This window comes from Anomaloglossus baeobatrachus, chromosome 11 (genome assembly GCF_048569485.1).
Source record: "Anomaloglossus baeobatrachus isolate aAnoBae1 chromosome 11, aAnoBae1.hap1, whole genome shotgun sequence".
Classification (NCBI taxonomy): Eukaryota; Metazoa; Chordata; class Amphibia; order Anura; family Aromobatidae; genus Anomaloglossus; species Anomaloglossus baeobatrachus.
Window position 1 is genome coordinate 133869606 of NC_134363.1, and position 72089 is coordinate 133941694.

At 48.8% G+C, this 72089-nt stretch overlaps 1 protein-coding gene across 1 annotated transcript; it reads left to right on the forward strand.

Moving 5' to 3' along the window:
- Positions 1 to 7670: 7670 nt before the first annotated feature.
- Positions 7671 to 34540, forward strand: RPL22 (ribosomal protein L22). The gene is made up of 4 exons (XM_075329169.1): positions 7671 to 7748; positions 26183 to 26287; positions 28755 to 28879; positions 34338 to 34540. Exons 1-4 carry the CDS (start codon positions 7737 to 7739, stop codon positions 34480 to 34482), a joined length of 387 nt encoding a protein of 128 aa, XP_075185284.1. The 5' UTR covers positions 7671 to 7736; the 3' UTR covers positions 34483 to 34540.
- The last annotated feature ends 37549 nt before the right edge of the window (positions 34541 to 72089 follow it).

The window sequence follows — 72089 nt, forward strand, 5'->3', positions numbered from 1 at the left end:
AAATATCGGCCTAAATTTACCACTGTCAGGAAGTACAATATGTCACGAAAAAACAATGTCAGAATCGCCAGGATCCGTTGAAGCGTTCCAGAGTTATAACCTGTCAAAGTGACACTGGTCAGAATTGCAAAAAATGGCCCAGTCATTAGGGTGTTTTAGTGGCCGGGGGTGAAGGGGTTAATGATGTTCCTGTGGCGCCCCTGACCTGGTCAGGCACCACTGAGTACTGCACCCATGCTGGGGACAGTACAACACAGGTAATCCAGAAGGCTGACTGGGGTGTGGTACACAGGCGCATAGTGATCAGGTCTCACACATGTACCTTTGAGAGGACCCCTGGGGATCCCAGGAGGGGGAAAAGCCTTCACCTCCACTGGAATAGTGGAGGGGGCCAAAAGCCTCCATCTCCTCTCAAGGGGTGTGGTAAGAGAGTCTGGTTGCTAGGTGGCGTAGGCAGGCACAAAAGGGAAAAGAGAAGGAGGAGTAAACAGTCTGGGGTCTGCAGCAGAGTGTGGAGGAGTGAGGAGCAGGAAAGTGAAGCTCAGACAGGAGCAGCAGTGAAGGTCCCAGATGTGAGCCGGTTCAGTGCAGAGTCCAGGGAGCTCGAGTGAGGAGCAGATCCCGTGGGCTGCTGTAGTCTGACAGCGTCCGCGCAGTGGCTACCGACGGGGGAGAACGGTCAACTAGGAGTGCTACCCGAAATCCATCTTCAGCTAGAGAGAGGGCAACGGAGTGGGAAGTAAGGAGACTGCTAGAGAGTACCAGGCCCAAACGGGCGGCAGATCCCGAAGCGGAGATAGATCCAGCTTTCTTTTGCTAAACCTGCCGGTGTGGGGCTCTCAAAGCCCACGCCACAACACCACAAAAGCCGCAGCCACGTAGCCACAGTTAGGGCCCATAGGTCACAGGAGGCAAGCAGCTGGAGTGGCCTGGTCCAGGCGACAAGCAAACGGCAAACGAAGGGGAGAGAGGCTGCAGCATCTTCCCTGGGTGACCCCCATAGGGACTCAAAGTCGGGGTTACCCCAAACCACCAAGGGCTAAGGAAGGCGAGTTAGTAGTCACCCTCACAAGTCAGCCTGAAGGACACCTGGTTCCCACTTGGTTCATCCCAGCTACGCCCGGGTCACTCACCCTGCCATCAACTGTGAGTAAAAACCCTGAAAGACATCCTGCCTGTGTTGAGTCATTCTGCGCTTTGTAGTTCTACACATCTACACAGGGCCCTGGGGCTTGCCTCACTCTCAGGAGGCTACTACAACTGGCTGCACCCACCATCAGCCCCAGGCATCCCTTAACCTGCAGTGGCGGTCCCCCACTGACCGCAAATCTGAGAGTGGCGTCACGACAAACTACAAAGAAGGTTTCCTACCTGTGACCAGACAGATCCATCTACGTGGAGTCCCTGAAGGTAATGCACCGACACAGCGTCCCCGGGGCTTCACATTCCATATAAGGCACAGCGGTAATTCGTGCCGTAATCCCCGGGCAAGAAACTCCTAGACAGTGCTAGGAAAAATGCCTCAGGTGCAGCTCATCCTGTCCCCGGATGAATGTGTAGCACCCAGGGGGCAGGGGGTCCAGATCGGGTCTCGTACCTGATTTACTCGTCACCGGGCCGGTGTGGAAGTCTGGGATGTCCGGGTTTTGTGCCCTGAGGTGTCCACAATAAAAGGGGGATAGGAGGTGGATGATTGTCATGACGCCACCTGTGGTACGCGGCCAGGGATTAGCCGCCGCTGCTGTCGCTGGCCTCCGGGGCGGATGGTAATAGCAGCAAAGATGGCTTCGCTCCTCACAGGTGGAGCGGGCCCTGGGGAGGATAATGAGGGGAGTTGTGGTGGTGGAGGAGGCCATTGGCGCCGAAGCACAGGGTGCCGACACCAGTAATAAGAGTCCGATCGGCTGCTGCGGTTCCAGGTGTCTTTACTCATTCTTTATGCCGCTCGCCCGGCAAGTACCGGTCATCCGCTGGGATGGGTCTCGTCGACCTCGGGTAAGTTGGAAGAAGCCACCGGTGTTTGGAAAAATGTCCTTTGCAAAAGTTGCCCCTCCATTGGTAAGGAACCCGTGCTGAGCGTTCCGCTCCAAGCCGCAGGCCCCGTGAAAGAAGAAAAAGGAAAAAATTGATGGTGGTGTCGTGTCGCCAGAACTGATGTCCCGGGAAATAACGTCTGGAACACCAATTCTGAGTCTGAACTGGGTGAAAAAACCTAAAAAATCTACACTATATGGAGATAAGGTATGCACACCAGTGACTATGTAAGGGGAAGATATGAAATAGCAGGAACTGCTGTGTGAATACTGACATGAAAAATCCAAGAGCTATATGCAAGAGTGAAAATATGAAAATGGAATCTGCATTACTGCCATGAACATATGAATAAAGAGAAATTTAGCTACTGAATTGATCAATGCAATAGAGCCCCAACACTACGCCAAAGTATTTCTCTACGTTGGGGTCCCTAGCTTGTGTGTGTCCTCTCATGCAGTTAAAAAACTTACCGTGTATGGGAAGCTGAGACCCAGGCTAGTTGTCCTATGAAGGATACACCAATACCTAACTACATGCAGGATACACGGTTACCTAACTACATGTGGGATTCACATAAATGTAACTCAGAATAAGTACAGGATAAGTAATGTAATGAATGCACACAGTGACTGCACCAGCAGAATAGTGAGCGCAGCTCTGGAGTATAATACAGGATGTAACTCAGGATCAGTTCTTTTTCTGCGGCCCCCGGGCAGATTCCTGGGGGCATCAGTGCTTGAGCTGCCACCGCCGTCTTGCGGGCCACTGGCCCTTTAAATCCACACATGCACTGCTTGTGTGTACCAATGCGTTCTCCCACTGGCCAATGCCAGCGAGCTCAGGACTTAGTTTGTGGACGGATTTATCGCTCTGCGCTTCCTTCCCACAGCAGCTTCACAGCCTAGCGGTGTTTGCCCGTCCTCTGCCCTCGGAGCTGCGTGTTCGGTGCTGTGAATCCGGGGCTGCTGTGTGTCCACCACTGCTGAGTGTCCGGTGCTGCTGTGTGTCCAGCGCCCGCCCTCTGCTGCTGTGTGCCCCATTCAGTGTTTTTTGGCCTTCTCCCCCCAGAGTTGAGTACAACCCTCAGTGCTGTGTGCTCCCAATGCCATGTATCATGCCAGGTTTGTGTGTCCCTCCTCCTCCCAAGTGATGTCAGGGCTCCGCAAGTGCTGTGTACAGCCCCCCAGTGATGTATGTGCTGCCCCCCCCAAGTGATGTCTGTGCCCCCCCAGTGATGTCTGTGCCCCACCAAAGTGATGTCTGTGCCCCACCAGTGATGTCTGTGCTCCCACCAGTGATGTCTGTAGCTCCCCACAGTGATGTCTGTGCCTTCCCACAGTGATGTCTGTGCCTTCCCACAGTGATGTCTGTGCCTTCCCACAGTGATGTCTGTGCCTTCCCACAGTGATGTCTGTGCCTTCCCACAGTGATGTCTGTGCCTTCCCACAGTGATGTCTGTGCCTTCCCACAGTGATGTCTGTGCCTTCCCACAGTGATGTCTGTGCCTTCCCACAGTGATGTCTGTGCCTCCCCACAGTGATGTCTGTGCCTCCCCACAGTGATGTCTGTGCCTTCCCACAGTGATGTCTGTGCCTTCCCACAGTGATGTCTGTGCCTTCCCACAGTGATGTCTGTGCCTTCCCACAGTGATGTCTGTGCCTTCCCACAGTGATGTCTGTGCCTCCCCACAGTGATGTCTGTGCCTCCCCACAGTGCTGTCTGTGCCTCCCCACAGTGATGTCTGTGCCTTCCCACAGTGATGTCTGTGCCTCCCCACAGTGATGTCTGTGCCTCCCCACAGTGATGTCTTTGCATCCCCATAGTGATGTCTGTGCCCCCTCCACTGATGTCTGTGCCCCCTCCCAGTGATGTCTGTGCCCCCTAGTGATGTCTGTACCCCAGCCCCTCTTGTCATGTCTGTGCCCAAGCCCCTCTAGTCATGTCTGTGCCCCAGCCCTTCTTGTCATGTCTGTGTCCCAGCCCCTCTTGGGTTGTCTGCGCCCCAGCCCCTCTTGGGGTATCTGCACCCCAGCCCTTCTTGGGGTGTCTGCACCCCAGCCCCTCTTGGGGTGTCTGCGCTCCAGCCCCTCTTGGGGTGTCTGCGCCCCAGCCCCTCTTGGGGTATCTGCGCCCCAGCCCCTTTTGTGATGTATGCGCCCCAGCCCCTCGTGTGATGTATGCGCCCAAGCCCCTCTTGTGATGTATGCACCTCAGACCCTCTTGTGATGTATGTGCCCCAGTCCCTCTTGTGATGTGTATGCCCACAGCCCCTCCTGTGTTGCTTATGCCCCCAGCGTCTCCTGAGATGTGCATGTCCCTAGCGTTTTCTGTGATATGCATGTCCCCAGCGTCTCCTGTGATGTGCATGCCCCCAGCATCTCCTGTGATGTGCATGCCCCCAGCATCTCCTGTGATGTGCATGTCCCCAGTGTCTTCTGTGATGTGTATGCCTCCCAGCATCTCTTGTGATATGTATGCCCCCAGTGTCTCCTGTGACTTATACATCACATTGAAGATGCTAGAGGCATATACATCACATTGGAGAACCAGGGGCATATACATGACAGGAGAGGCTGGGGGCATATACAATACAGTTGGGGCTGAGGGCATATACTGTACATCACAGGAGGGGCTGGGGGCATATACTGTACATCACAGGAGGGGCTGGGGGCATATACATGTCCCCAGCCCCTTGTGTGATATATGTGCCTCCAGTGTCTCCTGTGATGTATATACAGCGTCTGTTATGTGATATACCGTATATGATTTACCAATCTTATTATCACAAAGAGTTGACTGCGCTCCAGACTGAGACAAACCTTAAAAAGCAGTTCTGAGAAGAAACATGATTAGTATCACCAAACATCACAGCCGCACCAAAGAGAAGCCACTCTGGCCACCACAGTAGAGGTGAGTTAATTGTATGACCAATTATAGCAGGGTCATTTTTTACATTGATCATTTTGTGCGGCCCCCGAAGGTTGGTAGAAATTTCCAAATGGCGCCCGGCAGAAAAAAGGTTCCCCACCCCTGGTGTAGGATAAGTAATGTAATGTATATACATGGTGACTGCACCAGCAGTATAGTGAGTACAGCTCTGGAGCATAATACAGGATGTAACTCTGGGTCAGTGCATGATAAGTAATGTAATGTATGTACATAGTGACTGCACCAGCAGAATAGTGAGTGCAGCTCTGGAGCATAATACAGGTTGTAACTCTGGGTCAGTGCATGATAAGTAATGTAATGTATGTACACAGTGACTGCACCAGCAGAATAGTGAGTGCAGCTCTGGAGCATAATACAGGATGTAACTCTGGGTCAGTGCATGATAAGTTATGTAATGTATGTACACAGTGACTGCACCAGCAGAATAGTGAGTGCAGCTCTGGAGTATAATACAGGATGTAACTCAGGATCAGTACAGGATAAGTAATGTAATGTATGTACACAGTGACTGCACCAGTAGAATAGTGAATGCAGCTCTGGAGTATAATACGGTATGTAACTAAGGATCAGTACAGGATAAGTAATGTAATGTATGTACACAGTGACTGCACCAGTAGAATAGTGAATGCAGCTCTGGAGTATAATACGGTATGTAACTAAGGATCAGTACAGGATAAGTAATGTAATGTATGTACACAGTGACTGCACCAGTAGAATAGTGAATGCAGCTCTGGAGTATAATACGGTATGTAACTAAGGATCAGTACAGGATAAGTAATGTAATGTATGTACACAGTGACTGCACCAGTAGAATAGTGAATGCAGCTCTGGAGTATAATACGGTATGTAACTAAGGATCAGTACAGGATAAGTAATGTAATGTATGTACACAGTGACTGCACCAGTAGAATAGTGAATGCAGCTCTGGAGTATAATACGGTATGTAACTAAGGATCAGTACAGGATAAGTAATGTAATGTATGTACACAGTGACTGCACCAGCAGAATAGTGAGTGCAGCTCTGGAGTATAATACAGTATGTAACAGGATCAGTACAGGATCAGTAATGTAATGTATGTACACAGTGACTGCACCAGCAGAATAGTGAGTGCAGCTCTGGAGTATAATACAGGATGTAACTCAGGATCAGTACAGGATAAGTAATGTAATGTATGTACACAGTGACTGCTCCAGCAGAATAGTGAGGGCAGCTCTGGAGTGTAATACATGGTGTAACTCAGGATCAGTATAGGATAAGTAATGTATGTACACAATGACTGCACCAGCAGAATAGTGAGTGCAGCTCTGGAGTATAATACAGGATATAACTCAGGATCAGTACAGGATAAGTAATGTAATGTATGTACACAGTGACTGCACCAGCAGAATAGTGAGTGCAGCTCTGGAGCATAATACAGGATATAACTCAGGATCAGTACAGGATCAGTAATGTAATGTATGTACACAGTGACTGCATCAGCAGAATAGTGAGTGCAGCTCTGGAGCATAATACAGGATATAACTCAGGATCAGTACAGGATCAGTAATGTAATGTATGTACACAGTGACTGCACCAGCAGAATAGTGAGTGCAGCTCTGGAGTATATAATACAGGATGTAACTCAGGATCAGTACAGGATAAGTAATGTAATGTATGTACACAGTGACTGCTCCAGCAGAATAGTGAGTGCAGCTCTGGAGTATATAATACAGGATGTAACTCAGGATCAGTACAGGATCAGTAATGTAATGTATGTACACAGTGACTGCACCAGCAGAATAGTGAGTGCAGCTCTGGAGCATAATACAGGATGTAACTCAGGATCAGTACAGGATCAGTAATGTAATGTATGTACACAGTGACTGCACCAGCAGAATAGTGAGTGCAGCTCTGGAGTATAATACAGGATGTAACTCAGGATCAGTACAGGATAAGTAATGTAATGTATGTACACAGTGACTGCACCAGCAGAATAGTGAGTGCAGCTCTGGACTATAATACAGGTGGTAACACAGGATCAGTACAGGATAAGTAATGTAATGTATGTACACAGTGACTGCACCAGCAGAATAGTGAGTACAGCTCTGGAGTATAATACAGGATGTAACTCAGGATCAGTACAGGATAAGTAATGTAATGTATGTACACAGTGACTGTACCAGCAGAATAGTGAGTGCAGCTCTGGAGTATAATACAGGATGTAACTCAGGATCAGTACAGGATAAGTAATGTAATGTATGTACACAGTGACTGCATCAGCAGAATAGTGAGTGCAGCTCTGGACTATAATACAGGATGTAACTCAGGATCAGTACAGGATAAGTAATGTAATGTATGTACACAGTGACTGCACCAGCAGAATAGTGAGTGCAGCTCTGGAGTATAATACAGGATGTAACTTAGGATCAGTACAGGATAAGTAATGTAATGTATGTACACAGTGACTGCACCAGCAGAATAGTGAGTGCAGCTCTGGAGTATAATACAGGATGTAACAGGATCAGTACAGGATCAGTAATGTAATGTGTACACAGTGTATGTTATGTAGATCCAGGTTATATATCATGATTACTTATAAAGTATGACATTACATCGGTGACATTACATGTGGTAAATCCGGTGACAAATCAGTGCTGGGATTCACCCATGCGCATTGGAGCCAATCGATCCACTCGGCGATCGGCTGCTCAGAGGTCTGTTACATAGCGCATGCGCGGCAGCTTCCTCTTCCTTTCAGCCTCCTGAGGTCGCCATGGCTCCTGTGGTCAGTATCGAGCTCCTCACGTTGTGTTCCCGGGACGGGTTCTTCCTGTCCCCGGTGATGGCTCCTCGGCTCCGCGCTGCCTTCCCGATGTGCGGGGGGTGTTCCCGCTATCAGTGTGGGATTGTGAAGGCGGCGTGTGCAGCGTGGAGAGCCGCGGCCTGTGCCGGGGACCTGCAGTGTGTGGACCGGCTGCAGGAAGAGGTGGTGCGGTGCCCAGGCCCGGTCCTCCTCTCCACTCGGCCGCAGTCCCGCTGCTCCTCTGCAACTGCCGGCACCTCCTCTCCCCTTCCTCCCCGGCTGGCAGGCCCGCTCCACCCCAGCCAGCAGGCCTGCTCGTGCTGTGCTCCACCCGGCCGGCTGGCCCTCTCCTCCTCCGCCCCAGCCGGCCGGCCCGCTCCTCCATGTCCCCTCCCAGCAGAGCGGGCCTGTGATCAGGGGGAGATCCAGCGTGTGTGAAATCCCCTGCAGATTACATAAATAAGGTGCAGGTATACGGGCCTACACATTTCAGCTCAGCACCAGACCATGAGTTAGGCTACTTTCACACTTGCGTTTTTTTCCTTCCGTCACAATCCGCCGTTTTGGAAAGCAGCGTAATCTAACGGATTCCACTGCTTCCCATAGACTTGTATGGACGACGGATTGCGGCTGATGGACCTGCATCGCTTCCGCTGGCAGATGCTGCGTTGCTTCCACCGGGCGGAAGGAACGCAGCATGTAATAACATTTTTTGAGCGGCGGAATCCTTTATTTTTTTCACTGCGCATGCTCATTTTTTTTTTTTTTAATCACAGAGTTTGTTTTGTCTCTCGGTGGCCGAACGATCAGCTGAGCGTCCGGCGGCCGGCTTTTGAGAGCGCTCAGCTGAGCGGCCGGCTTTTGAGAGCGCTCAGCTGAGCGGCCGGCTTTTGAGAGCGCTCAGCTGAGCGGCCGGCTTTTGAGAGCGCTCAGCTGAGCGGCCGGCTTTTGAGAGCGCTCAGCTGAGCGGCCGGCTTTTGAGAGCGCTCAGCTGAGCGGCCGGCTTTTGAGAGCGCTCAGCTGAGCGGCCGGCTTTTGAGAGCGCTCAGCTGAGCGGCCGGCTTTTGAGAGCGCTCAGCTGAGCGGCCGGCTTTTGAGAGCGCTCAGCTGAGCGGCCGGCTTTTGAGAGCGCTCAGCTGAGCGGCCGGCTTTTGAGAGCGCTCAGCTGAGCGGCCGGCTTTTGAGAGCGCTCAGCTGAGCGGCCGGCTTTTGAGAGCGCTTAGCTGAGCGGCCGGCTGTTGAGAGCGCTCAGCTGATGGGCCGGCGGCCGGGTGATCAGCTGATCGTTCACAATAGTCTGCCGCCGGTAAAACTAAAAAAAAAGCAGATTCCGTTGTTTTGTACAATACGTTGCATCCGTTGTGTCACTACTTGCAACACATCCGTTGCATCCGTCACACAACGCAATGCAACGGATGCCGTTCAACGCAAGTGTGAAACTAGCTTTAAAGGTGCTATACTGAAATGCGTAGGTCCGTATACCTGAAACTCTATGGAATCTGGACACCCTTAAGTGTTAAAATCCCTTATTAACAATTCTGTTTTCTAAATATATTTTCCCTGGGTTTAGCACACACTGCTTCTCCCCTTGACCTGCTGGTTACTGGAGATATCTGACCTGATCCGTGCGGGGTCTCCCACGTGCCCAATTCAGTGAGGTGACAAATCCCAGTTTGTCAATTACAGGGATGTGGTCTGTGCTGGAGAGTGCGGTGTGATATATAGTATACAGGGCCCTGGGAGAGTGCGGTGTGATATATAGTATACAGGGCCCCGGGAGAGTGCGGTGTGATATATAGTATACAGGGCCCCGGGAGAGTGCGGTGTGATATATAGTATACAGGGCCCTGGGAGAGTGCGGTGTGATATATAGTATACAGGGCCCTGGGAGAGTGCGGTGTGATATATAGTATACAGGGCCCTGGGAGAGTGCGGTGTGATATATAGTATACAGGGCCCTGGGAGAGTGCGGTGTGATATATAGTATACAGGGCCCTGGGAGAGTGCGGTGTGATATATAGTATACAGGGCCCTGGGAGAGTGCGGTGTGATATATAGTATACAGGGCCCCGGGAGAGTGCGGTGTGATATATAGTATACAGGGCCCCGGGAGAGTGCGGTGTGATATATAGTATACAGGGCCCCGGGAGAGTGCGGTGTGATATATAGTATACAGGGCCCTGGGAGAGTGCGGTGTGATATATAGTATACAGGGCCCTGGGAGAGTGCGGTGTGATATATAGTATACAGGGCCCCGGGAGAGTGCGGTGTGATATATAGTGTACAGGGCCCCGGGAGAGTGCGGTGTGATATATAGTATACAGGGCCCCGGGAGAGTGCGGTGTGATATATAGTATACAGGGCCCTGGGAGAGTGCGGTGTGATATATAGTATACAGGGCCCTGGGAGAGTGCGGTGTGATATATAGTATACAGGGCCCTGGGAGAGTGCGGTGTGATATATAGTATACAGGGCCCTGGGAGAGTGCGGTGTGATAAATAGTATACAGGGCCCCGGGAGAGTGCGGTGTGATATATAGTGTACAGGGCCCCGGGAGAGTGCGGTGTGATATATAGTGTACAGGGCCCCGGGAGAGTGCGGTGTGATTATATAGTGTACAGGGTCCCGGGAGAGTGCGGTGTGATATATAGTATACAGGGCCCCGGGAGAGTGCGGTGTGATATATAGTGTACAGGGTCCTGGGAGAGTGCGGTGTGATATATAGTGTACAGGGCCCCGGGAGAGTGCGGTGTGATATATAGTGTACAGGGTCCCGGGAGAGTGTGGTGTGATATATAGTGTACAGGGCCCTGGGAGAGTGCGGTGTGATATATAGTATACAGGGCCCAGGGAGAGTGCGGTGTGATATATAGTGTACAGGGTCCCGGGAGAGTGCGGTGTGATATATAGTGTACAGGGTCCCGGGAGAGTGTGGTGTGATATATAGTGTACAGGGTCCCGGGAGAGTGTGGTGTGATATATAGTGTACAGGGCCCCGGGAGAGTGCGGTGTGATATATAGTGTACAGGGCCCCGGGAGAGTGCGGTGTGATATATAGTGTACAGGGTCCCGGGAGAGTGCGGTGTGATATATAGTATACAGGGCCCAGGGAGAGTGCGGTGTGATATATAGTGTACAGGGTCCCGGGAGAGTGTGGTGTGATATATAGTGTACAGGGTCCCGGGAGAGTGTGGTGTGATATATAGTGTACAGGGCCCCGGGAGAGTGCGGTGTGATATATATAGTATACAGGGCCCTGGGAGAGTGCGGTGTGATATATATAGCATACAGGGCCCCGGGAGAGTGCGGTGTGATATATAGTGTACAGGGTCCCGGGAGAGTGCGGTGTGATATATAGTATACAGGGCCCAGGGAGAGTGCGGTGTGATATATAGTGTACAGGGTCCCGGGAGAGTGTGGTGTGATATATAGCATACAGGGCCCCGGGAGAGTGTGGTGTGATATATAGTGTACAGGGTCCCGGGAGAGTGTGGTGTGATATATAGTGTACAGGGCCCCGGGAGAGTGCGGTGTGATATATATAGTATACAGGGCCCTGGGAGAGTGCGGTGTGATATATATAGCATACAGGGCCCTGGGAGAGTGCGGTGTGATAGATATAGATATATATATATATATTAGTATACAGGGCCCTGGGAGAGTGCGGTGTGATATATATAGCATACAGGGCCCTGGGAGAGTGCGGTGTGATAGATATAGATATATATATATTAGTATACAGGGCCCTGGGAGAGTGTGGTGTGATATATAGTATACAGGGCCCCCGGAGAGTGCGGTGTGATATATAGGGCCGGGGGGGATATATGGTGTAAAGGGCTCAGGAGTGTGATATAGATAGACATACATACATCTATCTATCTCTATGTAGGAAAAATACAAATCCTTTATTTAATCCATTTAAAATCCATGTTGGACAGGATAAAATGCAAACATGTTTCAGGCAAACGCCTTGTTCACTGAATCTCAAGGCGTTTGCCTGAAACATGTTTGAATTTTATCCTGTCCAACATGGATTTTAAATGGATTAAATAAAGGATTTGTATTTTATTCGGAGGCTCCGGATTTCTTCATTTCCTACATGACGTTTTCCCGTGGGACCACGGCTATGTAACCGGACTCTGACATTATAGAGTGGAAGCATTAGAACGATACTGGTGAGCATAAACTTTTATATATTATTATTATTATTGTGTAATCAATTTCATGGCACTTTACATGTGAAAGGGGTGTACATAATAGGGACAAGTACAATAATCATAAACAATATAAGGCACAGACTGGTACAGGAAGATAGAGGACCCTGCCTGCGAGGGCTCACAGTCTACACGGGATGGGTGAGGATACAGTAGGTGAGGGTAGAGCTGATTGTGCGGCGCTGTATCAGACTGAGGGTTACGGCAGGTTGTAGGCTTGTTGGAAGAGGTGGGTCTTTAGGTTCCTTTTGAAGCTTGTCAAGGTAGGCAAGAGACTGATGTGTTGTGGCAGAGGATTCCAGAGTATGGAGGAGGCACGGGAGAAATCTTGGATGAGATGGTGGGAAGAGGAGATGAGAGGGGAGTAGAGAAGGAGATCTTGTGAGGATCGAAGGTTACGTGCAGGTAAGTAGCGGGAGACTAGGTCACAGATGTAGGGAGGAGACAGGTTGTGGATGGGTTTGTATGTCATGGTTAGGGTTTTGAACTGGAGTCGTTGGGCAATGGGAAGCCAGTGAAGGGATTGGCAGAGAGGAGAGGTCAGGGAATAGCGAGGGGACAGGTGGATTAGCCGGGCAGCATAGTTTAGAATAGATTGTAGGGGTGCGAGACTGTTAGAAGGGAGACCACAGAGCAGGAGGTTGCAATAGTCCAGGCGGGAGATAATAGGGGCATATACTAGGGTTTTTGCAGCTTCTTGGGAAAGGAATGTACGGATCCGGGAAATATTTTTGAGTTTGAGGCGGCAGCAGGTGAAGAGGGCCTGGATGTATGGCTTGAAAGAGAGATCAAAGTCCAGGATTAATACCCAGGCAGCGAGCACATGGGAGCGGGGAGAGTGCGCAGCCATTGACATTGATGGATATGTCAGGTGGGGGGGTTGAGTGAGGAGGAGTAGGAAAGACAATGAATTCTGTTTTGTCCATGTTCAGTTTTACGATTCGAGCAGAGAAAAAGGATGAAATAGCAGACATACATTGTGGGATTCTGGTTAGTAGGGAGGTGATGTCAGGTCCAGAGAGATAGATCTGCGTATCATCAGCGTAGAGATGATACTGAAAGCCGTGGGCCTCTGAGCTGTCCCAGGCCGAAGGTGTAAATGGAGAACGGCAGGGGTCCAAGAACTGAACCTTGGGGGGCACAGACAGATAAGGGGCGAGATGAGGAAGTGGTGTGAGAGTGGGAGACGCTGAAAGTTCAGTTGGTTAAGTATGAGGAGATCCAAGATAGGGCCAAGTCTGTGATACCCAGAGATGAGAGAATTTCTAGTAGAAGGGAGTGGTCCACTGTCAAAGGCAGAGGACAGGTCCAGGAGGAGGATAGAGTAGTGTCGCTTGGCTTTTGCAGTGAGTAGGTAGGTAGTGACTTTTGTTAGGGAAATTTCAGTTGTGTGATGGGGTCGGAAGCCAGATTGTAACGGGTCAAAGAGGGAGCAGGAAGAGAGGTGTGAGGACAGTTCAAGATGGACATGCTGTTCCAGTAGTTTTGAGGCATAGGGGAGAAGTGATCTGGGGCGATAGTTTGACACAGAGGATGGGTCAAGGGAGGGCTTTTTGAGGATGGGTGTGATGGAGGCTTGTTTAAAGCATGAAGGGAATACACCAGTTGTTAGTGATAGGGTGAAGAGATGGGTTTAGGGTCGGGAGGAAGACTGTGGTGAGATTGGGGATGAGGTGGGATGGGAGTGGATCAAGCAGGTAGCTTGTGAGATGTGATCTTGAGAGTAGAGTGGAAAGATGATCTTCTGTCATGGGGAAGCTGGATTTGGAGGAAGAGGGCTGAGTAGTTGTGAGGAGTGGCTGTGGTGATTGTGGGCCAAAGCTTGCTCTGATGTTGTCAATCTTGTGCTTGAAGAAAGAGGCAAAGTCTTCAGCTGAGATGAGAGGAGATGAAGGTGGTGCCGGGGGACGGAGGAGAGAGTTGAAAGTGTTGAATAGCTGTTTAGGGTTGTGGGATAGAGAGGATATGAGGGATGAGAAGTAGGTTTGTTTTGCAGCAGTGAGTGCAGACTTGAAAGTGGTGAGAGCTTCTTTGTATGTAACAAAGTGCTCAGTGGAGTGAGACCTCTTCCATCTGCGCTCAGCAATTCTGGAAGCCCGTCTCAATTCTGTAGTCTGACTTGTGTGCCAGGGTTGCCTGTTGATTGTGCGGGTTTTGGTGTGTATGAGGGGGGCAGCTGATTCGAGAGCTGCAGAGATGGTGGTGTTGTATAAAGTGGCAGCAGCATCTGCATCGTGTGAAGAAGCAATGTCTGCAAGAGGGAAAAGAGACCGAGAAAGTGAGTGTAAGTCAAGGTGATTGAGATTTCTGCGAGGGTGTGAAAGTTTGTGGAGGGGGGTTGTGTACTTGGAGAAGAGAGGGAAGAGAATGTGAGTAGGTTGTGGTCAGATAGGGGGAAAGGCGAGTAAGAGAGGTTAGATAGGGAACAGAGACGAGTGAAGATGAGGTCCTCCGTGTGGCCATCTTTGAGTAGTTGCAGATGACCATTGAGTGAGGCCGAAGGAGGAAGCGAGTGTTAGAAGATTAGAGACAGATGAGTGGGAAGTGTCAATGGGGATGTTAAATATATACTTTATAATATATATATATATATATATATATATATATATATATATATATATATATATATTTTATTATTATACATCACATATGGCAGCGGTGCACAACACCAGTCCTCAAGAGCCACCAACAGATGTTTTCAGGATCTCCTTAGTACTGCACTGGTGATAATTCTATGTGCAATGGTAAGGAAATCCTGAAAACATCATCTGTTGGTGGCTCTTGAGTGGAGTTCTGCACCCCTGGTATATGGTAACTTGGGAGTGTGATGTATGGTATATGCATCCCTGGGAGTGTGACTGGTGACATGTACTACAGTCATGGCCAAAAGTTTTGAGAATGCTACAAATATTAATTTTTACAAAGTCTACTGCTTAAGTTTTTCTAATGGCAATTTGCATGTACTCCAGAATGTCATAAAGAGTGATCAGCTTAACAGCAATTACTTGCAAAGTCAATATTGGCTAAGAAAATGAACTTCAACCCCCAAAACACATTTCGACATCATTGCATTCCTGCCTTAAAAGGAGCAGCTAACATTGTTTTAGTGATTGTTCCATTAACACAGGTGTGGGTGTTGATGGCGATCAATCAGTCATGATTAAGTAAGAATGACACCACTGGACACTTTAAAAGGAGGCTGGTGCTTGGTATCATTGTTTCTCTTCAGTTAACCATGGTTATCTCTAAAGAAACACGTGCAGCCATCATTGCTCTGCACTTAAATGGCCAAACAGGGAAGAGTATCACACCTACAAAGATTGCACCTCAGTCAACAATCTATCGCATCATCAAGAACTTCAAGGAGAGAGCTTCCATTGTTGCCAAAAAAGGCTCCAGGGCGCCCAAGAAGGACCAGCAAACGCCAGGACCGTATCTTAAAACTGTTTCAGCTGCGGGATCGGACTACCAGCAGTGGCGAGCTAGCTCAGCAATGGCAGCAGGCTGGTGTGAGTGCTTATGCACGCACTGTGAGGCGGAGACTGCTTGAGCAAGGCCTGGTTTCAAGGAGGGCAGCAAAAAAGCCACTTCTCTCCAGAAAAAACATCAGGGACTGACTGATATTCTGCAAAAGGTACAGGGAGTGGACTGCTGAGGACTGGGGTAAAGTCATTTTCTCAGATGAATCCCCTTTTCGATTGTTTAAGACATCTGGAAAACAGCTTATTAGGAGAAGAAGAGGTGAGTGCTACCACCAGTCTTGTCTCATGCCAACTGTTAAGCATCCTGAAACCATTCATGTGTGGGGTTGCTTCTCAGCCAAGGGAATCGGCTCACTCACAGTCTTGCCTAAAAACACAGCCATAAATAAAGAATGGTACCAGAATGTCCTCCAAGAGCAACTTCTCCCAACTGTCCAAGAGCAGTTTGGCGCCCAACAATGCCTTTTCCAGCATGATGGAGCACCTTGCCATAAAGCAAAGGTGATCACTAAATGGCTCATGGAACAAAACATAGAGATTTTGGGTCCATGGCCTGGAAACTCCCCAGATCTTAATCCCATTGAGAACTTGTGGGCAATCCTCAAGAGACGGGTGGACTACAAAAAACAACAAATTCTGGCAAAATGCAAGCATTGCTTATGCAAGAATGGACAGCTATCAGTCAGGATTTGGTCCAGAAGTTGATGGAGAGCATGCCAGGGAGAATTGCAGAGGTCCTGAAGAAGGGTCAACACTGCAAATATTGACTTGCTGCATTAACTCATTCTAACTGTCAATATAACCTTTTGGTACTCATAATATGATCGCAATTATATTTCTGTATGTGATGTAAACATCAGACAAACACAATTAAAAACCAGAGGGCAACAGATCATGTGAAAATATAATTTTGTTGTCATTCTCAAAACTTTTGGCCATGACTGTACAGTATTATGTATGTATGTATAGAGAGATAGATATATAGATACACACACATATATATCTCTCTATCTCTCTATCTCCACACATACACACATCTATGTGTGTGTGTGTGTATATAGATAGATAGATATATATATATCTATCTATGTGTGTGTGTATAGAGATAGATAGAGATATATATATATATATATATATATATATATATATATATATATATATTTTTCTTCAGCGCTCTATTGGGAGACCCAGACGATTGGGGTATAGCTACTGCCCTCCGGAGGCCACACAAAGCACTACACTAAAAAGTGCAAGGCCCCTCCCCTTCTGGCTATACTCCCCCGTGGTATCACGGGTTCTCCAGTTTTCAAGCTTTGTGCGAAGGAGGTCAGACATCCACGCATGGCTCCACAGATTTTAGTCAGCAGTAGCTGCTGACTATTTCGGATGGAAGAAAAGAGGGCCCATATAGGGCCCCCAGCATGCTCCCTTCTCACCCGTGGATGGTGTTGTAAGGTTGAGGTACCTATTGCTGGTACAGAGGCTGGAGCCCCACATGCTGTTTTCCTTCCACATCCCCTTGTAGGGCTCTGTGGAAGTGGGATCCTGCCGGCCTCTAAGCTCTGACGCCGGGCTCCATCCACAGACCCATAGCACCTGATGGATACGGAGCAGGAGTACAATCAGGGACAAGGCCCTGCATCATACAGGTACTCTGTGTCCCCGGCAGGCACAGACACACTCCGGGCTGGCTGGGTGTTGTAGTGCGCCGGGGACCGTAACGATTGAGTTGGTGTTCCTGCAGTTTACTGGGGGACTTTTGTGTTGTGGGAACGCAGCGCCGACCCCCACTGGACCGGCGGCGCTGCTGTGACTTGTAGTGCGCCGGGGACACGCCGACCGCGCTTTTACGGCGGCGGCGTTTATAAATCCAGTCCCCGGCTTTTGCGGCCTAGCTCCGCTTCGTTCCCGCCCCCACCCTGTCAATCAGGGTAGGGGAGAGACGCTGTTTCGCAGCAGCGACGAGGGCTGGAGCCTGATTTACATGCTCCAGCCCTCTCACTAGGCACAGAGGGAAGCAGGCTTCCCGCTCTTAGTCAGGAACGCCCAGGGCCCGCCCCCCCTCCTCTCCCAGGACGCCGGCAGCCATTACATGCAGTCTGGCTAGAGGAAGGACGCAAGGCTCTGGGAGACCTGGACTAGGGGGCTTTTGGAGACCACACACCCGCTCTTAAGCGGGCGGTAAGCGGCATTTCAGCTGGCCCCTCTAGTGCCTCAGTGTGCATTGGTGTACTGTGTCACCACATATATATATTTATTTATTTCTTGCACTGTGAGGTCGCTTCCTGGCTGGATACCCAGATCGCTCTGAGGAAGCAGCAACATGTCATCCACAAAACGCAAGGCTGCCAAGGCTAGGGCTGTGTACACTGCGTGTGCTGCATGTGGGGCTGCTCTACCAGCAGGTTCCAAAGACCCCCATTGTGTGCAATGCTCAGATCCGGTGCTGCTTCGCCAGCCGGAGTCCGGAGGGGTAGTGACCCAGGCTGAGACGCTTGTAAGTCCTGCCCCGGTGTCAGGGACAGACTTTGCAGTTTTTGCTGATGGAATGTCTGTGACTATGGCAAAAATCCTTGAAACTTTGCAATCCATGACTGGGGCTCAGTCTATGGACACGGCGAGGTCTCTGTCCTCTAATCCCCCTCAGTTGGAATTAATCCAGACTGCAAGGGGGTCCCCGGCTTCTCAGGCTGAGTATTATGACTCAGATGATAGCCCCAGCCACCCTAAGCGAGCTCGCTGGGAAAGACCCTCAACGTCATCACACTGCTCAGGGTCTCAGCGCAATCAGTCGCCCTGTGATGCGTCTGAAGAGAGTGATCAGGAGTCTTATCCTGGAACCCCTCTCAATCTGGATACCCCGGATGGGGACGCCATGGTAAACGAGCTTATCTCAGCCATCAATAGACTGTTGGATATTTCTCCCCCAGCTCCTTCTGCAGAGGAGGCAGCTGCAGAGCAGGAGAAGTTTCGTTTCCTCTATCCCAAGCGTAAATTGAGTGCTTTCTTGGATCACTCTGACTTCAGAGAGTCAATCCAGAAACACGACGCTCATCCAGAAAGGCGTTTCTCTAAACGTTCTAAGGATACACGTTTTCCTTTCCCCCTGATGTGGTCAAGCGCTGGACCCAGTGTCCAAAAGTAGACCCCCCGATTTCCAAACTTGCAGCTAGATCCATAGTTGCAGTGGAGGATGGCGCTTCACTTAAGGATGCCAATGACAGACAGATGGACCTTTGGTTAAAATCTGTCTATGAAGCTATCGGCGCGTCGTTTGCTCCAGCATTCGCAGCCGTATGGGCACTCCAAGCTATTTCAGCTGGTTTAGCAAAAGTGGATGCTATCATACATCCAGCGGTGCCGCAAGTGGCGTCCCTTACCTCGCAGATGTCTGCGTTTGCGTCTTACGCTATCAATGCGGTCCTAGAATCTACCAGCCGCACCTCAATGGCGTCCGCCAATTCGGTAGTTTTGCGCAGAGCCTTGTGGTTAAAGGACTGGAAAGCAGATGCTGGTTCCAAAAAATGTTTAACCAGCTTGCCTTTATCTAGAGATAGACTGTTTGGCGAGCCATTGGCTGACATCATTAAACAGTCCAAGGGTAAAGACTCTTCCTTACCCCAGCCCAGATCAAGCAAACCTCAGCAGAAAAAATGGCAGCAGAGGTTTCAGTCCTTTCGAGGTTCGGGCAAGACACAATTCTCCTCGTCCAAAGGGACTCAGAGGACGCAAAGAGTCTCAGATTCCTGGCGGGCTCACGCACGCCCCAAGAAAGCAAATGGAGGAACCGCTTCCAAAGCGGCTACCTCATGACTTCCAGCCCCCCCCCTCCGCATCTCCGGTCGGGGGCAGGCTCTCCCGCTTTTCCGACATTTGGATGTCACAGGTCAAAGATCGGTGGGTGACAAACATTTTGTCTCGCGGGTACAGAATCGAGTTCAGTTCTCGTCCTCCAGCTCGGTTCTTCAGAACCTCCCCACATCCAGACCGAGCAGATGCCCTGCTGCAGGCGGTGGACTCCCTAAGAGCGGAAGGAGTAGTGGTTCCTGTACCGCCTCAGGAACAAGGGCGAGGGTTTTACTCCAATCTCTTTGTGGTTCCAAAAAAGGACGGCTCGTTCCGTCCTGTTCTGGATCTAAAGCTGCTCAACAAACATGTGCACGCCAGACGGTTCCGGATGGAAACCCTCCGCTCTGTCGTTGCCTCAATGTCTCAAGGAGACTTCCTTGCCTCAATAGACATCAAAGATGCTTATCTCCACGTGCCAATTGCTACAGAACATCAACGTTTTCTACGTTTTGTGATAGGAAACGACCATCTTCAGTTCGTAGCTCTGCCATTCGGTCTGGCGACAGCCCCCCGGGTCTTCACCAAGGTCATGGCGGCGGTGGTAGCAGTCTTGCACTCTCAGGGACACTCGGTGATCCCTTACCTAGACGATCTACTTGTCAAGGCACCCTCTCAAGAGGCATGCCAACTCAGTCTACATGCTACGCTGGAGACTCTACAGACGTTCGGATGGATCATCAACTTTCCAAAGTCGAATCTGTCACCGTCACAGTCGCTAACGTATCTTGGCATGGAGTTTCATACTCGAGCAGCGAGAGTGAAGCTTCCGCTGAACAAGCAGCGGTCCCTACAGACAGGGGTGCAATCCCTCCTTCAAGGCCAGTCGCACCCCTTACGGCGCCTCATGCACTTCCTCGGGAAGATGGTGGCAGCAATGGAAGCAGTTCCCTTTGCGCAGTTTCATCTGCGCCCACTTCAATGGGACATTCTCCGCCAATGGGACGGGAAGTCAACGTCCCTGGACAGGAAAGTCTCTCTTTCCCAGACGGCCAAGGACTCTCTACAATGGTGGCTCCTTCCCACCTCATTGTCTCAGGGAAGATCCTTCCTGCCCCCATCCTGGGCAGTGGTCACGACAGATGCGAGTCTGTCAGGGTGGGGAGCAGTGTTTCTCCACCACAGGGCCCAGGGGACGTGGACTCCGCAGGAGTCCACCCTTCAGATCAATGTTCTGGAAATCAGGGCAGTGTATCTTGCCCTACTGGCCTTCCAACAGTGGCTGGAAGGAAAGCAGATCTGAATCCAGTCGGACAACTCCACAGCGGTGGCATACATCAACCACCAAGGAGGGACGCGCAGTCGGCAAGCATTCCAAGAAGTCCGGCGCATTCTAATGTGGGTGGAGGACACAGCATCCACCATATCCGCGGTTCACATCCCAGGCGTAGAAAATTGGGAAGCAGACTTCCTCAGTCGCCAGGGCATGGACGCAGGGGAGTGGTCCCTTCACCCGGACGTGTTTCAGGAAATATGTCGCCGATGGGGAGTGCCGGACGTCGACCTAATGGCGTCCCGGCACAACAACAAGGTCCCGGCATTCATGGCGAGGTCGCGCGATCAAAGAGCTCTGGCAGCAGACGCATTAGTTCAAGATTGGTCGCAGTTCCGGCTCCCATACGTCTTCCCACCTCTGGCACTCTTGCCCAGAGTGTTATGCAAGATCAGATCCGTTTGCAGCCGCGTCATACTCGTCGCCCCAGACTGGCCGAGGAGATCGTGGTATCCGGATCTGTGGCATCTCACGGTCGGTCGACCGTGGTCACTGCCAGACCGACCAGACTTACTGTCCCAAGGGCCGTTTTTCCATCGGAATTCTGCGGCCCTGAACCTGACTGTGTGGCCATTGAGTCCTGGATCCTAGCATCTGCTGGATTATCCCAAGGAGTTGTAGCCACAATGAGACAGGCTAGAAAGTCGACTTCTGCTAAGATCTACCACAGAACGTGGAAGATTTTCTTATCCTGGTGTTCCGCTCAGGGAGTGTCTCCCTGGCCATTTGCATTGCCCACTTTTCTTTCTTTCCTGCAATCGGGGTTAGAAAAGGGCTTGTCGCTCAGCTCCCTTAAAGGGCAAGTATCGGCACTATCCGTGTTTTTTCAGAAGCGTCTAGCACGTCTTCCTAAGGTGCGCACGTTCCTGCAGGGGGTCTGTCATATTGTGCCCCCGTACAAGCGGCCGTTAGATCCATGGGATCTGAACAGGGTACTAGTTGCTCTCCAGAAGCCGCCTTTCGAGCCTCTGAAGGAAGTTTCCTTTTCTCGCCTGTCACAGAAAGTGGCGTTTCTTGTTGCGATCACATCGCTTCGGCGAGTGTCGGAGCTGGCAGCTCTGTCATCCAAGGCTCCCTTCCTGGTGTTCCACCAGGACAAGGTAGTGCTGCGCCCCATTCCGGAGTTTCTCCCTAAGGTCGTCTCCTCGTTTCATCTTAATCAGGATATATCCTTGCCTTCCTTTTGTCCTCATCCGGTTCACCGGTATGAAAAGGACTTACGTTTGCTGGATCTGGTGAGAGCACTCAGAATCTACATTTCCCGCACGGCGCCCATGCGCCGTTCCGATGCACTTTTTGTCCTTGTCGCTGGTCCGCGCAAGGGCTTGCAGGCTTCTAAAGCCACCCTGGCTCGATGGATCAAAGAACCAATTCTAGAGGCCTACCGTTCTGCGGGGCTTCCGGTTCCTTCAGGGCTAAAAGCCCACTCAACCAGAGCCGTGGGTGCGTCCTGGGCATTACGACACCAGGCTTCGGCTCAACAGGTGTGCCAGGCAGCTACCTGGTCGAGTCTGCACACTTTCACCAAACATTATCAGGTGCATACCTATGCTTCGGCGGACGCCAGCCTAGGTAGAAGAGTCCTGCAGGCGGCAGTGACATCCCCGTAGGGGAGGGCTGTTTTGCAGCTCTAACATGAGGTATCTCTTTACCCACCCAGGGACAGCTTTTGGACGTCCCAATCGTCTGGGTCTCCCAATAGAGCGCTGAAGAAGAAGGGAATTTTGTTACTTACCGTAAATTCCTTTTCTTCTAGCTCTTATTGGGAGACCCAGCACCCGCCCTGTTGTCCTTCGGGATTTTTTTGTTGTTTGCGGGTACACATGTTGTTCATGTTGAACGGTTTTTCAGTTCTCCGACGTTATTCGGAGTTAATTTGTTTAAACCAGTTATTGGCTTCCTCCTTCTTGCTTTGGCACTAAAACTGGAGAACCCGTGATACCACGGGGGGGTATAGCCAGAAGGGGAGGGGCCTTGCACTTTTTAGTGTAGTGCTTTGTGTGGCCTCCGGAGGGCAGTAGCTATACCCCAATCGTCTGGGTCTCCCAATAAGAGCTAGAAGAAAAGGAATTTACGGTAAGTAACAAAATTCCCTTCATATATATATATATATATATATATATCTCTATCTCTATCTATATATACATATATATATCTATATCTCTCTCTCTATATATATATATATATATATATATATATATATATATATATATATATATATATATATATATATATATATATATATATATATATATATATATATATATATATATATATATATATATATATATCTATATCTCTATATATATATATATATATATATATATATATCTATATCTCTATATATATATATATATATATATATATATATATATATATATATATATATATATATATATATATATCTCTATCTCTATCTCTATCTCTATCTATCTATATATATATATATATATATATATATATATATATATATATATATATATATATATATATCTCTCTCTATCAGTGCCTACAAGTAGTATTCAACCCCCTGCATATTTAGCAGGTTTACACATTCGGAATTAACTTGGCATTGTGACATTTGGACTGTAGATCCGCCTGGATGTGTGAAATGCACTGCAGCAAAAAAGAATGTTATTTCTATTTTTTTTTTTTTTTTTTTTTTTTTTGTTTTTAAATTGTGAAAAGTTTATTCAGAGGGTCATTTATTATTCAACCCCTCAAACCACCAGAATTCAGTTTGGTTCCCCTAAAGTATTAAGAAGTATTTCAGGCACAAAGAACAATGAGCTTCACATGTTTGGATTAATTATCTCTTTTTCCAGCCTTTTCTGACTAATTGACTAATTAAGACCCTCCCCAAACTTGTGAACAGCACTCATACTTGGTCAACATGGGAAAGACAAAGGAGCATTCCAAGGCCATCAGAGACAAGATCGTGGAGGGTCACAAGGCTGGCAAGGGGTACAAAACCCTTTCCAAGGAGTTGGGCCTACCTGTCTCCACTGTTGCGAGCATCATCCGGAAGTGGAAGGCTTATGGAACTACTGTTAGCCTTCCACGGCCTGGACAGCCTTTGAAAGTTTCCACCAGTGCTGAGGCCAGGCTTGTCCGAAGAGTCAAGGCTATCCCAAGGACAACAAGGAAGGAGCCCTGGGAAGATCTCATGGCAGTGGGGACATTGGTTTCAGTCAATACCATAAGTAACGTACTCCACCGCAATGGTCTCCGTTCCAGACGAGCCCGTAAGGTACCTTTTACTTTCAAAGCGTCATGTCAAGGCTCGTCTACAGTTTGCTCATGATCACTTGGAGGACTCTGAGACAGACTGGTTCAAGGTTCTCTGGTCTAATGAGACCAAGATCGAGATCTTTGGTGCCAACCACACACGTGACGTTTGGAGACTGGATGGCACTGCATACGACCCCAAGAATACCATCCCTACAGTCAAGCATGGTGGTGGCAGCATCATGCTGTGGGGCTGTTTCTCAGCCAAGGGGCCTGACCATCTGGTCCGCATCCATGGGAAGATGGATAGCACGGCCTACCTGGAGATTTTGGCCAAGAACCTCCGCTCCTCCATCAAGGATCTTAAGATGGGTCGTCATTTCATCTTCCAACAAGAGAACGACCCAAAGCACACAGCCAAGAAAACCAAGGCCTGGTTCAAGAGGGAAAAAATCAAGGTGTTGCAGTGGCCTAGTCAGTCTCCTGACCTTAACCCAATTGAAAACTTGTGGAAGGAGCTCAAGATTAATGTCCATATGAGACACCCAAAGAACCTAGATAACTTAGAGAAGATCTGCATGGAGTAGTGGGCCAAGATTACTCCAGAGACCTGTGTCGGCCTGATCAGGTCTTATAAAAGACGATTATTAGCTGTAATTGCAAACAAGGGTTATTCCACAAAATATTAAACCTAGGGTTGAATAATAATTGACCCACACTTTTTTATGTTGAAAATGTATTAAAATTTAACTGAGCAACATAACTTGTTGGTTTGTAAAGGTCCAGTCACACTAAGCAACTTACCAGCGATCCCAACAACGATAGGGATCGCTGGTAAGTTGCTAGGAGGTTGCTGGTGAGATGTCACACTGCGACGCTCCAGCGATCCCACCAGCAACCTGACCTGGCAGGGATCGCTGGAGCGTGGCTACACGAGTTGCTGGTGAGCTCACCAGCAACCAGTGACCAGCCCCCAGCGCCGCGTGGAAGATGCTGCGCTTGGTAACTAAGGTAAATATCGGGTAACCAACCCGATATTTACCTTGGTTACCAGTGCACGGAGCTACACGTGCAGAGAACAGGGAGCAGCGCACACTGAGCGCTGGCTCCCTGCTCTCCTAGTTACAGCACACATCGGGTTAATTACCCGATGTGTGCTGCAGCTACATGTGCACAGAGCAGGAGCCGGCACTGACAGTGAGAGTGGCGGAGGCTGGTAACAAAGGTAAATATCGGGTAACCAAGGAAAGGGCTTCTTGGTTACCCGATGTTTACTGTGGTTACCAGCCTCCGCAGAAGCCGGCTCCTGCTGCCTGCACATTTAGTTGTTGCTGTCTCGCTGTCACACACAGCGATCTGTGCTTCACAGCGGGACAGCAACAACTAAAAAATGGCCCAGGATATTCAGCAACAACCAACGACCTCACAGCAGGGGCCAGGTTGTTGCTGGATGTCACACACAGCAACATCGCTAGCAACGTCACAAAAGTTGTTCGTTAGCAGCGATGTTGCTAGCAATGTTGCTTAGTGTGACGGGGCCTTATGATTTATGCATCTGTTAATAAATCCTGCTCTTGTTTGAAGTTTGCAGGCTCTAACTTATTTGCATCTTATGAAACCTGCTAAATCTGCAGGGGGTTGAATACTACTTGTAGGCACTGTATATGCATCCCTGGGAGTGTGACTGGTGACATGTACTATATGTTATAATGATCCAGGATCATGATCAGCAATCTGTTAAAATATACAAGCATTACATACTCGAGCGTAAATGTTGATTTGTGATATACATTTTGATATACACAGCTCCAGGTGAATATCTGGTGATCAGTAATAAAGATTATATTATACACGGCCCCAGGAGAATAACTGGTGGTGTGTATTCTGTTGTAACATGGAGCACTTTATGGTCTAATATACCGGTATCCCGGAGCATGAATGTTTTTGAGCTGCAATACAGTATAAGGCCTTGCTCTCATTAGCATATACCATGTGATGGGAGAGAATCAGATGTGAAATGCTAATGACACTCAGCTCTCTCTCTGCTGCGAGTGTCATTCACTGTGATCGGATCACAAGTACCGAGAAGATGGAGAGATTGATTTCTCCACCCACTGCGTATATCGCACTGCACTCTGATGTCCTCCCAGTGCACTCTGAACCAAAGACCTGTATGGGTGCGCGTGATCAGCTATACGCTGCCAAACCCAGCATGCTGTGGTATTATTTATTTATTTATTTTAGTAGTATGGATGCGATCTTCAGACCTCCCGTGGTTTCTCAGAACCACAGTTGGAGCACGATCACATCTGTGGTAATGAGACTGTATTTGTGTGCAATATCTAAGTATTGGTTGTTCTTGGTTTCTTTTAGAAAAAGCCGGCAACAAAGGGCAGCAAGAAAAAGAAGCAGCTGCTGAAGTTCACCTTGGACTGCACACACCCTGTAGAAGATGGCATCATGGATGCTGCTAACTTTGTAAGTGTAGCTTTGGGGAGGGTGGATGTTGCTGCTTCTTGCTGATAGAAGCCAACTCCCAAAATGTATAGAAAAGACTCTATTAGGCTATGTGCTTACGGGACTATATATCCGCAGGTTTCCCGCAGCCGCTCCCCGGAATCGCAGATATACATTGCTGTGGGATTCCAGCGAAATATCTGCGGTAAACCTGCGGACATCCGTGCGACTTACCTGCGGAAGTCCCGGCCTCTATCTCCATAGTGGAGAGGCGGGATTTCTGCATGAATAATTGACATGGTTATGTGCGGCTGCGGGACATCCGCAGCATATTCCGCAGCATGGACACAGCAATCCCCATGTCCCATAGGATAACATGGGGAGTGTCTGTACATGCTGAAACCTGCGGATTTATCTAGAAAATCCAGATAAATCCGCAGGTTTTCCACGGCAAATTCCGCAGGTACAGAGTCCCGTGGGCACATAGCCTTAAAGAGATGGCAGTAAGATGTAGACAATGTAAGGAGTTGGAGCAGCACATTTAGTGGCTGCTCCTGAGTATTGTACCTGATCGCAGTACCCAGGAGCTTCAACTAAGCAATGTATGGAGCACACACACCGTTCAGGCTTTGTTCACCCCCGACTGATGGGTTAGATCGTGCACTTTGTTATCCCTACAAAAAACTTTTATTTGGTTTTTTTTTTTGGGCGGTGAACATCCACAAATTTTGGGGCTAAAGCAATATTTTTGTGGGGAAAAAGTAACATTTTCTTATTTTCCGTCCATATTGCTTTAGTTTCTGTGAAGTACCTAAAGGGTTAATAATCGTTTTGAGTGTGGTTTTCAGCACTTTGACGGGTGCAGTTTTAGTATACGCTGTGGGCTCCACAAAGATGGCGGCGGTCTCCTCCCAGAGCTGTAAGCTGGACTGCCCAGGGGACGTGCCCAGATCACAACAGGGAGCAGCCACAGTGCAGAAGATAGGGTCGGATGCCAACTATTGCCTACTATGCACAGGGAGCTGCCGTATTTGCGGTGAGTAACTGTCGTTACACACTGCATATCCAAGATGGCAGCCCCCAGTGTTTCAGTAAAACTAGAATTAAAGGGAACCTGTCATCAGTTTTATCCCTATTAAAGCAAAAGTATCACCTTCTGCCACTCCTGGGCTGCATTCTAGGAAGGTGGACCTTGTTGCTGGCCCCCCCTTGCAGACCCCTAAAAGAACGTTATAAAATCTTACCGTTTCCTATGCAAATGAGTTTGGTTGACCAGATGGGCGGGCTCTAATTCAGCTCATGTCCCCCCTCCTGCCGCCGTTCGCCGTCCCCCAGTCATGATTTACATGGATGATGCCGTCCCTGTGATCATCCACGCTGCTGGAGTCTCGTGTAGGCGCATTTCGCTTTGCCCGTATCGCGGGGCTGAGCATAAAAGTTTCCCTCGCGCGAGCACTGGTGATGTAGTTGCGCAGGTGCAAGATTATGGGTGGAACTGTGCATGACTTCACCAGCGTCATCCTCATACGGGTGGAACTGTGCATGACTTCACCAGCGTCATCCTCATACCCGCCCATAATCTCCCACCTGCGCAACTACATCACCGGCGGAAAGTTTTATGCTCAGCCCCACGATGGCAGCACAGCGAAATGCGCCTGCGCGAGACTCCAGCAGCATGGGGCGGCATCATCCATGTAAATCATGACTGGGGGAGGGCGAACAGCGGCAGGAGTCGGGGACAGTAGCCGAATTGGAGCCTGCCCATCTGGTCAACCAAACTCAGTTGCATAGGAAACGGTAAGATTTTATAAAGTTCTTTTAGGGGTCTTCAAGGGGGGGGCCAGCAACAAGGTGCACCTTCCTAGAATACAGCCCAGGAGCTGCAGAAGGTGATACTTTTGGTTTAATAGGGAAAAAACTGGTGACCGGTTACCATTTAAAGTACAAAATAAAATCATTGTTTTGTATTAAAATAATTGATTCCATAATCAGTAATTATTCAAAATTACAATCGCGGCACCTTCACTTTTAAAGCACCTCTTCAGCGCCAAAATTAAAAAACAAAACACTAGAGTGGTGCTTTATAACCTATGTAAAATAACCATGTAATGATATTTAAGGATTTACTGAGCCATTAGGCCTTCATAGGAGAAGCTTGCTCTGAGCTCCTAACAAGCCTGGGCTCCGGTGGCCTCGTGTCGTCCGTGCTTTTATATGGACAGTGGCTCATCTGCATGGCTGCTGCCTTATAACATGTCATTTGAGTGTAGCTTTTTGTAATGCAGTTTTGTAGTATCCAGAGGGCGCATTTCTACTTTACACACTAAATGGGGAGGGCATGCTCTGGGGGGGGGGGGATGGAGTACTGGTCTCTACCAGGGGATGTTTGTGATATTCTCTTGATAGGACGGTGAACAAACAAAAACACTTCAGCAGTGATCCTCCTTTCACCAAGATCCCAATTCTGAAGCTTTACAATACATTACAGGAGCAGTTTTTGCACGACCGCATCAAAGTGAACGGGAAGGTGGGTAACCTGGGCGGCGGTGTGGTCTCCATCGAGAGAAGCAAGAGCAAGATCACAGTCACTTCAGAAGTACCATTTTCCAAGAGGTGAGTGATGCGAGGAGCAGTTCTTGATTTTCATTCTCCTGGGGGTTCTTTATAGCTTCCTTTTCAGCTGGCTGTGTGATTTTTAGCTCAGCTGTGTCCACTTAAAGGAGCACTTAAAGGGAATCTGTCACAAGGTTTTTGCCGTGTAAGCTGAGAGCAGCAATATGTAGGTGCAGTGACCCTGATTCCAGGATGTCACTAAGGCTGCTTTCACACATCCGGCTTGAGCTCTGCGGCTCAATCCGGCTGTGCAAGCTATGCAACGGATGCGGTGAACACACCGCATCCTTTGCATAAGTTTTTCCTTTGCGGCCAGTCCGGTTTTTGCCGCTTGCGGCATGCTACTGAGCATGCGCAGTGGCAAAAACCGCATGCGGCGGCCGGATGCGGTTATTGCCGCATCCGGCCGCCATAGGCATGCATTGAAAAATGCGCCGCATCGGCCGAATGCGGCGCGATGCGTTTTTTTTGCCGCACGAAAAAACGTGCCAGGCAACGTTCCATCCGGCCGCCGCATCGGCTAAATCTGCCACATGCGGCAAAAACCGGACGGAACGCAAGCCATGCGGCACAATGCGGCACTAATTAAAGTCTATGCAGGAAAATCGCAACCAGCAGCAAAAAAAAAACGGTTGCGATTTTCCTGCAAAGTGCCGGAGTGTGCCGCATTGCAGAAACCGGAGGTGTGAAAGCAGCCTTACTGGGCTGAGATTTGCGTTTTAATACAATCAGTGATTTATAATCAGGAGATTATTAGTGATGAGCGGGCACTACCATTCTCGGCTGCTCAGTACTTGTAACTAGTGATGAGTGAGCACTACCATGCTCAGGTGCTCAGTACTTGTAATTAGTGATGAGCGGGCACTACCATGCTCGGGTGCTCAGTACTTGTAACTAGTGATGAGCGGGCACTACCATGCTCGGGTGCTCAGTACTTGTAACTAGTGATGAGCGGGCACTACCATGCTCGGGTGCTCAGTACTTGTAACTAGTGATGAGCGGGCACTACCATGCTCGGGTGCTCAGTACTTGTAACTAGTGATGAGCGGGCACTACCATGCTCGGGTGCTCAGTACTTGTAACTAGTGATGAGCGGGCACTACCATGCTCGGGTGCTCAGTACTTGTAACTAGTGATGAGCGGGCACTACCATGCTCGGGTGCTCAGTAAACGTAACTAGTGATGAGCGGGCACTACCATGCTCGGGTGCTCAGTACTTGTAACTAGTGATGAGTGGGCACTACCATGCTTGGGTGCTCAGCACTTGTTAAGAGACATTGGACACTCTTGATGGGTGCAACTCAAGTACCAGAGTGTAATGGAAGGCAATGGGGAACTCAATAACAATAATAAATCTTTATTTCTATAGCGCCAACATATTCTGCAGCGCTTTACAATTCAGGAGGATCATATACAAGCAAATGACAGTTCTCGAAAATACAGTAATTAGAGTATGGGACAAAAAGAGACAACCCTTCTCGTGAGAGCTTACAATCTATAATGAGATGGGGGCCGGGGGGGAGGCGAGGTGCAAGTGCTTATTTACAATGACAATCCAGCCATCTCAAGGAAATGGAGGATAGATAAAGACTGCCTTAACCGGTCAGCCAGGACCTTGAGATGCATTTGGGTGCGGTGGAGTTATGTTCTGAGAAGTGGAGGGACTATGTGAATTTAATTCGGCTAAGGAGTGTGATAGGCCACCCTAAAAAGATGTGTTTTTAGGGAGCGTCTAAAGCTGAGTAAGTTGTGATTCGTTTTAGCTTCTTGGGGTAGAGCGTTACATAGGATTGGTGCAGCTCAGGGGAAGTCTTGGATCCGGGAGTGGGAGGTTCGGATTAGTGTGGATGTTAGTCGAAAGTCAAAGATTATTCCAAGAACTCTTCCAAAAAAAAATCCTCAAGTTGCCCATTGTCTTTCATTATATTCAGATATTCAAGTCACACCCATCCGAGCTTCCAACTGCTGTTAATGAATTCTGAGCACCCAAGCATGGTAGTGCTCGCTCATCACTAAAGATTAAGGTCAAGATGCCTCTTAGTCCAACAAGTGGTGTGGGCAGAGTTAAAGGGAACCTGTCAGCAGAATTTTCGCAATTAAACTAAAAGATTCCCCTTCTGCAGATCCTGGGCTGCGTTCTAGAAAGGTTCCTCTTGCTACTGTGCCCCCTTTGAGACCTAAACACACACTTTTTATAAATTCTTACCTTTTTGTATGCTAATGTTTTTATGGTCACGGGGGCGGGCTGTATTTCGTCCGTTATTCGCACCCCTGCCGCTTTACGCCGTCCCCCATTGCTCATTTACATACATGAGGACGCCGCCCTCATGTAACTATGTCCTCCCAAGGTCTCGCGCATGCCCAGTGACACTCTCGTGGGACTGAGCACTGTGCAAAGCATGAACACTGGTGAGGTGATTGCGCAGGCGCGAGATTATGGGCGGCGCTGTGATTGTCATCAGCAGCGTCATCCAAGTACCCGCCCATAATCTCGTGCCCGTGCTTTTCCCTCTGCCTCCATCGTGTCAAAACTGATGCACCCAGTAAACTACGTGATGCATCACTGGAATCAGGTTCTCTGTCCGTAAATCATGCTGTCAGATTAGAAAGCAAAACTCAGCTGACAGATGCTCTATAACATGTAAAAATCCCTTATGGAATACCCCAACATGTCGTCTCCTGGGTTCTTTTAAATGGAATCTAACAGCTTCACACCGATTCCTGGAAAATCTCTCAATCTGTCTCCCGGCAATGTGCAGCCAAGCTTCAGTGGCGCACGGTGTATGCCCAAGGAGGCGGAACATCATGCATATAGCTTCATCTGTGCACTGTGTATGCCCAAAGAGGCGGAACATCACGCGTATAGCTTCATCTGCTCACTGCGTATGCCCAAAGAGGCGGAATATCACGCGTATAGTTTCATCTGCTCACTGCGTATGCCCAAAGAGGCGGAACATCACGCGTATAGCTTCATCTGCTCACTGCGTATGCCCAAAGAGGCGGAACATCACGCGAATAGCTTCATCTGCTCACTGCGTCTGCCCAAAGAGGCAGAACATCACGCGAATAGCTTCATCTGCTCACTGCGTATGCCCAAAGAGGCGGAACATCACGCGAATAGCTTCATCTGCTCACTGCGTATGCCCAAAGAGGCAGAACATCACGCGAATAGCTTCATCTGCTCACTGCGTATGCCCAAGGAGACGGAACATCACGCGTGTGCTTGAGATCTGAAAACCGACACCACTCTTCAAACCACGTCACTCACACCTGCAGAGACAACACGATAAGGCTATATGCCCACGTAGCGTATTTTCATGCAGTGACGCTGCGATCTGCACCGCAGCGTAACTGCATGCGTCCTGCGTCCCCAGCACAATCTATGAAGATTGTGCCTAATCCATGCCCACGTGGCATATTAGAATGCAGCGCTCTAAGAAGTGACATGTCACTTCTGTCGTGTGCTCTGCATGCAGCCCCCGCTCTGTCTATGAGAGGGGCTGCACTCAGAGCTCATGAAATCGGCTTTCAGTCCGCACTGTTTCTGCAGCAATTTGAAGCGCATGTGTGCTGTTCAAATCGCTGCAGAAATTTCTGCGGGGACAGAACGCAATGTTGGCACATAGCCTAACAGTGACCATTAGTCTGGGGAAAGCAACTAGCAAATCACAAGCTAGAAAATTACTTTCGGTATGTAAAGGAAGGTGATGATAAATGATTGATTTCAAGATGTTTGCTGCTACAGCTCAGTGTCTGCTGCGGTTGTGTCCAGTCTGGACTGTAAGATGATGGGATTTACCTGCAATGATACATTTAAAAGCAAAAAGACAGAAAAAAACATACATAGCAGAAAAAAGGCAGCCATATTTACCAACACCATGTCACAAAACTAATGCATTACAGCATGCAGCCATAAGAGGCGGCATTTGTTTTTCCACTTATGCAGGAAGCAGCCAAGCCCTTCACTTTTGGCGGGGGAAATTCTATCTCCCTGTGGGATGCACTTAAAATTGACGGAGCGGACGGTCCATTTATAATACTAGGCAAACCCACCACCACCTATGAATGGCAGGTTGTGTTGTTCCATCAGTCTCTTACGCCTGCTTTGCACTAGTTTTATTACCTGGTGTTGGTAAATACGGCTGCCATTCTTTTGTAATGTTTTTTGTTGTTTTTTTTTGCACTGATGCATTTTAGAAGACAAGTACAGGAAAAAGGGCAATGCTGCTGTTTAGATGAGGATATTCCCGGGACAGATGTTTTCCTTGTGAGGATTTGAACCCAAGCGCTGCAACCACTGAGCCCAGCTTTTTTGGGGTCTCACCCTGTGTAGTGCAAGTTTTGTACAAGAATTATTTTGATCGATTTATTTATTTATTTTTTGTCTCCTGAACCCATTTTACTGCGGACAGTAATCTTACGTCCTAGCAGTCAGTGTTACTGCCTGCGGTCTGCTGCAAGCAGCTTGCAGCGATCTGCGCACATCTCAGCTGACTTTTACAGCTGAGATGTGTGCCCGCCAGGCACGAGCGGAATAGTTATTCGCCCGTGCCTTTTAACCCCTTAATTAATTATGCTGTTATAATCGCATCAGCGGTAAACATTTACTCACCGACTGATACCGGAAGTCACGTGACGTGTTCACGTGACTTCCGGTAGTTGTCATGGTAGCACAGAGTCATGTGATGACTCCTGTAGCTCACATGACTCTCACAGCCGAGAGCTGGGTGAGACAGGTTAGGAGCATATCTGCTGCTCACAGCTGTGTAGCTGTGATCAGCAGCTATGGCAGAGCAATCAGACAGCTGATCCATATAGACCCCTAGGGGACCTAGTAAAATAAAAAAAAAAAAGTTATAAAAAAAACCCCCTAAAAGTTCAAATCACCTTCTTTTCGCCCCATTTAAAATTAAAGGGTTAAAAAAAATATATACACACGTTTTGTATCATTGCGTTCAGAAACGCCCGATCTATCAAAATATTAAATCACTTAATCTGATCGGTAAACGGCGTAGCGGCAAAAAAATTCCAAATGCCAAAACTCCGTTGTGTTTTTTTTTTTGTCGCCACAAATTTTGCTCTAAATGCAATAACTGGCGAAAAAATGTAGCATCTGCGCAAAAATGGTACCGTTAAAAACCGTTATCTAGATCAGAGATTTTATAATGAACGTCTCCTGCACTGGAGGACCCGGGGTGTCCGCACATTACATGTACCAGCCATTGATTTTCGTGCACATTGTGTAGGATCTCATGTCACCTCTGGTGCTGCAGAGAAATAAATCAATGTCAGACTTTTTTTTTTCATTCTTTTTCTAACCTCCTTTGACTCCCGTTATGTGTATTTTTATAAGGGCTCTTTTATCCTATATTTAGTTTATTGGTGACTACTATAAAAGGAGAACAATGCTTTGACCATCCTGAAGTCTCTGATCCCTGATCTTATTTTTATTCAATAGGTACTTGAAATACCTGACCAAGAAATACCTGAAGAAGAACAGCCTGCGTGACTGGCTCCGTGTGGTTGCCAACAGTAAAGAAAGCTATGAGTTAAGATACTTCCAGATCAACCAGGATGAAGAGGAGGAAGAAGATGAAGATTAAATTTATAGATCTGGATTCATTTTGTATTACTCATAATAATAATAAATGTGGGAACACATTTGTTGCAGTGTTTTTGTTTTTTTTTTTTATTTTCTTACAGAATTTTCATGAAGCAAATCATCGATTTGGGGGGAGCTTTCTATTCACTTACATAGGAAACGCGTTACTGATCTGGTTTGTTATTGAAATGGTGCGATCACTATTCCAAGTGGATGATGTACATCAAAGAACGCACACACTCCTGGTCTAATATACTGTGGAAGGAATAAGGCTGCTTTCACACGTCAGTTTTTTGCCATCAGGCACAATCCAGCAAAAACTAAAAAAAAAAAATGGATCCGGCGTCTGTTGCCGCCAGATCCGTTTTTTCCCCCATAGACTTTCATTAGCACCGGATTGTGCCGGATGGCCTTGCGGAAATTTACTTGTCCGGCAGCCGGATGAAACAAAGTAAACGTTTTTGTGTCTGGCAAATAAAAACAAAACGGATCGCTGTACGGCGTGTTTTATAATGGAAGCCCATGGACGCCGGATACGGCGTAATGTGGCAAAAAACGGATCTGCCGCCGGATCTGTTTTTTTTTTTTTTTTTTTTTTAACTGAGCATGCTCAGTATCACACCGGATCTGTCAAAAAACTGAAGGAACTGATGGAAAAAACTGATGCAACAGATCCGTTTTTTCGACGGATCCGTCGCATCAGTTTTTTCGCTGGATCGTGCCTGATGCCAAAAAACTGTGTGAAAGCAGCCTTACACAATGGTGTGGGCTTTATTGTCGAAGATGGGCTCCAATGACTTCATTTTGGAGCTCTAAGGGCTCATTTCTCAGATACAATGATAATAAAATTTCCATAGCCACCAAAGTATGGTACTGGTCTTTGGATATTGGGACATATTCTAAACAAAGGACAAAATAATGAATGAAACAGAGGGAGGAAAAAAAAACTGTCAAAAGATTTGTTCCTCCCCCACAAAAATGATCTAAAGTAGTTCTAAATGCTAAAAACGTTGCCATTGGGGACCCATATTCTACCTTCAGTCGCAGAACGTCTGCATCCTTTCATGTCCATCATCCACTTGGAATAGATTGCACAATTTGGATTCCCACATTATCGCACCTTCTGGCATCTCACAATGAAAGTCATGGACGTGACTGCACCTCTGAATGCTATTTGCTGTTAAGTAGAGTTGTGCCTATGCATTACACCTATGTACAAAGTGACCCTTGCTTTTACGGTTTATCCACCAAAACATTTTGATCTCTGGTTCCCTCTACTGCCTTTGCTCTGCATTACTGCTGTGTATGCCTTGATCTTAAAGGGACTCTGTTAGCAGGTTTTTGCTCCCCCATCTGAGAGCAGTATAATATAAAGACAGAGACCCTAATTCCAGAGATGTCACTAAGCTGATGTCATTTTTATAAAATGTTTTCCCCAGTCACCCTCCACGACAGCACCACAGGAGGTTTACTCTCCACCCTAATTAAGACAAGAAACACAAAGAGGTTTAAAAGGACCCTTCCCAACCTCCCTTTCCAGTGTTTTTCATGTCCCTATTGTAATGAAGAGGTTACTGTGGTGCTCTGTGGCCAGCGAGTGGAGTACTCCCCTTATGCTCCCTTACCTAGCCTGGCAGCTAAGGTTGTCAGCTCTGCCTTCCTCCACCGCTGCTTGTCTCGTAGATTTGGCACCTTTCCCCTCCTGCACCCCCTCGGTGGGTAAAGCAGGATGGGGCGCCCTGCCAGGGACCTCCCTGAGCTCTCTGGCGTATCCTAACTCCTTGTGCCAGCGGTGGAGATTGCACGCACCCGTAAGTCATCGTGGCGCTCCGCTGACGTCACTTCCTGTTACTTTGTGTCCCACTGTGGAGCGCACACCGGTCTCTGCCCTCTTTCCAGCTGAGAAATGGCAGCAGACTCCCTGGCCAATGTGGTGCGCTCCAAATCTCTGGGCCTACTCCTCTGTGACCAAGGAGCAGGGGCTTACATCAGATTGCGTTGTGCTGAGAGCCCGGCACTTCCCTAGAAGTGTCCAGCCATGAAGACACCTCCATGTAGGACCAAACTATCTCTATTATGGAAGGTGAACGGTCTTCCCGCTCTGCATCTGCAGAGTCCAGTGATGTCCCTGCTTCAGTAAGTTCCCTGAAACGGGTTGGGTCACTATTTACTGGCTTCCACCGCTTGCCATTTCTTGTGTCACTAGCTTCTCCAGCGGAGCAGGACCCGTAGTAATTCCATTGTCTCCCTCCTTTTAGGGAGACGGGGTTTCTGCACCGAAGAAGGAAAAAAAAAAAACAGCCGAAAGTGTGGTGTATGGTATAGGAGCCTCCAATCCTCACACACGAAAAAACTGTCAGGCATGCACCGACAACATCGTCAGGGAAGCGCTACCATCCCTAATAGACGTAATCAGGGGACTAGTCCAACAGGAAGTTTTGAAGTCCACAGCCTCCTCAGTGCTTACTGCCTCCAACCTTCAAGAAAAGGAGAAATTGACCAGTGGAGAAATCAAATGTAGATTCTATCGAGGACTCAGCCTCTGATGTATGGGAGGAGGAGGACATAGCCTCTGTGTCAGACAAAAAGACCGAAGAGAAGAAATATCTCTTCTCGTCCAAGGACATGGAGTAGCTGTTGAATGCCATAACATGCAACATAGAAATAGAGGAAGAGAAAGCTGCACACACCATTCAGGATCAGTTGTTCCTGAATGGGAAACCCCTGAAAAATGTCTGAGCATCAGAGCTGAGCTAAAAACAGATTTCCATTAGAGGAAAGTAGACGTCTAGATTGCCATGGTGGCAAAAAAGACAGTACTACTCTTTTAGGATGCCTCTCAGCGTAAAGACCCCATGGACCGCAAAACAGCCTGCTAAAGAAGTCCTGGGAAATAGCAACGGTCCTACGTAAAGCAATAATCGCATCCGCCTGCGTAGCCAGAGCCTTATCCCACTGGCTAGGCGAGCTAGAGGAACACCTCTCCCAGGGCATATCCTGGAAAGATCTATTGGCCTCCCTTCCAATACTGCAAAAGGCCACAGGCTTCCTAGCTGATGCCTCCACTGAATCCGTTCAAGTTGCAGCAAGGTTGGCAATACTGGCAAACTCCGCAAGGAGGGCTCTCTGGCTGAACATGTGTAGTAGGGATGCGACATCCAAGATGCTGTGCTTCATTCTTTTCCATGGAGAATACGTCTGTGGCACAGCTCCTGGATAGTCTTCTTGAGAAGGCCGCTGACAAAAAGAAATCACTACCAGAGCAGAAGACTCTATATAAAAAAATATATATTTTTTCATCCCCAACAAAACCAACCACTCCAGCAACAGTTTGTCATACAAAGGAAAAGAGAATACTGGACGCTGGAGCTAGTCTAAAGGAGGAAAGATCAAAAATATCCTTGTCTCACCCAAACAAAACGAATGATGCCAACCAGGTAGGGGTCGGATTTCAGGAATTTTCTCCCAGCTGCAGACTAGAACATCCAGCCAGTGGACCCTAAACCCCATTCAAGAGGGCCTTAAAATAGGATTTATCACCTACCCTCCACTGTGCCTAAAGATAGCCTCCCTTCCAACAAAGAGATCCAGGGAGTTACTATTCTCAAGTCTTCAGGACCTTCAAACCTCCAGCGTAATCTCCCCTGTCCCAGCTGCAGAAATCGGTACAGGTCACTATTCGTATATGTCTGGTAAGAAAACCCAATGGTTCCCACCGGCTAATAATATTAAATCTAAAACCATTAAACCATTGTCATCTACAGGCACTTCAAGATGGAGTCCATCAGGTCCACAATTCCGCTGATCAGTTAAAACTTCGTCATGGTAACCATAGACCTACAAGATGCATATTACCATATGCCCATCCACCACTCCCACAGGAGAGTCCTGAGGTTTGCAGTGCTCCAGCTCCACCAACAGATCCCACATTTTCAATACAACGTACTTCCATTCGGGATCTCATCTGCCCCTTGGGTCGTCACCAAAATTATGTCGGAAGTAGTTTTCTTCATGAGGAGGCTGACCATCTGCATCATACCATGGGCGTCACGGTGGCTCAGTGATTAGCGCTACAGCCTTGCAGCGCTGGGGTCATGGGTTCAAATCCCACCAAGAACACCATCTGCAAGGAGTTTGTATGTTCTCCCTGTGTTTGTGTGGGTTTCCTCCGGTTTCCTCCCACACTCCAAAGACATACAGATAGGGAATTTAGATTGTGAGCCCCAATGGGGACAGTGTTCCTGATGTATGTAAAGCGCTGCGGAATATGTTGGCGCTATATAAAAATAAAGATTTTATTTTTTATTTTATACCATACCTAGACGGCTTCCTAATTATCGCACCCTCTATTCATCTTCTGACAATCCATATAGAGAAAAAACTTTCAAGATCCCTTGGATGGATCCCTAGGTCCCTAGGATGGATAGTGAACCTACAAAAATTGGATCTATCTCCCACAACCGAGAAGAAGAAAATTCCCGGGAGTTCTACTAGATTCACAAAAGCAGACATCTTTTCTCCCAAAGGACTGACAGATGGAATTACGGCACAAAATCTTGCTTATCTGAGCCCAGAGGTCACCCACTATCAGGTCAGTAATGTCCGTGCTGAGGTCTATGACCGCCTGTATCCAAGTGGTAGCCTGGACTCAGGCACATACAAAAACTCTTCAGACCCAAGTCATGTAAGAGCTTCTTCAGCTTGGTGGCTAATTCCAAAAAACCTACAGAAAGGAGTAATCTTTCATCAAGCTCCAGCAGTCCAGATCCAGGGGTTCCATGTAAAGATCTACTCTGACAACGTAACGACAGTCGCTCTCCTATGCTACCAGGGAAGCGCAAAACATGAGGGTCTGAAAGAGGTATCTACAAGAATATTCTCATGGGTAGAAAGACACCTACTATCACTATCAGCCTTTCACCTGAAGGGATCTGCCAACACACAAGCAGACTTCCGTAGTAGGACAAGATATTCACCCAGGTGAATGGAGTCTAAACCCAGAGGTATTCCAGATGCTGGCCAAAAAATGGGGCCATCCAGAGGTGGATTGTTTTGCATGCCATCAGAATAGCAAGTCGGAACAGTAGTTTCTTTATCATTCCTATGGGAGACCCAGACCATGGGTGTTTAGCTTCTGCCTCCGGAGGACACACAAAGTACTACACTTAAAAGTGTAGCTCCTCCCTCTGAGCTTATACACCCCCTGGAGAGCCAGTCCTATCCAGTTTATCGCTTTGTGTCAGGAGGCATACATCCACACATGCATTCTCATCTGATTTGTTTGATTTTTGGAAAGAGTTTGAAGAAAAGCGGGTCCACGTCTGGACTCCCGGCATGTCCCTTCTCACCCCACTGTGTCGGCGGTGTTGTTAAGGTTGATTTCCAAGGCTGGAGCCTTACATGCCGCGCTCCATCACCATCCCTCCTGGGCTCTGGCTTGAAGTGGGAGCCAGCATGGTCTCCATGCCTGGCAGGAGTCCGGTCTCCATCCACAGCCCCTTGAGGATCCTGTTGGACCGGAGCACTCATCCCCAGGGACCTGGCCCTGCGTCTCAGCAGCTAAGTACCTGAGATGTTTATGTGTTGGGGGTCCCGGTTCTTTATTGTATGGGGAGAGTATGCTGTATATGATTATTTTGACTTTTCCGGCGGGTTCTCTAGCTTTTTCTAGATTTTGATAACAATGAAAGATAATTACCTTTCACAAATGGTACAGGACCCCACAAGAGGGGGAGCACTACTAGACCTTGTACTAACCAATAGGCCAGACCGCATATCAAATATACAAGTTGGGGGTTACTTGGGGAATAGTGATCACAAAATAATAAGATTTCATGTATTCTTTAGTAAGATGTCTAGTAGAGGGGCTACAAGGACACTAAACTTCAGGAAAGCAAATTTTAAACAGTTGAGAGATGATCTTAGTGCAATAAACTGGGATGATGTACTAAGTAATAAAAGTACACAAAGCAAATGGGAGACTTTTATGAGCATCCTGAATAGGGCTTGTGCAGAAAATATACCCTATGGGAACAAACATGCTAGAAATAGGAGGAAACCCCTATGGCTAAATAGAGCTGTAAGGGAAGCAATAAAAGAAAAACAGAAAGCCTTAAAAGAATTAAAGAGGGTAGGTAGTGATGAGGCATTATATAATTATAGAAAATTAAATAAAATATGTAAAAAGCAAATTAAGTTAGCTAAGTTTGAGACAGAGAGACTCATTGCGAGAGAAAGTAAAAATAATCCTAAAATATTCTTTAACTACATAAACAGTAAAAAACTGAAAAGCGATAGTGTTGGCCCCCTTAAAAATAGTCTTGGTGAAATGGTGGAAGGGGATGAGGGTAAAGCCAACCTGCTGAATGACTTTTTTTCTACGGTTTTTATACAAGAAGATGCCATGGCAGATGACATGACCAGTGATACCATAAATTCACCCTTGAATATTACCTGCTTAACCCAGCAGGAAGTACGCCGCCTCGAAATCACTAAGGTTGACAAATCTCCGGGCCCGGGTGGCATACACCCCAGAGTACTACAGGAATTGAGTTCTGTGATAGATAGACCATTATTTTTAATCTTCTCAGATTCCTTAATAACAGGGTCGGTACCGCAGGACTGGCGCATAGCAAATGTGGTGCCAATATTCAAAAAGGGGACAAAAACTGAGCCGGGAAATTATAGGCCGGTAAGTTTAACGTCTACGGTTGGTAAAATCCTTGAGGGTTTCGTGAGAGATGCTATACTGGAGTATCTCAAGAAAAATAACCTTATGACAGAATATCAACATGGGTTTATGAGGGATCGATCCTGTCAAACTAATTTGATCAGCTTCTATGAAGAGGTAAGTTCAAGCCTGGACCAGGGAAATGCAGTGGATGTTGTGTATATGGACTTTTCAAAAGCTTTTGATACGGTGCCACACAAAAGGTTGGTACATAAAATGAGAATAATGGGGATAGGGGAAAATATGTGTAACTGGGTTAAACACTGGCTCAGTGATAGGAAACAAAGGGTGGTTATTAATGGTACGTACTCGGACTGGGTCTCAGTTCATAGTGGGGTACCACAGGGGTCAGTATTGGGCCCGCTTCTTTTCAACATATTTATAAATGACCTTGTTGGGGGCATGCGGAGTAGAATTTCAATATTTGCAGATGATACTAAACTCTGCAGGGTAATCAATACAGAGGAGGATAATTTTATATTACAGGGAGATTTATGTAAATTGGAGGATTGGGCTGAGAAGTGGCAATTGAAGTTTAATGTAGACAAATGTAAGGTCATGCACTTGGGTAGAGGAAATAACATTTATGATTATGTACTTAATTGTAGAACACTGGGTAAAACAGACACAGAAAAAGACTTGGGTGTATGGGTGGATGGTAAACTTCACTTTAGTGGACAGTGTCAGGCAACTGCTGCCAGGGCTAATAAAGTAATGGGATGTATTAAAAGAGGTATAAGTGTTCATGAAAAAAATATAGTTCTACCTCTGTACAAGTCACTAGTGCGACCGCACTTAGAATACTGTGTACAATTCTGGTCACCGATATATAAGAAGGACATAGCTGAACTGGAGAGGGTGCAGAGAAGAGCGACCAAGATTATTAGAGGAATGGGTGGGCTGTAATACCAAGACAGGTTATTAAACTTGGGGTTATTTAGTTTGGAAAAACGAAGGCTTAGGGGGGATCTAATCACAATGTATAAATATATGAGGGGACAGTACAGAGACCTTTCCAAAGATCTTTTTACACCTAGGCCTGCGACTGGAACACGGGGGCATCCACTACGTCTTGAGGAAAGAAGGTTTAATCATAACCACAGACGAGGATTCTTTACTGTACGAGCAGTAAGACTATGGAACTCTCTGCCGCATGATGTTGTAATGAGTGATTCACTACTAACATTTAAGCAGAGCCTGGATGCCTTTCTTGAAAAATTTAATATTACCAGTTATGTATATTAGATTTTATGACAGGGTATTGATCCAGGGAACTAGTCTGATTGCCGGATGTGGAATCAGGAAGGAAATTTTTTCCCCATTAGAACTTGTTTGCCACATTGGGGTTTTTTTTGCCTTCCTCTGGATCAACATGTTAGGCTACGGGTTGAACTACAGTTAGGTCCAGAAATATTTGGACAGTGACACAATTTTCGCGAGTTGGGCTCTGCATGCCACCACATTGGATTTGAAATGAAATCTCTACAACAGAATTCAAGTGCAGATTGTAACGTTTAATTTGAAGGTTTGAACAAAAATATCTGATAGAAATTGTAGGAATTGTACACATTTCTTTACAAACACTCCACATTTTAGGAGGTCAAAAGTAATTGGACAAATAAACCAAACCCAAACAAAATATTTTTATTTTCAATATTTTGTTGCGAATCCTTTGGAGGCAATCACTGCCTTAAGTCTGGAACCCATGGACATCACCAAACGCTGGGTTTCCTCCTTCTTATTGCTTTGCCAGGCCTTTACAGCCGCAGCCTTCAGGTCTTGCTTGTTTGTGGGTCTTTCCGTCTTAAATCTGGATTTGAGCAAGTGAAATGCATGCTCAATTGGGTTAAGATCTGGTGATTGACTTGGCCATTGCAGAAGGTTCCACTTTTTTGCACTCATGAACTCCTGGGTAGCTTTGGCTGTATGCTTGGGGTCATTGTCCATCTGTACTATGAACAGGGCCGTATTTGCCACTAGGCACCCGTGGTCCCGTGCCTAGGGCGGCACGTTGCGGGGGGCGGCACTTTCTGGCAGCAAAAAAAAAATAAAAAAAAAAATATATACATTTGTTTTTGGTTCTTTTTTTTTTACATCCCCGCCCCCCATCTTTCCCTCCGTTACACTCGGCTGTGTTCCGGGGGGGGGGGGGGGGGGAGGACAGGCGCACTTCTGCTGTCTATTTAAATACATGGCGGGCGCCAGGCATAGTGAGCTGACTAACCCCGGAAGTTCCATGGCCTGCACTTCCGGGGTCAGAGGCGCGCGGGCGCGACAGTCAGCTCACTGCCCCGTGCTGCAGCGTCCAGTCCTGCAGATGACACACGCCGCGGAGGAGGACGCGTCTGCAGCTGGAGCAAGCCAGAAGAGGAGCCAGCCAGAGCAGGGCGGCGGGCACCGGAGCAGGTAAGGCAGAGGCAGAGCCTAGAATGTATGGGCTCCTTACAGGTTAGTTGCTGATCGTTGCAAATTGCGATGCCTCTTTTTGTCCACTGTAATCATGCAAGGGGAGGCTGGGGGGAGAGAGGCTGAGGCTGGGGGAGGCTGGGAAGAGAGAGAGGCTGGGGGGAGGCTGGGAAGAGAGGGAGGCTGGGAAGAGAGAGAGAGGCTGAGGCTGGGAAGAGAGAGGCTGAGGGGAGGCTGGGAAGAGAGAGAGGCTGAGGCTGGGAAGAGAGAGAGACTGAGACTGGGGGGAAGCTGGGAAGAGAGGCTGAGGCTGGGGGGAGGCTGGGAAGAGAGAGAGGCTGAGGCTGGAGAGAGGCTGGGAAGAGAGAGAGGCTGGGAAGAGAAAGAGGCTGAGGCTGGGGGGAGTCTGGGAAGAGAGGGAGGCTGGGGGGAGTGAGGCTGGGGGGGAGGCTGGGGGGAGAGAGAGGCTAAGGCTGGGGGGAGAGAGAGGCTAAGGCTGGGGGGAGAGAGAGGCTGGGGGGGAGGCTGGGAGAAGAGAGGCTGATTCTGGGGGAGGCTGGGAGGGGGAGGCTGATGCTGAGGGAGGCTGATGCTGGGGGAGGCTGGGAGGGGGAGGGTGAGGCTTGGAGGAGGGAAGCTGATGCTGAGGGAGACTTGGAGGAGGGAGGCTGAGGGAGGAGGGAGGCTGAGGCTGGGGGAGGAGGGAGGCTGAGGCTGGGGGAGGAGGGAGGCTGAGGCTTGGGGAGGCTGATGCTGGGGGAGGCTGGGAGGAGAGAGGCTGATGCTGGGGGAGGCTGGGAGGGTGAGGCTTGGAGGAGGGAAGCTGATGCTGAGGGAGGCTTGGAGGAGGGAGGCTGATGCTGAGGGAGGAGGGAGGCTCATGCTGGGGGAGGCTGGGAGGAGAGAGGCTGATGCTGGGGGAAGCTGGGAGGGTGAGGCTTGGAGGAGGGAAGCTGATGCTGAGGGAGGCTTGGAGGAGGGAGGCTGATGCTGAGGGAGGAGGGAGGCTGATGCTAAGGGAGGCTGGGAGGAGGGAGGCTGATGCTGGGGGAGGCTGGGAGGAGGGAGGCTGAGGCTGGGGGAGGCTGGGAGGAGAGAGGATGATGCTGGGGGAGGCTGGGAGGGGGAAGGTGAGGCTTGGAGGAGGGAGGCTGATGCTGAGGGAGGCTATGATGAGGGAGGCTGATGCTTGGGGAGGCTGGGAGGGGGAGGCTGATGCTGAGGGAGGCTGATGCTGGGGGAGGCTGGGAGAAGGGAGGCTGATGCTGGGGGAGGCTGGGAGAAGGGAGGCTGATGCTGGGGGAGGCTGGGAGGAGGGAGGCTGATGCTGGGGGAGGCTGGGAGGAGGGAGGCTGATGCTGGGGGAGGCTGGGAGGAGGGAGGCTGATGCTGGGGGAGGCTGGGAGGGGGAGGGGGAGGCTTGGAGGAGGGAGGCTGATGCTGAGGGAGGCTGATGCTGAGGGAGGCTGATGCTGGGGGAGGCTGGGAGAAGGGAGGCTGATGCTGGGGGAGGCTGGGAGAAGGGAGGCTGGGAGGAGGGAGGCTGATGCTGGGGGAGGCGAGAGGCTGATGCTGGGGGAGGCTGGGAGGAGAGAGGCTGATGCTGGGGGAGGCGGGAGGCTGATGCTGGGGGAGGCTGGGAGGCTGATGCTGGGGGAGACTGATGCTGGGGGAGGCTGATGCTGAGGGAGGCTGATGCTGGGGGAGGCTGATGCTGGGGGAGGCTGGGAAAAGGGAGGCTGATGCTGGGGGAGGCTGGGAGAAGGGAGGCTGATGCTGGGGGAGGCTGGGAGGAGGGAGGCTGATGCTGGGGGAGGCTGGGAAAAGGGAGGCTGATGCTGGGGGAGGCTAGGAGAAGGGAGGCTGATGCTGGGGGAGGCTGGGAGGAGGGAGGCTGATGCTGGGGGAGGCTGGGAGGAGGGAGGCTGATGCTGGGGGAGGCTGGGAGGAGGGAGGCTGATGCTGTGGGAGGCTGGGGGAGAGAGGCTGATGCTGGGGGAGGCTGGGAAGGGGAGGCTTGGAGGAGGGAGGCTGATGCTTAGGGAGGCTGGGAGGCTGATGCTGGGGGAGGCTTGGAGGAGGGGGGCTGGGAGGAGGGAGGCTGATGCTGGGAGCAGGGAGGCTGATGCTGGGGGAGGCTGGGAGGAGAGAGGCTGATGCTGGAGGAGGCTCATGCTGGGGGAGGCTGGGAGGAGAGAGGCTGATGCTGGAGGAGGCTCATGCTGGGGGAGGCTGGGAGGAGAGAGGCTGATGCTGGAGGAGGCTCATGCTGGGGGAGGCTGGGAGGAGAGAGGCTGATGCTGGAGGAGGCTCATGCGGGGGGAGGCTGGGAGGAGAGAGGCTGATGCTGGAGGAGGCTGATGCTGAGGGAGGCTGGGGGGAGAGAGGCTGATGCTGAGGGAGGCTGGGGGGAGAGAGGCTGATGCTGGGGGAGAGGCTGCTGCTGGAGGCGGGGGGAGAGAGGCTGCTGCTGGGGGAATGGGAGAGAGGCGCCAATGCTAGAGACAGAGGACAAGGGTTGAGGGATAGAGCAATGACAATATCGATGGGGGGGGAGTGTAAGGACTCAGAATAAGAGGGGGGCAGCATTGGGAGCTCATTATGGAGAAGGGGCAGCATGTGTGGGCTCAGTATGGAGTGGACAATGTAGGGGGAGTCAATATCAAGAGTGGGGTAGTGTGTGTGTGTGTGTGTGGGTCTCAGCATAAGCGTTAGTGTGGTGGTCTTAGTATGATGAATGGGGCAGCATGGAGGTGTCATTATGGAAAAAAGGAAGGCAGCATTAGGAGCTCATGGAGAGGGGCAGCATGCACGGGACACTGTGAGGAGGGGGCAGCATGCACGGGACACTGTGAGGAGGGGGCAGCATGCACGGGACACTGTGAGGAGGGGGCAGCATGCACGGGACATTGTGAGGAGGGGGCGGCATGCATGGACACTGTGAGGAGGGGGCAGCATGCATGGGACACTGTGAGGAGGAGGCAGCATGCATGGGACACTGTGAGGAGGGGGCAGCATGCATGGGACACTGTGAGGAGGGGGCAGCATGCATGGGACACTGTGAGGAGGGGGCAGCATGCATGGGACACTGAGGAGGGGGCAGCATGCATGGGACACTGTGAGGAGGGGGCAGCATGCATGAGACACTGTGAGGAGGGGGCAGCATGCATGGGACACTGTGAGGAGAGGGCAGCATGCATGGGACACTGTGAGGAGGGGGCAGAATGCATGGGACACTGTGAGGAGGGGGCAGAATGCATGGGACACTGTGAGGAGGGGGCAGCATGCATGGGACACTGAGGAGGGGGCAGCATGCATGGGACACTGTGACGAGGGGGCAGCATGCATGGGACACTGTGACGAGGGGGCAGCATGCATGGGACACTGTGAGGAGGGGGAAGCATGCATGGGACACTGTGAGGAGGGGGCAGCATGCATGGGACACTGTGAGGAGGGGGCAGCATGCATGGGACACTGTGAGGAGGGGGCAGTATGCATGGGACACTGTGAGGAGGGGGCAGCATGCATGGGACACTGTGAGGAGGGGGCAGCATGCATGGGACACTGAGGAGGGGGCAGCATGCATGGGACACTGTGAGGAGGGGGCAGCATGCATGGGAAATTGTGAGGAGGGGGCAGCATGCATGGGACATTGTGAGGAGGGGGCAGCATGCATGGGACATTGTGAGGAGGGGGCAGCATGCATGGGACACTGTGAGGAGGGGGCAGCATGCATGGGACACTGTGAGGAGGGGGCAGCATGCATGAGACACTGTGAGGAGGGGGCAGCATGCATGGGACACTGTGAGGAGAGGGCAGCATGCATGGGACACTGTGAGGAGGGGGCAGAATGCATGGGACACTGTGAGGAGGGGGCAGAATGCATGGGACACTGTGAGGAGGGGGCAGCATGCATGGGACACTGAGGAGGGGGCAGCATGCATGGGACACTGTGACGAGGGGGCAGCATGCATGGGACACTGTGACGAGGGGGCAGCATGCATGGGACACTGTGAGGAGGGGGAAGCATGCATGGGACACTGTGAGGAGGGGGCAGCATGCATGGGACACTGTGAGGAGGGGGAAGCATGCATGGGACACTGTGAGGAGGGGGCAGCATGCATGGGACACTGTGAGGAGGGGGCAGCATGCATGGGACACTGTGAGGAGGGGGCAGTATGCATGGGACACTGTGAGGAGGGGGCAGCATGCATGGGACACTGTGAGGAGGGGGCAGCATGCATGGGACACTGAGGAGGGGGCAGCATGCATGGGACACTGTGAGGAGGGGGCAGCATGCATGGGAAATTGTGAGGAGGGGGCAGCATGCATGGGACATTGTGAGGAGGGGGCAGCATGCATGGGACATTGTGAGGAGGGGGCAGCATGCATGGGACACTGTGAGGAGGGGGCAGCATGCATGGGACACTGTGAGGAGGGGGCAGCATGCATGGGACACTGTGAGGAGGGGGCAGCATGCATGGGACACTGTGAGGAGGGGGCAGCATGCATGGGACACTGTGAGGAGGGGGCAGCATGCATGGGACACTGTGAGGAGGGGGCAGCATGCATGGGACATTGTGAGGAGGGGGCAGCATGATGTGAGGACAATGTGCAGATCATATTTCATAATTGAGGAAGGTGTGGTGGGTATAATTTATAAGGGAGGGCAGTGTGTAGTTTATTAGGGGCAGTCTGACAGTCACAGTATATAAGTGGGGATGGTGTGGTGGAAATATTTTATACCCATGCTATGTTTTGATGTGCCCGTGGTGATCCCCATTGGGGGGGGGGTTAGTGCCCTTCGTTTCTCATTGATACTTTTTAGGCTATGTGCGCACGTTGCGCAAATACATGCAGTTACGCTGCGCTTTGTAGCGCAGCGTAACTGCATGCGTCCTGCGTCCCCTGCACAGTCTATGGAGATTGTGCAGGGGCCGTGCGCACATGGCGCTTTGGAGCGCAGCGCTTCGGCTACTGCCGAAGCGCTGCGTAAAAAGAAGTGACATGTCACTTCTTTCCTGCGCTTTTCCGGCAGCTCCTGCTCTGTCTATGGGAGGAGCTGCAGGCAGAGCGCATGGAATCGGCGCTCACTACGGACATTTTCTGCAGCGATTAGAAGCGCACATGTGCTCTTCAGATCTCTGCAGAAATTTCTGCAGTGAACTGTACGCAACGTGCGCACATAGCCTTAAAGTGTTTTACAGAGTAGATCTGCCTTAAACAGATGTCGTGTGCGAAAACTCAGTTTTACGTTGTCAATAAGGGGCGCGACCACTTAAAGTGCCTAGGGCAGCACGAAGGCAAAATACAGCCCTGACTATGAAGCGCCGTCCGATCAACTTTGCGGCATTTGGCTGAATCTGGGATGAAAGTATATCCCGGTACACTTCAGAATTCATCCGGCTACTCTTGTCTGCTGTTATGTCATCAATAAACACAAGTGACCCAGTGCCATTGAAAGCCATGCATGCCCATGCCATCACGTTGCCTCCACCATGTTTTACAGAGGATGTGGTGTGCCTTGGATCATGTGCCGTTCCCTTTCTTCTCCAAACTTTTTTCTTCCCATCATTCTGGTACAGGTTGATCTTGGTCTCATCTGTCCATAGAATACTTTTCCAGAACTGAGCTGGCTTCATGAGGTGTTTTTCAGCAAATTTAACTCTGGCCTGTCTATTTTTGGAATTAATGAATGGTTTGCATCTAGATGTGAACCCTTTGTATTTACTTTCATGGAGTCTTCTCTTTACTGTTGACTTAGAGACAGATACACCTACTTCACTGAGAGTGTTCTGGACTTCAGTTGATGTTGTGAACGGGTTCTTCTTCACCAAAGAAAGTATGCGGCGATCATCCACCACTGTTGTCATCCGTGGACGCCCAGGCCTTTTTGAGTTCCCAAGCTCACCAGTCAATTCCTTTTTTCTCAGAATGTACCCGACTGTTTATTTTGCTACTCCAAGCATGTCTGCTATCTCTCTGTTGTTCTTTTTTTCTTTTTTTTCAGCCTCAGGATGTTCTGCTTCACCTCAATTGAGAGTTCCTTAGACCGCATGTTGTCTGGTCACAGGAACAGCTTCCAAATGCAAAGCCACACACCTGTAATCAACCCAGACCTTTTAACTACTTCATTGATTACAGGTTAACGAGGGAGACGCCTTCAGAGTTAATTGCAGCCCTTAGAGTCCCTTGTCCAATTACTTTTGGTCCCTTGAAAAAGAGGAGGCTATGCATTACAGAGCTATGATTCCTAAACCCTTTCTCTGATTTGGATGTGAAAACTCTCATATTGCAGCTGGGAGTGTGCACTTTCAGCCCATATTATATATATTATTGTATTTCTGAACATGTTTTTGTAAACAGCTAAAATAACAAAACTTGTGTCACTGTCCAAATATTTCTCTAGTCCCTTCCACGACAGCATAGGAGGTTGTCTCTCCACGCCCTAATTGGGACAGGAAGTTCAAGAGGTTTAAAAGGACCCTCCCACCTCCCATAGCCAGTGTCTTTCCTGTCCCCATGGGGCATGGAGAGGTTTGTTTTTTCTCCTATGCTGTGGTGGCCGGCGAACTGCAGTATATATTTTTTTTTTTTTCCCCCCTATTACCTTCAGCCGGACGGCATCGGTCGGGCCTTCACCGCTCCTCCCTTGCTGTTCCCTCACGCTGTGGGGGACCGCTGCTCCAGCCTTCCGGATCCTCCTGAGGGGTGATGCAGGCTGTTGAGCTCCCCGGCCGGCGTCCTCCCTGAGCCGCCGGCCGCCTCCCGCATGCACGCTGCCGGAGCGATCCGGAAGTGCTCCCGGAGGCAGGACTTCTGGTCTTGCGGACTTCCGGTCGAGCGCTTCCGGTTTGCGGAGGCAGCGTGGAGGCACGCCGACTGCGACTCGACCTGCCCAGGACCGGATGCGGGAGGCGGGGAAACGTGCACCATCACTGGGGAGGCAGGCCCTTGTCCATAAGGGCTGCCACGAAGACATCAGATCATGGTAAGACCGTGCTCCCTGTCATGTCTTCCGCTGCAGCTGCCTCTGCAGAACCCAGTGTGCCCCCTGCTACTGTGAGTATAGAGGGGACTGGTCCCTCGGACATAGGTCTCATCAGTGATTATGGCTCTCTGCTCTGTGTTTTCTAGGAGGACAAGGCCACCAAGAAAACTGACAGAAATGAGAAATCAGAGAAGCCTGAGAAGTCAGAAAAAACTGACAAGTCCGATAAGCCTGATAGACCTGACAGAGTGGACAAAATTAAAAAATGTCCCATCTGTATAAAGAAGCTCCCTGCAGTATGGGATAAAAAGCTTTGCCAGCAATGTACGGACCAGGTTATTAGGGCCGAACAACCATCTCTGATAGATGAGTTGCGGTCCATGATGAAACAGGAGATTAGGGCCTCACTGGCTTCTCTCCCTGTGCCTGGCCCTGTTCCTGGCCCTGTTCCTGGCCCTGTGCCTGGCCCTGTTCCTGGCCCTGCTCCTGGCCCTGCTCCTGGCCCTGCTACTGGACCCTCTCCTCCAAAAAAGAGGAGACTCCAGTCGACCCCTTCTGATCAGGAGGACGCTGATTCCACCTCTGAGGGTCCTGATGAAGGATTTCCATCTGGGGGGTCTGACCAGTCCTTTCTTTTTCACTCAGAAGAGTTGGGGGATCTTATTGAGGCAGTTCGGAGCACTATGGGTTTAGAGGAAGTGCAGTCTCTTCCTTCAATCCAGGACGAAATGTTTGCTGGCCTGAAGTCAGTCAAACAGTTGGGATTCCCAGTTCATGCCAATATATTGGATATTGTTTCTCAGGAATGGGAATGTCCTGAGAGGCGGGTACGGAGTGACCTTAGACGCCGGTTTCCTCTGGAACCTTCGGGACTACATTGGGAGATCCCAAGAGTAGACGTTCAGGTGGCTAGGGTAGCTAAGCAAACGGCTCTTCCCTTTGAGGATACTTCCCAGCTGAAGGATCAAATGGATAGGAAGGTAGAGGGCCTGATGAAGCGGTCCTGGGAGGCATCGTCTTCCTCTATTCAAGCCAACATTGCCTCCACCTGCGTATCCAGGTCCCTAATTAGGTGGTTGGACCAGTTGGAGGCTCATATTTCCCAAGGGACCCCTAGGGAGGAATTACTGGAATCCCTTCCCTTGCTTAGGAAGGCTACCTGTTTTCTGGCAGATACCTCGGTGGAATCTGTCCGCCTGGCAGCCAGGACCTCGGTGCTTTCTAACTCTGCCCGACGTGCCCTCTGGCTTAAGGCCTGGAGTGGAGACTCCACCTCTAAAAATGAGGCTTTGTTCCCTTCCTTTTAAAGGGGATTTGGTGTTTGGACCTGCCCTGGATGATATCCTGGACAAGGCGACTGATCGTAAGGCCTTGCCCGATCCTAGACCTACCAGGAAGCGGTCCTTTCGTCCCTCGATGCCTCAGGCCTCCCAGCCCAGAGGGAAAGGGAAGGCAGGCAGGTGGAGCTATCCCAAAGGTAGAGGGAGAAACATCCTCATCCCTCCACATCAGCAACGTCCTCAGCAGGACAAGCAGTGACTCGGCCCGGGTGGGGGGAAGACTCTCAGCGTTTCTTACCCAGTGGCAGTCCATAACCTCTTGCCAATGGGTTCTGAAGATCATCTCGGACGGTCTTCTCATAGATTTCCTTCCCCCCCCCCCTCTTCCGGGTCTCCGAGTCACTGCGCTGGCATCGCCGGGTTCACAGACTCTGTTGTACACAAAGATTTTAGAGTTAGTGCACTCGGGGGTCGTTTCCCCAGTCCCGAGTCGGGAAGAAGGGATAGGACACTACTCCCGTCTCTTCCTGGTCAAGAAGCCATCCGGCGACGTCCGTATAATTATCAATTTAAAAAGTCTAAACCGTCAGGTCAGGTACCGGCGGTTCAAGATGGAGTCGGTGAGATCAGCTATTCCCCTGATAGGTCTACACCACCAGATGGCCTCTATCGATCTGAAAGATGCCTACTTCCATGTACCCGTCCATCCGGGACACAGACAATACCTCAGGTTTGCGGTGCTTCACGGGGAAGAAGTACTTCATTTCCAATTCAATGTACTTCCCTTCGGGATCTCCTCAGCTCCAAGGATCTTTTCCAAGATCATGGCAGAGGTGGTCGCCTTCATAAGATTGCAGGGTATCTGTCTAGTTCCGTATCTGGACGACTTTCTTCTCATGGCTCCGTCTGCTCCAACCCTCCGGAGCCATGTGGAGAGGTCTTTGGGAATCCTTCGGTCTCTGGGATGGATTCCCAATCTCAAAAAATCACAGTTAACCCCCTCCTCCACACGGCAGTTTCTCGGAGTGCTGCTGGACTCCGACAGACAGGCATCTTTTCTCCCAGAGGGCCACAGGATAGCTCTGTTATCCAAAATCTCGAAGCTCCGCAGGCAGGCTCGCCCAACGCTTCGAGCGGCTATGTCGGCCCTGGGTTCCATGACATCCTGCATCCCCTCGGTCAGGTGGGCTCAGGCCCATTCTCGGTGTCTCCAGGATCATATCCTGACACACTGGGACAGACTCCCGTCATCCCTAAACAGAAGGTTTCGCCTCTCGGAGTCCGTCTCCTCATCCCTTCTCTGGTGGCTGAGTCCCGCCAACCTGCAGGTGGGGGTTGCCTGGACTCAGAAACCCCTGGTTACACTGACCACAGATGCCAGCCTACGTGGATGGGGGGCAATGGTGGCAAATTCCCCATTTCAAGGGGTCTGGAGTCCTTACGTCAGCTCCCAATCCTCCAACTACCGGGAGCTCAGGGCAGTCAGGGAAGCCCTCCTTGCGGCTCAGGACCTCGTCCGGGACTCTCACGTCCTGGTATATTCAGACAATGTCACAACAGTGGCACATCTCCGCCATCAGGGCAGTACACGCTCAGGCGCCCTGAAGTCGGTATCCTCCCGAATCTTTCAATGGGCAGAACAATCTCTGCTCTCCCTTTCTGCGGTCCATCTGAAGGGCTCCCTCAATCTTCAGGCGGATTTCCTGAGTCGTCGGGATGTTCATCCAGGGGAATGGAGCCTGGATCAGGCAGTGTTCTGCTCTCTAGTGGCAAGGTGGGGTGCACCAGAGGTGGACCTCTTTGCCTCAGCAGAGAATCGCAAGGTCGCAACATATTTCTCCCTGAACCCAAGGGACGAGGCTTTAGGGGTAGACGCTTTCTGCCACAGTTGGTCCTTTCGCCTCGCTTACGCGTTCCCCCCTCTTCCTCTTCTCGCACGGGCCCTGAGGAAGATCAGAGACGAGGGGGTCCCAACTATACTGGTAGCCCCTCTGTGGCCCCGGAGGAGTTGGTACAGCTTGGTCATGACGCTAGGAATCGACGGCCCAGTCCTCTTAGGTTCGGACCCCAGCTTACTGTCACAGGGTCCGATTTTCCATCCGGCTCCTCAGAAACTCAACTTGGCTGCCTGGCTTCTGAGGCCCGGGCACTGAAGGCTCAAGGGCTTTCTGACAAAGTTGTGGCTACGCTGCAGAAGAACCGTAAACCTGTGACTAATAGTATATACAACAAAATCTGGAAGAGATTTTCCTCCTGGTGTGGTTCTCGGCCTCCTGACCCTTTTCGGCCTAATATTGCGCAGATTCTGGACTTTCTCCAAAGTGGTTTAGACTTAGGTCTTAGGCCCAGCTCCCTGAAAGTTCAGGTGTCAGCACTCAGTGCAGTCTTTGACACGGCTCTGGCAGATCATCGTTGGATCCGTCGGTTCTTTGTGTCCGCTGGTAGACTCTGTCCACGTCGGAGGGTCCTGACGCCTCGCTGGGATCTCAATGTGGTCCTTACAGGACTATCTCAATCTCCGTTTGAACCTCTGTGCTCTTGTAACATTCGTTCCCTTTCTCACAAGACTGCTTTTCTTGTGGCTATTACATCTGCTCGCAGAGTCGGCGAACTTCAGGCTTTGTCTGTTAGGGAACCTTATCTGACCATCAGAGATGACAGCATTGTTTTTCAGCTGGACCCTTCCTTCCTTCCCAAGGTGGTTTCGGATTTTCACCGTTCGCAGTCCATCGTCCTGCCTTCATTCTGTCAGAATCCTCGGACTCCGGGTGAGGAAGTGTTTCATTCTTTGGATGTCCGTCGGATAGTGTTGCACTACCTAGAGGTTACTGCTTCTTGGCGCCTTGATTCTAACCTGTTCATCCAGCCCTTTGGCCGCAATAAGGGCAAGAAGGTGGCTAAGAGTACAGTCGCCAACTGGATTGTGCGAGCAATTAGAGATGCATACCTCGCTCAGCATCTCTCTCCGCCTACTGGATTCACGGCGCACTCCACCAGGGCTACCTCTGCCTCCTGGGCCGAACGGGCAGGGGCCTCCCCTGAGCAGATCTGCAAGGCGGCTACGTGGTCTTCGCTCCATACCTTCACGAAGCATTATCGTCTGGATCTGGATTCCAACAGGGATTTGGCCTTTGGCAGGAAAGTCCTGCAGGCTGTGGTCCCCCCCTAGGTATCAATTCTTTGGTATTCCTCCTATGCTGTCGTGGAAGGGACTAGAGAAATAAGAATTATTCTTACCGATAATTCGCTTTCTAGGACCTTCCACGACAGCAGGTAATTCCCTCCCCTATGTATTCATGTATTCCTGAATGTGTAGTACTTCTCATATGCTATGGATTCTTTGTAAGACACTGGCTATGGGAGGTGGGAGGGTCCTTTTAAACCTCTTGAACTTCCTGTCCCAATTAGGGCGTGGAGAGACAACCTCCTATGCTGTCGTGGAAGGTCCTAGAAAGCGAATTATCGGTAAGAATAATTCTTATTTCTGGACCTAACTGTAGATGGACTTAGAGTCTCCCTTCAACCTTAAAAACTATGATACTATGATTTTGCCTGAGAACCGCGCCGATGGTGCCTGCTTGTCGGCCTCGCCGCTTAAATTTAGGCCCCGGCTTCGCCGGAGGCCTAGTTTCGTTTTCCTGCCCTCGCATGTCACTCATGCAGAGGGACAGGCTCGGCTCCTCCCGGCGGCCGTTCTACACAGGGGAGGGACACTCCCCACTGCTGGGGCGTCCCTCCTCCCCTGCAGGTCTCTATAGCCCTCCAGTTCCCGCTCTCCTATAGGAACGCCCCCTAGTCCCGCCCCCTCTCCTCGCTCCGGCGGCCATTTCTCACGCAGAGTTTACTCTGCTCTGGGACATTCTGCACTCTGCATCTCTGCTGAGGTGCTGTGCACTGGGGGACCGGGCTTCGGGATCTGGAGGGCACACAACAACCGCACCCAGCGGTCTGGTAAGCCACAGCCAGTCTCCGGTTGTGGACCTCTGTATATTCTCCCTGGGGTTCATTCTCTGCAAAGCCCCCACTCCAGAAGCATGTCTCACACAAGGAGCAAGGCTCCAAAGCTTTATTCAGTATGCACTGCATGTAAGCTCCTGCTGCCTGAGCCGAGCACTTATCCACACTGTGATGGTTGCTCTAACTTGGCGGTGCCACAGCCTGGAGTCTCACCCCCAGTGGTCTCTCAGGCTGCTGCCGCACCTGTGGCTGAACCCCCGGCCTGGGTAGAGTCCTTTTCTAGGTCCATATCCCAGTCATTTGCTGAGTCCATGGGACTTTTGTCCAGGACTTTGATGAATATGCATCAGCCCTCCTCACAGGGTGCCTCTAATACTCTTGACAGAGGATTCCTATCCTCTGACCTCCGTCCATCGGAGCTCACGGAGGATTCATCATCTGGTCCCAGACTCCGTCCTTCTAAGAGAAGGCGCAGTGTTTCCTCCCCCTCCTCATCCCATGGCTCTGTCTCAAGAGCTGACTCGCAAGATGAGGAGGATGCCCTCACGGGTGGCTCGGAGGCTATGTATCCCATCGATTTCTCTGAGGGTGACTCAGATCTTAGTGACTTGATTGCTTCTATTAATTCTGTGCTGGATCTCAATCCGCCAGTCTCAGAGGAGCAACCCTCTTTGGCAGAAAAACATCAGTTTACCTCGCCTAAGAGAGTGAAAAGTGTGTTCTTTAACCACTCCAGTTTTCAGACCGCTGTGACCAAACCCAGGGCCTGCCCTGACAAACGCTTTCCAAAGCGTGGTTCTGATGACCGGTTTCCATTTCCACCTGAGGTGGTCAAGGAGTGGTCTCACTCCCCAAAGGTAGACCCTCCGGTGTCTAGGCTCTCAGCCCGGACCATTGTGTCGGTGGCTGACGGCACCTCTCTTAAGGATTCCACTGACCGTCAGATTGACCTTTTGGCCAAATCTGTGTATGAAGCTGCGGGGGCCACGTTTTCCCCGACTTTTGCAGCAGTGTGGGCTCTCAAAGCCATCTCTGCTTCTCTAGAGGAGATGCATTCCCTCACCAAGGAATCTATGCCTGAGATGGTTACCTTAACTTCTCAGGCTTCAGCTTTTTCATCTTATGCCATGTCTGCAATGCTAGAGGCTGCTCACCGCACTGTGGTGGCTTCAGCTAATTCTCTTGTTATCCGCAGGATTTTGTGGCTTCGAGAGTGGAAGGCAGATTCTTCTTCCAAGAAGTTTCTTGCTGGGCTCCCTTTTGCTGGTTCACGGCTGTTTGGTGAACAGCTGGATGAAATCATTAAGGAAGCTACTGGCGGGAAGAGTACTTCCATGCCACAAACCAAGACCAGGAAACCTGCCCAGGGTAGGAATCAATCGAGGTTTCGTTCCTTTCGTTCCTCCAACTGGTCATCCTCTAAGCCTTCCGCCTCGTCCGCTAACTCAGCTAAGGATCAGAAATCCAACTGGTGCACAAAAGCGCGTCCGCAGAAGGTTCTGCCACTAAGACAGCCTCCTCATGACTCTCGGCCCGCTCCAGCCACGTCCTTAGTCGGTGGCAGGCTCTCCCACTTTGGCGACGCTTGGTTAAAGCAAGTCTCCGATCAGTGGGTGAGAGACATCATATCTCACGGCTACAGGATAGAGTTCTCTTCCAGCCCGCCAAACAGATTTTTTCTCTCAACTCCCCCCTGCTCCAAGGCCGCCGCCTTCTCACAGGCCGTGGCATCCTTGCAGGCAAACGGAGTGATTGTACCAGTTCCTGCTCGAGAACGGTTCAGAGGTTTTTACTCAAACCTCTTCCTAGTTCCAAAAAAGGACGGTACCTTCCGGCCCATCCTGGGTCTCAAGCTTCTCAACAAGCATCTCCGGGTGCGGCATTTTCGCATGGAGTCTCTGCGATCAGTCATTGCCTCTATGACCCAAGGGGATTTCCTGGCGTCCATCGACATCAGAGATGCCTATCTACATGTGCCAATCGCAGTGTCACACCAGCGTTGGTTACGTTTTGCAATAGGAGAGGATCATTTCCAATTCGTGGCTCTCCCCTTCGGGTTATCCACGGCCCCTCGGGTATTCACCAAGGTCATGGCGGCAGTGATTGCGGTCCTGCACCTCCAGGGGTTGGCAGTGCTTCCTTATCTGGACGACCTTCTGGTCAAGGGTCCATACAGCGCAGACTGTCAGCGGAGTGTTTCGCTCACTCTCGCCATTCTAGCCCAATTCGGGTGGCTTGTCAATCTTCCCAAATCCACCCTGACTCCGACCCAGAGTCTCACGTACCTAGGGATGCAGTTCGAGACTTTGCCGGCACTTGTGAAGTTGCCCTTAGTCAAACAGCAGTCTCTCCGGCTAGCGGTGCGCTCTCTTCTGAGGCCCCGCCGTTATTCCCTCAGGCGCCTGATGCAGGTGCTGGGTCAAATGGTGGCGTCCATGGAGGCGGTTCCCTTTGCCCAGTTCCATCTGCGCCCTCTGCAGCTGGACATTCTCCGCTGTTGGGACAAGCGGCCTTCCTCCTTACACAGGTTAGTGGCTCTGTCACCACGGACCAGGAGCTCTCTTCAGTGGTGGCTTCGGCCCCTCTCCCTGTCCCAAGGGCGCTCCTTTCTGACTCCGTCCTGGGTGATTCTCACCACGGATGCTAGCCTATCCGGCTGGGGAGCGGTATATCTCCACCACAGAGCACAGGGCACTTGGACTCCGTCCGAGTCAGCCCTTTCAATCAATGTGCTGGAAACCAGAGCTGTGCTTCTAGCTCTCCTAGCCTTTCACCACCTCTTGGCGGGCAGGCACATTCGAGTCCAGTCAGACAACGCGACAGCGGTTGCCTACATCAATCACCAGGGCGGGACACGCAGCCGCCTGGCAATGTTGGAGGTCCAACGCATTCTTCAATGGGCGGAGGACTCCAAGTCCACCATATCCGCAGTCCACATCCCAGGCGTAGAAAACTGGGAGGCAGATTATCTCAGCCGTCAATCCGTGGACGGTGGCGAGTGGTCCTTGCACCCGACAGTGTTTCAGTCAATCTGCCGCAAGTGGGGCACTCCGGACGTGGACCTAATGGCATCCCGTCACAACAACAAGGTTCCGGTTTACGTGGCTCGCTCCCACGATCCTCAGGCCTTCGCCGCGGACGCTCTGGTTCAGGATTGGTCCCAGTTTCGTCTGTCCTACATGTTTCCCCCTCTAGCTCTCTTGCCCAGAGTCCTGCGCAAGATCAGAATGGAGGGCCGTCGAGTCATCCTCATTGCACCGGACTGGCCCAGGCGAGCTTGGTATCCGGACCTGCTCCATCTGTCCGTAGAGATGCCGTGGCATCTTCCGGACCGTCCAGACCTACTCTCGCAAGGTCCGTTTTTCCGCCCGAATTCTGCGGCACTCAAATTGACGGCGTGGCTCTTGAGTCCTGGATTTTGACGGCTTCTGGTATTCCTCCTCAAGTCATCTCCACTATGACTCGGGCCCGTAAGTCTTCCTCCGTCAAGATCTATCACAGGACTTGGAAAATGTTCCTGTCCTGGTGTCGCTCTTCCGGCCATCCTCCTTGGCCATTCTCGTTGCCGACCCTTCTGTCTTTTTTACAGTCCGGTCTGCAGCTAGGACTGTCCCTCAACTCTCTCAAGGGACAAGTCTCAGCTCTATCAGTGCTGTTCCAGCGGCGTCTCGCCCGGCTGGCTCAGGTCCGCACCTTCATGCAAGGTGCGTCTCACATCACTCCGCCTTATCGGCGGCCCTTGGATCCCTGGGACCTTAACTTGGTCCTCACGGTATTGCAGAAACCCCCTTTTGAGCCCCTTAGGGAGGTTTCTTTGTATCGTCTTTCTCAAAAGGTGGCCTTTCTAGTTGCCATAACCTCTCAGGAGAGTCTCTGATTTGGCTGCGCTCTCCTCGGAGTCACCTTTTTTGGTTTTTCACCAAGACAAGGTAGTTCTCCGTCCGACTCCGGACTTTCTTCCTAAGGTGGTCTCTCCCTTCCACCTTAACCAGGACATTTCCTTGCCTTCCTTCTGTCCGGCCCCTGTTCATCGCTTTGAGAAAGCGCTGCATACTCTGGATCAAAGCACACTCGACCAGAGCTGTCGGTGCCTCTTGGGCTTTTAGGCACCAGGCTCAACAAGTCTGTCAGGCTGCCACTTGGACTAGCCTGCATACCTTTTCGAAGCACTACCAAGTGCATGCTCATGCTTCGGCAGATGCGAGCTTGGGCAGACGCATCCTTCAGGCGGCTGTCGCCCTCTTGTGAAGTTAGGCTCCGCCTACTTCTTAGTTTTTTCTGTTTATTCCCACCCAGGGACAGCTTTGGAACGTCCCATGGTCTGGGTCTCCCATAGGAACGATAAAGAAAAAGAGAATTTTGTTTACTTACCGGAAATTCTTTTTCTTATAGTTCCGTATTGGGAGACCCCCCTGTTGCCTGTTGGCAATTTTCTTGTTCCGTGTGTTATCACCGGCTGTTGTCGTGGACAGAGTCTCCGGTTGTTCCGGTTCTTGCTCGGTTCTACTTGTGGGTGGCTATTCTCCTTCAGCATTTGCACTAAACTGGATAGGACTGGCTCTCCAGGGGGTGTATAAGCTCAGAGGGAGGAGCTAGACTTTTAAGTGTAGTACTTTGTGTGTCCTCCGGAGGCAGAAGCTAAACACCCATGGTCTGGGTCTCCCAATATACTATATAACTATAAGAAAATGAATTTACGGTAAGTAAACAAAATTCTCTTTTTTCCTTAAATCCAAGGTACAGATGCCTAGTGGTAGATGCATTCGCTCACCCATGGACCTTCCGACTAGCCTATGCCTTTCCGACAATTCCCATACTGGCAAAAACACTACAGAAGATCTGGACAGACGGGGTCACCGCCATTCTGATAGCCCCCATGTGGCCCAAAAGAAGTTGGTTCAGGGTTCTGACCAGTTTGGCCCAAGAAGGTCCCCTGATACTTCCCAAGATCAGCAATCTTCTCTATCAGGGCCCTTTATATCATCCGGACCTTCAGAGACTTAAACTGGATGCCTGGCTACTGAAACCACGATCTTTAAAGCCAGAGGTCTCTGTCGGTGTCATCAAAACAGTGCAAAAAAAGCAGGAAGCCTGTAACCAGCACCATTTATGGCAAGATATGGAAGGTATTCACTGTCTTCTGTAAATCCAAACCGCCGGATCCATTCCGCCCCAATATATCGCATGTTCTGGACTTCCTACAAAATGGACTTGAGATAGGCCTCAAACCTAGCACTCAAAGGTTCAGGTTTCAGCCTTAAGTTCCTTTATTGTCGCAAACCTTGCTAAAACCATTAATGGGTCAAAAGGTTCTTATCAGCCCTCAGGTTTCAACCTAAACAACCCAATCTAATTCCTCCTTGGGACCTCAATATTGTCCTCAAGGGGATGACACAGCTACCCTTCCAGCCAATCGCCTCCATAAACCTACAGATGCTTTAGTGGAAAAATGCCTTCCTGGTTGTGATTACCACAGCAAGGAGAGTTATTGAATCCCACGCACTATCGACCAAAGAACCTTACCTATAAATTCTGGAAGACCGGATCATCTTTTGTCTTGACCCATCCTTCCTACCCAAAGTCATATCAGACTTCACATGTCCCAAGACATTGTCCTTCCCTCCTTCTGAGACAAAACATTTAGTTACAAGGAGGCAGAGTTCCACACTCAAGATGTCCAGAGATCTGTACTACATTATCTTTAGATAAGTCACTGGAGAAAAGACCCAAATCTTTTTATTCAGTCATTGGGATAGAACAAAGGTAAAAATCAGTCTTACTGGTAATTTAGTTTCTAGGAACCCTCCATGACAGCACCAGTTTCCCTCCCTATGTTATATAAAGTACAGTCTTTGTAATGCTTATTTCTTGAATGTAAAAGATTTACCCATTCATAAAGGTGTGGTCTTTGAAAAAAACACTGGTAAGGGAGGTGGGGAGGAGCCTTTTAAACCTCTTTGTGTTTCCTGCCTCAATTAGGGTGGAGCGTGCACCGCCTGTGGAGCTGTCGTGAAGGGTTCCTAGAAACCGAATTACCGGTAAGACTAATTCTATTTTCTCTGCTGCAGATCTAGCCTTTATACAGAGCTCATGAATATGCTGGACTAACTGAGAGCACTCCCACGTAGTCCTGTAATGATAATCTACTGCTGATTAAACAGTGATTTTATCAAAACTACACTAAGCGGCCCAGTAAGTGACACATCACTGGAATCAGGGTCTCTGCCCCTACATTATGCTGTTCATGGATTAGGTGGCAAAAACCTGGTGACAGATTCCCTTTAAATGGTGTTATTCATGTTAAATTCCAGCCACTTGACCATGTACTATATGACTTGCACTGCATAGCATGTGTGGCAAGATTCTACTCAAGACACATAAGATCACGTTTGTTTCTTAATTCCTCCCCCAATGCCTGGGCTTTACACAGTTCTACTATACTTAACTTCTCTCATCCTTTGGTCTGACGGGAGTGACGGTCATGTTGCTGTGTAACAGATCTGATAACTAATTGTCGAGGCCTACATTTTTGTATTGGGGAATTGTAGCACTCCCTTGCTTAGAAATCATTTATAGCAAAATTCCATTAATCTATAGAATCATAGATCATTATCACAGGGGGTAAAACTATTTCAATCCTGGATTTCCTTTCATTGTTGGTATCGGAACATGTCGTGCTGTACAGACATGTTGGTGTGATCAAGTCAGTGTCCAGACATTGTATGTGCAATCACAGGCGTAATCAAGGGCTGAACCTCTGCCTGTGACTGCTGCGTGCAAATCTGAGATCTGTACATAATCATGTGTACATATAGGGTGAGTAAGCGTATGCAGCGTAATAAGGCAGGAAAGCATGAACTCTGTGGCTGCACCACCACTTACAGCACGCAGCATTATACAGGGAGCAACTTCTTTTGCAATGATAGTGCGTAGCATACTAAACATATTGTTAATAATGATATAGCCACTAAGTGGCATAGGTAGTATAGACCTACATCTCCACAGTACTAATATTGTAATGACAAAACTTATACAATCACACAAAATCTAAATATACGCAGGAAAATACGATAGGTGGTAAACTGTGGCTAAATATATAGTGACAAATAGGAACTGCACAGATGATCTAAAATCATCCAGCAACTGGGGAGTTAAGACTTCAGCAGGAGGCAACAAGTATCCAGCAGTGACCCAGGTGATGCTGGGAAGCAGTGAGTGTGTATTTGCCTCTCTGCAAAAGGAAAGAAGTGTGTTTGTCTCTGCAAAGAAGGAGCAGGGCTCAGAAAGTGTAGTAGTGTATATGCTACAGAGATCTGCCAGTTCAGGAAAGAGACTGCCAGGAGTGGAGAGATGCTTGACAAAGACAAATCTGTCGAAATGTTGCTTTGTACACTGATGGAATTAAAGAAGGAAAAAAAAAATCACCCAAGAGGATTCTGTCATCTTTCTCTTTTCTATACTAGTGGAGAGTAGTCAGGACACTTGAAGAGCAAACTGTTCTGCAGCAGAAGTATATTGGAGAGAAGTGACCAGTACAGGATCCACCCCTCCACCTCACTGCATGATAAGGTACAGTGTTCTGCTCTGTGTACATCCACATTGTAAGAAGAAAGACTCTCTGTAAGGAGAGAAGATAATCTGTGAATAGTCCGTCATGTATGTTATTCTGGAAGCTCTGTGTGAAGATAATTAAAGCCTTCCATCTACTACTGCCTGGATTAGGTTACTTTCACACTTGCGTTGGACGGGATCCGTAGCATTGCGTTGTGTGACGGATGCAACGGATGCTACGGATCGTACAAAATAACGCAATCCGTTATAGTTTTTTTTTTTTTCTTGACTTTACACATCTGGGCATGCGCAGTTGTGTAAAGACGGATGCGTTAACGAAATCCGTCAAATGATGGATTCTAACGGAATCCGCCACCATAGGCGTCCATTATAAAAACAACGGACGCCGACGGAATCCTGCAGGTTGCGTTTTTATGACACTCCGCCAAGCGCAGAAAAACGCTACATGCAGCGTTCCATCTGCCAGGCGCATGCAACGCAGCGTCAGCTGACGGATGTAATGCAGCTAATAGACGTCTATGAGGAATAAAACGGTTTCCTGCAACAGTTACTGTAATTCCTCAAGGCGGCGGATAGCAACGGATGCCGTTCAACGCAAGTGTGAAAGTAGCCTTAGTCTTATATAGCAGTGTGCTTGCTGGAGACTGTGACATCACCTCATGTATGGAAGATGCTGGTTAAAGGGAACCTGTCAGGTGCAACATGCACCCAGAGCCATGAGCAGTTCTGGGTGGATATTGCTAATCCCTGCCTAACCGTCCCTGTATCTAGTAGGATATCTACCGCACTTCTGAATGCCCCGCACTGCATGCGCAGCATGAAGCTGGGTGTACACGTCCTGGCTTCAGACCAGCCTACTGCGCATGATCGGAAGTGCCGGGCATTCATAAGTGCGGCCACAGCGAATACAGGTACGCACATCACTGCTGGTGATGCTGAATTGAATAGCATGTTAGTACACCCCTATGGGTGTGCTATCATTGTAAGAGGATGGCTAGTCAGGGGATATAACGCCCTTGTGACTAGTCTCTGCGCTCATTAGCATAAGATAAAAGATCTTTAGAAATACTTTTTCTAAAGATCTCTTTATCTATGCTAGTGTATACAGGGACAGTTAGGCAGGGATTAGCAATATGCATCAAGAACTGCTCGTGGTGCTGGCTGCATATTGCACCTTACAGGTTCCCTTTAAGTGTGCCCTGATTTAATCCTCCAAATTTTCAAAGAACTCATGCCTACTTTGCCCCCCTTTCTATACAGAATCGTGGACATATATATATATATATATATATATATATATATATATATATATATATATATATATATATATATATATATATGTTTGTACAGTGTGCATATATATGTAAGAGAACCACAGCAGCTTAGCCACTAAGTTGAGACGGCGCAAAGTTATACAGCGGGGGGCCGAATACTCAGCAGAGGGCATAAAAGTCACTAACTCTGCTGACTCCATAACTAACATCAAACAAATAAATTCTGTAGCTGGATCAAAATAAATTTAAAATACCAATTTTTATTACAAAAAAAAAATTAATATTACATTTCAAACAGTGAGCCACCAGCAGGTGGCGCCAAAAGCCACAGAAGGTACTGAATTACATTTAAATGTTACAAATGTATCTAGCACTTATTAATTAATCAGACAAGTGTCCCTAGATTTTAAATTCTGTTATATCTATCTCCCTATCTCTCTCTCTCTCTCTCTCTCTCTCTCTCTCTCTCTCTCTCTCTCTCTCTCTCTCTCTATATATATATATATATATATATATATATATATATATATATATATATATATATATATATATATATATATATATATATATATATATATATATATATAATCTCCATATCTATATCTATGCAATACAGACCAAAGGTTTGGACACACCTTCTCATTCAAAGAGTTTTCTTTATTTTCATGACTCTGCAAATTGTAAATTCACATTGAAGGCATCAAAACTATAAATTAACACATGTGGAATGAAATACTTAACAAAAAAGTGTGAAACAACTGAACATATATATGTCTTATATTCTAGGCTCTTCAAAGTAGCCACCTTTTGCTTTGATTACTGCTTTGCACACTCTTGGCATTCTCTTGATGAGCTTCAAGAGGTAGTCATCGGAAATGGTTCTCACTTCACAGGTGTACCCTGTCAGGTTTAATAAGTGGGAATTCTTGCCTTATAAATGGGGTTGGGACCATCAGTTGTGTTGTGCAGAAGTCTGGTGGATACACAGCTGATAGTCCTACTGAATAGACTGTTAGCTCCTTTTTTCTTGCCATAATACAAATTCTAAGTAAAGAAAAACGAGTGGCCATCATTACTTTATGAAATGAAGGTCAGTCAATCCGAAAAATTGGGAAAACTTTGAAAGTGTCCCCAAGTGCAGTGGCAAAAACCATCAAACGCTATGAAGAAACTGGCTCACATGAGGACCGCCCCAGGAAAGGAAGACTCAAGAGTCACCTCTGCTGCGGAGGATAAGTTTATCCGAGTCACCAGCCTCAGAAATCGCAGGTTAACAGCAGCTCAGATTAGAGACCAGGTCAATGCCACACAGAGTTCTAGCAGCAAACACATCTCTAGAACAACTGTTAAGAGGAGACTTTGTGCAGCAGGCCTTCATGGTAAAATAGCTGCTAGGAAACCACTGCTAAGGACAGGCAACAAGCAGAAGAGACTTGTTTGGGCTAAATAACACAAGGAATGGACATTAGACCAGTGGAAATCTGTGCTTTGGTGTGATAAGTCCAAATTTGAGATCTTTGGATCCAACCACCGTGGACTCTACATGTCTGTTTCCCACCGTGAAGCATGGAGGAGGAGGTGTGATGGTGTGGGGATGCTTTGCCGGTGACACTGTTGGGGATTTATTCAAAATTGAAGCCATACTAAACCAGCATGGCTACCACTACATCTTGCAGTGGCATGCTATTCCATCCGGTTTGCGTTTAGTTGGACCATCATTTATTTTTCAACAGGACAATGACCCCAAACACACCTCCAGGCTGTGTAAGGGCTATTTGACTAAGAAGGAGAGTGATGGGTGCTACGCCAGATGACCTGGCCTCCACAGTCACCAGACCTGAACCCAATCGAGATGGTTTGGGGTGAGCTGGACCGCACAGTGAAGGCAAAAGGGGCCAACAAGTGCTAAACAACTCTGGGAACTCCTTCAAGACTGTTGGAAAACCATTTCCGGTGACTACCTCTTGAAGCTCATCATGAGAATGCCAAGAGTGTGCAAAGCAGTAATCAAAGCAAAAGGTGGCTACTTTGAAGAACCTAGAATATATGACATATTTTCAGTTGTTTCACACTTTTTTATTAAGTATTTAATTCCACATGTGTTAAGTCATAGTTTTGATGCCTTCAATGTGAATCTACAATTTTTAGAGTCATGAAAATAAAGGAAACTCTTTGAATGAGAAGGTGTGTCCACACAGTTGGTCTGTACTGTATATATATATATATATATATATATATATATATATATATATATATATATTTAGAGAGAGAAAGACATCTCTCATAGAAGTAAAATCTAAAATCTTCCCATCTAGTATGGACAGATAAAAATCCAGCCTATTCTATGTAACAGAGAACACATGCAATCAGAATGCTAGTAAATATATAGGAGTCTAAACTTATTTTCACTCCTTGAGAGGGGGGTTATAGGTGCATCACTTTTTCAGTAATTAAACAGGGTCACGTGTTGCAAATAAAGATGGCATCAGTGGCACCATCAACCTAGCAGAGCTGAGCTGTGCTACAACCCGGCTGTCAGATGTTTTATTAGATAGGGTCATTAGGTTCATCTGAGTACTGTATGTTTGACCGGCAGCATTAGAGTTATTGGAGGACAGAACCAGTGATATCAGAGGTAAAAGAAAGCCTTTGGGGTCATCATTAGAGAGTGATAGCTGCAAATCAGTGCAGGTTAAAATATATGTTGTATTGGTACATATGTGCAGAAAACTGAGACCACATTAAGATTTTGTGAATAAGCCTTACAAAGTGGACACATTGTATCAGATAACTGTCCACCGCCTGGTATAAAAGTGACACTTCCCCAAAATGTAAATCACAAGTGGCTTGTGCAGACATTGAACCAGTCAGGAATGTGGGACAATTTCAGTTCTGAAGAATAACTCCGTATCACTACATGGTAAGCAATATGAGGGATATACACCATAACTTCACCAGCAGAATAGTGAGTGCAGCTCTGGAGTACAATGCAGGATGTAACTCAGGATCAGTACAAGATAAGTAATGTAATGTATGTACACAGTGACTGCACCAGCAGAATAGTGAATGCAGCTCTGGAGTATAATACAGGATGTAACTCAGGATCAGTACAGGATAAGTAATGTAATGTATGTACACAGTGACTGCACCAGCAGAATAGTGAGTGCAGCTCTGGAATATAATACAGGATGTAACTCAGGATCAGTACAGGATAAGTAATGTAATGTATGTACACAGTGACTCCACCAGCAGAATAGTGAGTGCAGCTCTGGAGTATAATACAGGAGGTAACTCAGGATCAGTACAGGATAAGTAATGTAATGTATGTACACAGTGACTGCACCAGCAGAATAGTGAGTGCAGCTCTGGAGTATAATACAGGATGTAACTCAGGATCAGTACAGGATAAGTAATGTAATGTATGTACACAGTGACTCCACCAGCAGAATAGTGAGTGCAGCTCTGAAGTATACAGTGGTTACGGAAAATATTCAGACCCCTCTAAATTTGTAACTCTGTTTCATTGCAGCCATTTGGTAAATTCAAAAAAATTCAATTTTTGTTTCTCATTAATGTACACTCTGCACCTCATCTTGATAGAAAAAAACAAATGTAGAAATGTTTGTAAATTTATTAAACAAGAAAAACTGAAATATCACATGGTTATAAGTATTCAGACCCTTTGCTCAGTATTGAGTAGAAACACCCTTTTAAGCTAGTACAGCCATGTGTCTTCTTGGGAATGATGCAACAAGTTTTTCCCACCTGGATTTAGGGATCCTCTGCCATTCTTACTTACAAATCCTCTCCAGTTCCGTCAGATTGGATGGTGAATGTTGGTGAACAGCAATTCTCAGGTCTCTCCAGAGATGCTCAATTGGGTTTAGGTCAAGGCTCTGGTTGGGCCAATCAAGAATGGTCACAGAGTTGTTCTGAAGCCTCTCCTTTGTTATTTTAGCTCTGTGCTTAGGGTCATTGTCTTGTTATAAGGTGAACCTTTAGCCAAGTCTGAGATCCAGAGCACTCTGGAAGAGGTTTTCTTCCAGGATATCTCTGTACTTCGTCACATTCATCTTTCCTTCAATTACATCCAGTCGTCTTGTCCCTGCAGCTGAAAAACACCCCATAATATGATGCTGCCACTACCATGTTTCACTGTTGGGATTGTATTAGGCAGGTGATGAGCAGTGCTTGGTTTTCTCCACACATACCGCTTAGAATTATCACCAAAAAGTTCTATCTTCGTCTCATCAGAGCAGAGAATCTTATTTTTCATAGTCTGGGAGTCCTCCATGTGTTTTTTACAAACTCTATGCTGGCTTTTATATGGCACTGAGGAGAGGCTTCGGTCGGGCCACTCTGCCATAAAGGCCCGACTGGTGAAGGCTACAGTGATAGTTGACTTTGTGGAACTTTCTCCCATCTCTCTACTGCATCTGTGGAGCTCAGTCACAGTGATCTTGGGGTTCATCTTTACCGCTCTCACCAAGGCTCTTCTCCCACGATTGCTCAGTTTGGCTGGATGGCCAGGTCTAGGAAGTGTTCTGGTGGTCCCAGACTTCTTCCATTTAAGGATTATGGAGACCACTGCGCTCTTAGGAACCTTGGGTACTGCAGAAATTCTTTTGTAACCTTGGCCAGATCTGTGCCTTGCCACAATTCTGTCTGAGCTCCTTGGGCAGTTCCTTTGACCTCATGATTCTCATTTGCTGTGACATGCAATGTGAGGTGTGAGGTCTTATATAGACAGGTGTGTATGCATTTCCAAATCAAGTCCTATCAGTTTAATGAAACACCACTCACTGTACTCCAATGAAGGAGTAGAACCATCTCAAGGAGGATCACAAGGAAATGGACAGCATGTGACTTAAATATGAGTGTCTGAGCAAAGGGTCTGAATACTTATGACCATGTGATATTTCAGTTGTTCTTGTTTAATAAATTTGCAAAAATGTCTACATTTCTGGGGGGGGGGGTTCTGACAAGATGGGGGATGGGGGCAGAGTGTACATTAATGAGAAAAAAATGAACTTTTTTGAATTTATCAAATGGCTGCAATGAAACAAAGTGAAAAATTTAAAGGGGTCTGAATACTTTCCGTACCCAGTATAGGACGTAACTCAGGATCAATAGAGGATAAGTAATGTAATGTATGTACACAGTGACTCCACCAACAGAAAGTGAGTGCAGCTCTGGAGTATAATAGAGGATATAACTCAGGATCAGTACAGGATAAGTAATGTAATGTATGTACACAGTGACTCCACCAACAGAAAGTGAATGCAGCTCTGGAGTATAATACAGGAGGTAACATAGGATCAGTACAGGGTAGATACAAAACAAGAAAGCCTGCAGAGACACCATCACATGTTTCTCAACGCAGTGATATTAGAGCAATGCCCCCTGGGAACATATGCAAAACAAAAATGCCGCGGAGACACCATCACATGTTTCTCAACGCTGGCAGGAAACTAGCCAGGTCTTTCACCGGGAAAGAACAACCACGGGAAGAAACATGCCAGCGTTGAGAAACGTGATGGTGTCTCCACGGCATTCTTGTTTTGCATATTTTCCCAGGGGGCCTTGTTCTAGTGTCACTGCATTGAGAAACATGTGATGGTGTTCCGCGGTGTTGGATGTTGATCACCCCGAAGTCAACCATCCTTACCTACACAGCACTATATAAGTGCACCACAAAGGACAGATAACCCAAAGGGACCTGGTTGCATTCTGCAGAAAATTCAGAAAAACTGGATTTTTTTTTATTAACTAAGTGTCTTAATTTTTACATGTCTTTCCTTAGCAGTAATGCATATCAAATTCCTATGTTCAATGTTTGCATGCCTTAGCATTTCAGAGTGCAGCTGTATACTTGTAAGAGTATATTTTAGTGATGGGCAGTCCGGTTCTTTTTGGTGATCGGGTTCCTATGGCTCCGTTCACCAAAAAGAGCCGGATCTTTCAGCTCGTTCTCGGCTCCTTATTAAATATGTGTTCACCCCAGGTGAACACATATTTAAGATTATAGAAATGCTGCCAAAGCCACGCCCACCCGCGGCTAAGCCCCACCCACTTACAAGCGGCCAATTAGATTGCTGAGTAGGCGGAGTTTAGCCGCGGGTGGTCGGGGTTTTGACGGCGAAAAGAGCCGTTTAGATATTTCATTGGCTCACACTGGTGATCCGGCTCCTGTCTTTCACAGCAGGGAGCCGGATCTTTGTGTCGGATCGTTCGCAACCGACACATCACTAGTATATTTCATGTTCAGTTTGTACTTGTTCACATTTGTCTGTTAGGAAGTGCCATCAGTTTTCTCATTTTAGATTATAGGGTCATGCCTTCTGACTGAGCATTCAGTCCCACCAGCTTAAGGCAATTTTTAATTTCCTATTAGCAGGTTCCTGCCCGCCCATAAAATTGTAGGCTGTTCAGACCAGGTAGAGGCATTTAGGTAGGGACCTAGCATAAGCGATACGCCTTAATGCTGCATGCTGGGCTCACATAAAACTGGCCTTTTTTATGAGCTAAGGGTTTAAGTTTTTAATTTATTTCCTTAGCGTAATGCATGTCCAACTTCCTCTATTCAATGTTTGCATATTTTAGCGTCTCAGAGTGGAGCTGTTTATTTGTTAGAGTAGATTTCATGTTCAGTTTGCACCTGTTCACATTTGTCTGTTAGGAGGTGCCATCAGTTTTCTCAGTTTAGATTATGGACAGGTGGTAACTATTTAACTGGACAGCCCCTTTTAAGCCAGTGTGATCTAATTAGTTTCTGGATTGGATGTAATTAATCGTGCATTCATGGAGAAGTCATCAAATCGGTATAAAATGGCACGGCTCTATTCTGGTCTTTGGCGCCAGGTATATTTCCTATAAATGTTTTTGACTGTTCCATTTTTATTTTAATAGAAGAAGTGACCTTAATTTTAGTAACGTAGACTGAGCACTGGATGATTGAATCCTCAGCTTTGAACATCAGTGACTCCATTTTATTACATATGAATTACATTTCAGAGAATTACTTCAGGCGGCTTCCAGAACATTGGTGAGGTTAAAACACGCCAGCGCATAGATAAACACAATGAATAATGTCCGAAGACGGGTCCGGAAGCAATTTAAGTAGAGCTCTGGATTGGAGCAAAATGTTTCAATTTTCTTCTGTGAACGCTTTATATCCCTTTGATTTAGAATTATTCAATATCCCGTATCCATTGCAGCGTTAATGAAATTTAGGCATTGAGAGTAGTTTGAATTTGATAATATTCCTCGTAGTGACTGAACATACATCCTGAGCTGGAAACCGCCTAAAGATCATTTCCATGAAAAACAACCACAGCGAAGGATTTATATCAGTGTGATAAAATAAAGTAAAGGCAGATAATCCAAATGATGAACACT

Coding starts and splice junctions, on each gene's coding strand:
- RPL22 (XM_075329169.1), top strand. Junction 26,288..28,754: donor TCATGGATGCTGCTAACTTT/GTAAGTGTAGCT, acceptor AATACATTACAG/GAGCAGTTTTTGCACGACCG. Junction 28,880..34,337: donor GAAGTACCATTTTCCAAGAG/GTGAGTGATGCG, acceptor TTTATTCAATAG/GTACTTGAAATACCTGACCA.